Source organism: Ammodytes marinus (assembly GCF_949987685.1).
Source record: "Ammodytes marinus genome assembly, chromosome: 2".
NCBI classification, from domain to species: domain Eukaryota; kingdom Metazoa; phylum Chordata; class Actinopteri; order Uranoscopiformes; family Ammodytidae; genus Ammodytes; species Ammodytes marinus.
Genome location: NC_137231.1, coordinates 8,061,610 through 8,133,698, shown reverse-complemented (window position 1 = coordinate 8,133,698; position 72,089 = coordinate 8,061,610). Strand labels below are relative to the sequence as shown.

Sequence of the window (72,089 nt, the reverse complement as noted above, 5' to 3'; positions counted from 1 at the left end):
CAAATGGAAAGAGAATCATGTAGAGAGAGCCACTGATTTAACTCTGGGCCTTATGCAGTGGGGTGACTGTGCCATCTGGTGGTGGATTGGAGGAGCTGCAGTTGTGAGTTTTTAATCTGTAAACTCGATCAACTGTATGGATCTGACAGAAGTCATGGGGACTGATGTTATCGTCAGGAGGGGAAATCATTTAGTGGATGCAATCAGAAGACTTCTCTTGAGAGGGGGAAGGGGGTACTGTTGAACAAGAATCACTTGAGGCTTCTTTGTGTGTGTGTGTGTGTGTGTGTGTGTGTGTGTGTGTGTGTGTGTGTGTGTGTGTGTGTGTGTGTGTGTGTGTGTGTGTGTGTGTGTGTGTGTGTGTGTGTGTGTGTGTGTGTGTGTGTGTGTGTTTTGGCAACAAGGGAGTATGTTTGTATATTATAATATCTCACAATTGATATTTAAACTTCTATGACCTCGCAGGTGTCTGTGTTGAACGTTGCCTTTCTTGGGTCTTTTCCCCTGTCTAATTGTAAAATGTGTAATCTTTGAAGAAAAAGGGCTGTTTCGTTGTGTGAGTGTACAGCCAAACTGCTGCACCTTTTAGACAAGTGGGTGTGGGGTATGTGTTCAGTGTCTGAGAGAGCGGGAGAGAGAGAGTGTGTGTGTGTGTGTGTGTGTGTGTGTGTGTGTGTGTGTGTGTGTGTGTGTGTGTGTGTGTGTGTGTGTGTGTGTGAGAGAGAGGGGTGTGAAGCCTTAGCCCCCGTCCCTGGCAGACGGGCACAGTGAAGACGGCTTAACACAGGAACAATGGGGTCCTTTGACCAAAACGACGCCCCCAAGACATGTGGCCTCCTGTCACCGTGGCAACCCCCCATGGGACGGCGAGCGGGGCTGACAGCTGGAGTGGAGGACTCACAAAAATGGAGTCCATTTCTTTGCACTGAAGCTCCCCTTTTCTTCTATACCTTTTCCCCTCTTCTGTGCTCCGGGCCCTTGTGAATGTGCCTTACATCTCATTTTACAACTTCATGTGATTGACCTTTTGGGCTTATACGAGCTCGCCACGTACAGCCACATCAACTCCTCCAGGAAAAAAAAGTTGAGATACAATAAATCAGGCTTTCATCATGGTCTGTCCTTGCTGTCAGTAATAAGAGCGCATTGATCTCATTGACAAATATATGGGGGCCGAGCCACCAGCTTTCACACTCACTGTACACTTGATTTTACGCCTCATTCTGAAACGGATGAGCACTTTCTGTGCGGACACGAGGGGGGCATAATCAGTTATTTGTACACCCAGATTTAGAGACTTTGGTCTTTCAATTAGTTAATTAGTGTCTGAATGGCATTAAGTTGTCCCGCTGCCTGGGTCCTTTCTGTGCGAGGCGCTGTGAGCCCTCTATTATTGCTGCCTCTCTAAAGCCCTGCACCGCTCTCCTATGGAGCCAGAGACAGCAGGAGGACGGCCGCAAACAAAGGCAGGACAACAACAAGAGACCCTCCAGATACTCACTTTGGGCTTTTTTCTGTCCCAGTGTGTCTGCAGTGCTACAGCTGTGGTTGCCTCCACACACACACACACACACACACAGACCGACCTCAGACAACAAGGTGTAGCTAACCCCCCTTCAAGGTGTTCAATGGATTTGTGGTGTTTCATTTAAGAACTGCACAGTTCATTGGTGTGCATCATGTGGTGTGCGTAAGGAACATTCACAATCAAAATGCTATCGCTGTACTGGAAGCATTTTAGACATCTGTCATTTTATGGTGTTCCTTTTTGTCAAACTGGGTGTCCCGTATTGTGGCAGATTAAAGCTGGGGTATATGATTTCTGATTGGTCAAAGTTAACATGAGCTGTACACTTTGACCAATCAGAGCGAGGCTCCGATTCTCTGTTCTTATTGGCTGTTGGGACTGTCCATTCACTTTGGCACGTGTTTGTTGGTTTAGTAGAGCGTGTCAGGGAGGGACCATAGGGGAGGGACCAAAGAGATCAAGTGGAGCGGTTGAAGTATTTGAATTCGAATGTCTATCCCAACTGCCATTTTCTCCCCAAATCCTCCACCCCAGCTTTAAAGGACACCTACTGTGCACTTTTTTTCAAAACTAATATGGGTCAAAAGTGTGACTAGAGACTCCCAAAGTATGAGAAAAAACAACCCCTCTCTCTTTTTCACCACCTCTACCTTTCTGAAAGCCTGTGTTCCAAACATATATCTCCCTATATAATGTCATAAGCGGGTAAACCACTGTGAGCTAAGGGCGTAAGGGCAGGGTGTCATATTATATCATATTGTATGGTATGTAAAGCCCACTGAGGCAAATGTCTATTTGTGATATTGGGCTATACAAATAAAACTGATTTGATTTGATTTGAACCACGCGCCCTAATGAGCAACCTAACCAAGCGCTACATCAACCTGTGATGAGCACACCCCCATATACCCCTCAATCTAAATGCCAGTTAGATTCAGGGAGAGAGAAAGAAACAGGCTCTAGAACGGAGTTTTTAAGACAGAGGCTGAAAATAGGAGCTTCAGCAATGGCATACTGCGCTGTGTATGTAGGGGAGAACGGGGTAAGTAGGCACACTTTTTACTCTAGTGAGAATTGCTTATCACCTAAACATCTTTCAATAGTCATTCCTACATTAAATTGAAGCTTAAGGTGTTGGCTTGAAATATGTACCCCTCACTTTTTCTATCTTATTGTAATAAAAAATAAATTAATCATCAAAGACACCCTTACAAATTGTGACAACCAACCCCATCAAGGGGTCGGTTGTCAAACACTATGGGGTTGTTTGTCACAATGTTATCTTAATGGGAATAATCTTAAAAAGAAGGCAAGAAAGTAGAACTAAATTTGAAAGTTTAATTGCATTGTCAAGTTGACAAATAGGCCTACATAACTTACTGTAGCCTTGGCAGCTGGTCTAGTTTGGGATGCACTGGGTTGTTTTGATTTTGTTGCCCTTTTTTCTTTTGCATGCTAGCTGCCTTTTCCTGCTCTATTCTTTCCTTCTCTGGGGTGTCAGTGAGGATACAGCTTGACAATTTATTTCGTTATTGGGTTCCTTTTCTGGCTGCAGCCTTGAGATAACATGTGACAACCAACCCCCCAAAAAATTTGACGACCAACCCCAACTTGAATTTGTTGCTAGCATCAAGGCCAACAACCATCTGACAACTAATTGGCTTGCTAACCACAATCTAAAATATAGTTTACCCTTCACACTTTGTATGGGTAAGAAGTGTTTTGTTATAAACCCATTGTGTAAAAGCCTAGAAGAAAAATACTGAGGAGCTAAATATTTTCAATTTGACATGAAAAACACAAACAGTCGTCTCACCTCAAATTCAGCAGTCTAACTCCAAGGAAGACTATGTAGGTGACCTCTGATCCCAATTCTGGATATTTACATACCAAAATGTCATAGACAGTGCCTTCTGGTTCCGAGATATAACGATTGTGATAACCAACCCGTGTGACAAATTACCCCGTTCTCCCCTACTGTGGTCGCCTCATTTTAACTTGCCTTTTTTTGCAGTGTCTCTGTCACATTAAAGGTAGAATACCACCAACCTTACATCTGTTTCCAGGTCTGAAAAAAGTTTGAAAATACTTCTCCTTATATCTCCAAGGGGGGCTGTGTGAAGCTTGTGTCGGTCAGGGCTGAGGACCACAAGTTTGGAAATGAATAGAAGTTCTGGGGTTAGAAAGAAGTGAGCTTAGCAGAGCTCTGTAGCCTCCTGCTCCCTATGACTGCTTTAGGCCCAGAGCACTACTAGTATATCACACCTGCATCTAGGGCTTTTACAACATGTTTTCACTGTCCGGACACATACTGGAGATCCTGCTGTGTCCGAAAGCAACAGGATCTATTGTAAATGGGTCTTCTTTAGACACAGGTGCTAACAACACCGTTGGTATTCTGGGTAATGACATTTCAGATGAAAGAGGCTACCAATTACCGACAGCACCCCAGTCTTAATGTGTGTATGACAAATGTGCACATCAATGCAAGCTGACTAATTGGACAATGATGTAGCATATCTCTAGCAGTGGTACATTTTGGAAAGAGCATCGATAGGTTCCCTAAAGAAAAGAAGAAGACTGTTGAATGCCTTTAAATGGAGGAGCAGTCACACATATTTGAAGGGCTGAGGGCAAACAGTGCTGTCAGCATTGAGTGTGATGTGTTACACAGGATGCAGAGAGCATACCTGTACACATCTCCAAAACACCTGGGCAAGTCCACACTCGACTTAACTCTCGACTGATGCTACACGTCTTCAGACTAGGAAGAGTAGCGTCTGCTTGAACGTTAGCTCTACCGACATATTGAATCACACCGAAAAAAATAACCAATATTTTACTAGTGTCCAATATTAGAATTGTAGGAAATATATCAAAAAGGTTTGGATGTGGCCTAAAGAAGATGATTTTACTCTACAATGGAAGCAGTGGGGCAGATGTTTCACTCAAGAAATCCACTTGTCATGTCTCAACCAACTGTCTAACTATCAAACTGTCTCTAATGATCTAACTTTCTTATATCTTATATCCCAAGAAACTCTTGGGATATCGAGAAAAACATAAAATTATGCATACACCGTGACGAGGGGAAGCCATCTTGGATTTGTAGCCTCATAATGACAGTTTGTTTCTTATTTTTTCTTTAAAACAAGCTAGTGTTTGTGATCACTATTGCTTGTAGCCTATATTCGTATATAACTTATCTAAAGGCATGTTCAAAACGCTCCAATCATCAAGTCGATAGTGGGCGTCCTGTAGAGTGTGGACCTGCTCATGTTCATATAGGAGTTTCCTCCACATTCCACTAACATGCATCTCCCCTCTGGGCGTGGATGAGAGCCGTGGCTTTATTTTCTTTGCCTGCGTGTTGTGTAACTGTTGACCTGTCCGAGAGCTGTCTCCCCCTCCCCTATGCCTTTTTTGCATGCTGGGAGAGGTTCCAGTGTGTATTCCACTCCCTCCCTCCATGTATTTAGTAGAAGCAGAGAGGAGAGAGAGAGAGAGAGAGAGAGAGAAGAAAAACAACAACATAAAAGAGCAAACCGTTAAGCCGCAGGGCCTGAATACGAAAAAATGCTCAGTGAGATCAGAATCTTGTCCATCTAAGACATGCTGGTCCAGGGCGTAGGAGTCCACTGAGCCGACATCATGGACATAGTGTCCCCCCGGGGAGCAGAGGCAGCCTGCCATGGCAACCAACCGCTAGAAAAGAACTGTTGCTGCTTCTCCAAAGAAAGTCCCCCAAGACACGCTCCATCTTCGACTCAGCGTTCAACTGTGTAAGCACGGAGCTGAGGGGCACTGAAGGCAGCTACTGCTTGTTTCTCAACAGGGCCTCGGAGGTTTAGCTTAAGAAGGGCTCCAAGTTCAGCTATGCCAAAGAAAAAAATATATGTTGCACTCAACAAGGTGCTTTTTTATATGAATACATGGGTATTAATTGATGTCCATTAAATATATATCCTATAGTATATATATATATATATATATATATATATATATATATATATATATATATATATATATATATACTATAGGATATATATATATACACATAAAAAGTCAATTTAAACATATGGATATTATTCATGTCATTTTGTTTGCATATTCTTGGTCCTTTGAGGATAAACCCTGATGACTTTGGTGATCTTCTGACTCTTCCTTTAGCGCCACCACAAGGTCGACATGTGCACTTTTGAGTGAAATGTCTCTATTAATTGGATTGTGATGAAATCAGACACAGACATTCATGGTTTATTGGGTTATTCTTAATCTGGAGTTCCTCTGACTCAACCCCTAGTTTACTCCTATCAATTGGTCAATAAAGTTTAAACCAATACTTTGGTTTATGACCAAATATCTGCAAAAGTAAAACCACTGGCACCAGACTCGGCTGTCCATTGTGTTTAGCGCTAAGTAATTAGCCAATCTTAAATTGCCATAACGCTATAAAACAACATAGGAAATATGTTACCTGCTTAAAGGTCACATATTATGCTAAATGCACTTTTTATATGTGTTCTAACACATCCATGGGTCCACGGTGTGCCTAGAGACTGCCAAAATATTTAAAAAAATAACAATCTCTCCTTTTCTCACTCTCCCCCTTTCTGAAACCCCCACCCCTCCCCCCCAATATACTCCAGTCAGAATTCTCCTCGTTTCTGACCTCAAAAACTGGAAAGCCAGAAGCTTCCACTGTGCAGCCCACACCCCTATTTCTTATTGGTCCACGGCCCTGACAGACAGAGGGCGAGGCGTATCTGGCTTCGCTTCCGGACAGGGGGCGGGGGGAGCTCAAAGATTGTATATTTACGAGGGGAGCTGCAGCTCTTTTTAAAAAATAGGCCATTGTGAGATTAGCTGAACATCAGCATAGTACAATAAATTATCTGAAAGTTTTTTTCAGCAAACAATTAAAGAAAAACGTATTAGGGACCACTAAGACCATATCATATGGTGTATAATAGAACCGAAAAGTGTATAATATGGGAGCTTTAACACCGGCATGTTAGCATTGTCACTGTGAGCCTATTAATATGCTGACATTAGCATTTAGCTCAACACAGGCTCAAGAAATATATGTGCCCTGTATGAAAATGAGCTGATCTCATTAGGGTTTCGTCACTTATTTATTCAGGTTCTTCTTTAATGTGCGACCCGCCCGTAGATATATTGTGGAGGGAGACACTTCTCTGCCTTTCCTCCCAGGAAAAACTGAGAAACTCATGCATTATGGAGCTGCTATCAAGACAGACCTTTACGCACACTGTGACACAGAATTATGCTTTAATGAGACGGAATCATTGAAATTTTTAAAATAATCGGTGCACAAAGTGTCCGCCAAATACAACCAGGATCCCTAATATAACAAGTACAATCATGGCCTTTTGAATGTCAACATCCTTTGGCAGCATTCCAGGGCTAATCCAGCCAATAGAAAAAGCCACTCATGGTAGGCTATATACGAGCATGACTGTGTAACTATTTGCACTAAAACTCTGTATGTTTCCTGTGTACTAATCTACTCTCTAAAGCCCGGAGGGGGTGGTGACCTGATCAAGATCTCTGGTGTCTGGCCGGCTCCTCGGTGAGAAATGGGGCCAAGCAGACATATGTCAGCCGTGATAAATGAGCAGGTGTTTGGGTCGCTGTTAAGTAAATGGAGTCATTATTGATGACCTCAGAGCTCCCTGTGTGTTGCCAGTATTAGTGATGACTTCCAGGCCCCTCCATGCTGCAGCAGTGAGAAAGGAGATGTTGCGATTCCGTGGGTCAGGGAAGGACTCTGTGCCTCGGGGGCCAACCGGGGCTGAAGCGTCTGCCACACTGGGGTTAAGTTGAGTTACTTGGACTGATGACCTCAGAAGAGGGGAGGTTCACTGGCACTGGAGCTCTGTCTGACTGCCTCTGTGTGGCCTGCTGCCAGCATGGTGGAAAGAGCCTCAAGTAACATTCATGCTCTGTGACAACTTCGCTTTCATACAGTGAAATTAAACAGGAGTTGTAAAAACAAGACACGTAGATCAAATCACATTATGCACTTGAGTAGGCCCACATACATCAGTGAGTGACTGCACTGTGTGCCGATTGTGACTTCAGTTCAAGTATGTTTCTGGTCTGAACTGTCACATTGAGTTCAGTATAGACTTGGCTGTTAGAAGCACTGTTTAGAGTGGGTTGTGGACTATAGCTTACTGTTTGTGACAGACTGGTCACATCAGTATTTTCGTTATGGCCTTCAAAGTCTATTAATATTCCTTTACCATACTGTATATCACAGCACAGCTTGAGAAGAGCTCTGCTGATACTATTATCGGAATTCTGACATGGTCAGGATGTTATGTAGTTTGAGTTAGAAAGCTAACTTACTACTTAAAGGTGGAGTCCGCGATTCTGGAGAACGCTTGTTGTCAAAATCACTTTTTTGTCAAAATCTGTGAACATCACCTCACTATCCGCTACCTGTCTGGACTGTATCTGCACTGGGTTAATACACAGGCCAGGCTCTGTAAATTGAGAAAATGTTTTTGACAAAAAGTGATTTTTACAATGTAGCCTTCTCCAGAATCGCTCACGCCACCTTCATCACGAAGCAGGCTTATGGAATTGCAAAGGTTCTGCAGGTAAGATATAAACAAAAGTATTCCACAAAAAAAAATGTTAAGCCGATAATGGGGAAATTCATCATGAGGGGGTGTAGATGTGTGTACCAAATTTCATAGCATCCATACAATAGTTTTTTATTAATAGACCACACATTTCAACTTTGTGGTGGCGCTGGAGAAAAGGTCAGGGGATCCCAAAAGTCACAATGATCCTTCATCTGGGAACCATGAAAGTCTGTGCAAAATGTCATGGGAATCCATCCAGCAGACATTGAGATTTTTCAGTCTCTATAGCACTGCTTAAAATGATAAATAATAATGCAATAGGCTGTAAGTATTAAAATGCTAAGATGTGTATTGGTCTTGTGTGTAAGTGGGTTGAGCGATTTCAGTATACAAAAAATATAGAATATGTCTGTTGTTGTTAGGCAAACTGCAACCATCAATATGAATAGAAATCGATTATACTCTATATCCCTCTTTAAGATTAATGTCATCCAATAAAGTGGATGAAATGTATCCCATACATGCAATGTTTGTGAAACCGATTTGACACAATATCACCCTCTACTCCTCCACCCTGTACATGTCTGTTTCCAGGCAGGAAGGGTGCATGTGGAAAGCCTGGGATGGATGAGGCATGCTATTATAATCAGTTACTGTTGTCTTTTTTCCTCCGTATGAAAACCACAGCCAGCCCTGTGTCACTGTCACCTGGGCTTAGATACTGTTATCCCAGAGGCCCCTGGGGTATTTATCATCTTTAGCGATATGTGTATGTATGCATGTCACTTTGTTTCACGTCTTCCGGGGTAATCAGTGATTTGGATTTTACATCAATGATGATTACATAACATGCTCCATCTGTTGCCTCTCGCCAGCGCAGGGGGGAGACAGACATGCATATCTCTAACACCGACAAGAATCTTAATTATTCAATTAGGGACCATATTGAATGAATAATTGATCGGACACAGTTTACATTATAACAACACAGATCAGTTATACCTCGGTAATGGCCGTGGAGAACTCATCATTCACTGGAATGTACAGTGAATTATTATTTTTTTGCCCCCATTTATCCCACAGTGGTATCATTGATATAAATGGTGGTACACCTAGTTGCTTTTAATATATTTTGAATGTACCATATTGATTACAGACACATTTTGTTTATAGAATGCTTTCATATTCAAAAAACATTAAACACATGCAAAGAAATCAAATATTTCCTTCAAAGAACTCAACATGTTGTCAAATCAATATATTCCTTTATTTAATATTAACACAATGGACAGCAAAATATGAAATACAGCCATTTTTCAAAGGTTATGTTTTACTTAAGACCACACAGCACTCTGCACCTGCACTGAATACACTTTTTTGAAAAGGCCTTTCAAAGAGACGTTTTCCATGCAGGTTTTCAATGCAATCATTTAGTTTAGTGTGCAAGTCTTCAAATTACGCCATTCATCATAGCACAGCCTTTGTGCTGAAAATAGAAATCAAATAAATATAGAAACGCGCAAAGGAAACTTTTGTGAGGAAATCTTGAATAAATTCTTGCAAGCCTGCAGCCAAAGGCAGCATGGAAGTGGCATCTTTACAGGTGGACTGAAAACTGATTGAACAGTTGTGCAAAGGAGTTTTAAAAAAGGTGCACCACCGTCATTGATTCATGATTATGCAAACCATTTCTATCAGCTGTAAATTGACTTTTTCCTTTTGTTGAACACAGTTTATCCTAACCAGTTTGATGTCTTTCAATGGGATCTGTATTTTTTTGCTTTTTTAAGAGTTTGGAAATGAGTGAAACCCATCAATCACTGTAAACACATTCGCAAAAGAAGAACTTTGCTCTTTAGAGAAGGTGACAATAAAAATCAAGTGGATCCCAGTTTCATGAAGCGAGCCTAAGAGATCAAGAACATCTGTAAATCAAGGAATCCCATTGTTTGTGTTCACTCATCCATTGAACCAACATATCCTTTTTTTTTTTACATAAATCTCCCTCCTGACTCTTACATGGAATTGATTAAGAAGGTTTTGGTGTTCTGTTTCTGGTTTGAGGAAAGGCCTTGTTCTATGAGTAAGCGTTTGGTACAAAGTGGGGGTAGCTCTCGGGTGAGGTGGAGGGAGAAGTAGACAAAAGCCTGCAGAGTTCCAGAGGTTAAGCCCCCCCCCCCCTCCACCACCACAACCAAAACCACCAACCAGGCCCACAGGAATGTGTGTGTGTGTGTGTGTGTGTGTGTGTGTGTGTGTGTGTGTGTGTGTGTGTGTGTGTGAGAGAGAGTCCTGGAGGCTAGCATTGTTGTCTGTGATGCATCCTGCTCTGCAAACACTGCCGAGCTGCCGTATACTTCCAGACTTTAAGGGTATTTGGACTTGGGAATGAATGAGCCCTGTAACTTGGGAGGTCTGGATACCGCACAGCCAAACCAGGCGTCATGTGATATAGTGGCTGTTTAATGTGTAACATTGAATAAAAAGCTCGAAGGTGGAGTTGTTTAGTCCGTTCAGTCATACATGATCTATTTTTACTACAAAGATAAAAGGGGCTTTGATGCTGTGTTAAGCAGGTGGAGCACAACAAACCTGCAGGACTAAACAAAAGTAAAGAGGCAGGACCACGGCCATCATGGGCTTTCAATGATCCTCCATTCCCTTCTTTATTGTTTCCACTTTCACTGTATCAAGGACAGAATTGCGATTGAGTGTGCACTGTCTCCTGCACTGTCTAGACTTGTCTGGATTGTTGGTGTTGTCTTGCCCATAGCCGCTGCTAGCAATGCCTTGGAATATAACCAGAAGAATTTGGCATACACAGGCAGCATTGGTGAATAATTAGCCAACAACGGCTAATGTTACTAGATTGGAGTTTAAATTCAGATTAATCTGAATCAGAAATACATTATTGATACCCAGGTGGGTTGGGGGCAATTTTCATAGGGTGTTGCTTGGAGACCAACTTCACCGGTGGAAATATGAAGGTGTGTTGAACTCTGAGATCCTATGTAGTATAAATATGCAAACATTTTAGAAATCGGTTCATCCTAGCCTGAGAAAAGGCAGAACGAGTGTTTTATGGTCTCACTGTCTAACCCTACATTTTCCCATGTGTGACATCACACATGGTAAAATGTAGGGTTAGGATTAACAGGTCTGCTTGGCCAAGGGAAGACTGAGGGAAGACTGAGGGAAGAAAAACCTAATTCATTATATTTTAATAGCGATGTTATAATGTTATAGAACGGCCGTTCCGCATGGGTGAAGTATTCCTTTAAGTAAGTAAGTATAAACAATATAATTAAAGGAAGCTTAAAGTGGGAAAATAAGAGAAGGAGCAACTGCAACCAGCTGCATGCACTATCGCCGTATTCCTATGATAATAATCAACGGTTAAAATAAAGTAAACCAAGGTATAAAGCTATAGTGAGTAACTTCTGTTGCCCCCATGAGGAATTCTGAGGAATTACAACAACACCGTCGGCGCATCTACATGAGGTAAGCCTGTGGGGATTGCGCATGAGTTCATTCGTTCTGCTGTACATCCAGGTTTTTTTCTGAGCCGTAGAATCAACAACCAACAATCTCTTTGGCGCTTCTAGGAATTTTTCTGAGCTCCTGCCACCAGTGTCAGGGGGTGACACCAGTTTGTAAACACTGGCAAATTAGAAATATAGAGAGAGAGTTTTGTGGGGCTGATAGGCCTAATCAACTTTGCGTCAAGCGTCTCGTATGGCAATGGCTTGAATGTAACCAACATTAATTTATATGAAAGAGTTACACACTTTGGCTTTAATTAGTTAGAGGCTATACTGTAGCTGTTTCACCCTCTGGTCTTTGTGCTGAGCTAAGCCTAAAGTAATATCAACATTCTCATCTCTTCTTTTTAGCATAACACTATATTTGGTCCACTTTTATGTCTGCACTTGATTACGGACACATCCACTACATACTGTTATTGTCACCTCAACAGTGAAACCTAGTTCAACAGTGTTGCATTCATCACACATGACAATTCCTGTACTACTTAACCTTAGAGATTAGATATGGGGCGCCCTTAGCTCAGTTGGATAGGGCGTCCCCCTCCGGGCCGGGCCCAGCAGCAGACCCGGGTTCGATTCCCGCCCACGGTCGTTCTCTGCATGTCACTCCCCTCTATGTCCCATTTCACCTCTGTCTCTCTGCACTATCAATAAAGCATAAAAATGCCCAAAAAATATCTTTAGAAAAAAAAAGAGATTCCAGATAGATAGATAGATAGATAGATAGATAGATAGATAGATAGATAGATAGATAGATAGATAGATAGATAGATAGATAGATAGATAGATAGATAGATAGATAGATAGATAGATAGATAGATAGATATGCTTTATTCATCTCTGAAGGGAAATAAAATGATTGTTGTTGCACTTATGTCTGGCTACTTAGTTTTCCTCAGTTCTCTTTTGAAAGTTGGAGCTCAAGGAGACTTCCTGATTAAACAGAGCCGCCTGAATCATTCTTTTAAAACCAAGAAATAGATGTGTCAGTGGTTCTCCCGCTTCAGCACAATCGATTACACTGGCGGGTTCCTCTGCTTAATAGAGTTAAAGTCGGAGCTTTCCGTGCATGTTAATGGCCTTGTCAGAGAAAGCCCCCCCCCCCCCCCCCTGCTTGAAATGCACTTTCAACTTAAAACGAGCTGTTAACCGCAAGCGGGACAATTGATTTTGTCGAAGAGAGTAGTTCTCCAGATTTCCCTTGCCTGTCTTCTCCGACGCTTATGTACTGGCGTACAAGTGTACTCCGAGGCACTCTTGGAGGAGCACTTCTGGGTTGAAGTGAAGGAGGCTGTTTTTTATAAGGAGATTTTCAGACAGGAGGGAGCGCGCGAGACAGAGGCGTCTAGCTTGACTTTCAGCTCATCGCGCCCACAAGCTGCACTTCACCTTCCAGCTGCTCTCTCTCTGTCCCTATTGGATTGAAGGCAGGGGCCACAGGGAGGGAGGGAGGGGGGTTGGTTGGCGGTGGGGTGGGGTGGGGGTCACTGGACGGGTGGGGGCACGCTCTTGGGCGGAGAGGCCCTGGAAATTTCCGTTGTATGTTTCACAGCTCTTTTCAGGATGGGAGGGATTTTGGAGTTGGGAGTTGGAGTTTGGGTTGAGGGGGCTGGGTGGGTTGGGTGAGGTTTGGGGACTTGGCAGCCAGCCAGCCCCAGCAGGAAGCTTGCTAGTTTCACACGGACAAAAAAAGCAGTCCTGGACACTGCCTAGCTATCTGAGCGCAGCACTCCAGTCATCACCAGAAAAAACAGGAAAATGAGGTCTGCACGGGTGGTGGCACAGAGTGACTGCTACTTACTCACACAGCTGTGCTCCACGTTCATATTTCCTCATTTTGAAGTTGACAACAAAGTAAAAGGCCCTCAGCTGGAGAGGATGCATTTCCCGTTATTTCCCTTTTCAGCTGAGTCACCTCCACACGTCCATTTGATATAGTCTTATTCTTTAGCTCTCTCATCAGTTCACCCTTTATACACCTTTCCACTAAACAGAGTAGCCATGGCTGCCAAGGATTCAGTATTGGGTTGATATCACGCTAGCTATGTGTCAAGTGGCCTTGAGCTGAACTCAAAATGTAAACATCCTCATTTACTGAAGCCAAATAGCCAATCAATCACATCCTATTTTAAGTGCATTTCACAACTGGGTATCTGACATGCACCTGCAAAAGGGATTACAAAAAAAAGATCAGACAAAACCTATCCACAGGCTTTGTGGCAACCTGCCAACTCACAATTAAAAAGTATGGTTACATAAAGCAACAGCAAACTAGCATGGTAATTGTAGCATGAAATGTTTTTTTTTTCTCTCATACGGAAAGGGATGCGGTAAGTTTATTTGGTTTGGCAAAATTCCAGCATTCAAACCGGAGGCAGGAAGAAGTGGAGCAGAGCAGGAGACAGCAGGCCTAACAGCAGGCCTGGAGCTGTGCATCAGGTGGAAGGGACGTGTGTATTTATGTGTGTGTGTGCGTGCGTGTGTGTGTGTGTGTGTGTGTGTGTGTGTGTGTGTGTGTGTGTGTGTGTGTGTGTGTGTGTGTCAGAGAGAGGGGAGGGTTGCAGGGGGCAGGTGGACACTGGTGTGGCTGGCTGGGGGCTCAGGGCCCCATAGCAGGTGGATGCCCGGAGAATAGAAATTAAGAAAAGGAGGGATTAAGGGGATGAAAGGAACCCAGGGATTACTTGTCTCCTTTTCTCCACCATAGAGAGAATACAAGCCATGGGTCTCATACCATAACATCCATTTGTGTGTGTGTGTGTGTGGGGTGGGGAGGGGGTAGGGGGGGGGGGGGGGGGGGTTGGTGGGGAGGCACATGTTGTGAACCAATGCAACACTGTTTAAACCACCAGAAACTGTTCATAGTTCGGAAGCCAATGTTTTAAAATAGGAGTTCATGTAGTAAGATTTCCCTTCATGCAGTATAACAGTCTTTGTCAAAAGTGTGACATTTTAAAATAACTGTTTTACTATCGATTGATTCTTTTTTTTGATTCGTTGGTCAATTGTTTAATTTGCAATGACATTATTGCATTAAGAATAATGAAAAATATCAGTCCTATTTTTACAGAGTCAAAGGTGACGTCTTCAAAAGCTTTTTCTTCCAGATTTTGAGCAACACGCCACTTGCGCTCTTATTGAAAGTAAGATAAAAATATAAATTACAATCACATGTCTGACCATTAAATATGGAGCTGGAGTCAGTAGGTGGTGAGCTTAGCATAGCATAAAATACAAGAAACAGGGGCAAACAGCCAGCATGGCTCTGTCTGTAATAAAATCCACCCAGCACCCCTAAAGCTGACAGATTGGCACGTAATATCACTTTTCTTTTTTTCTGGACAAAACAATTTGAAGCAATGAAGGATAACACCAAAATTTGAAACTATTCCTTTAAATTATTCATCAGTAAGGTTCAGTAAGATCTGCACGTGCAATGCCGGTTTGTAGCGTTCTCTCTTCTGATTGGTTATCAGTAGTGGGATCCCCGAAACGTTTATTTGCCGACTACATGCAGAGCGAGTGACTGAGAGATCGGCTTTATGAAACGCGCACACTGAGTGATCACTGTAATGAATAAAGAGCGATTTAACACTTATATCAACATAAATAAATCGCTTACTTCACCTTTAACAGAATTTTTGCCCATTCGTTTTCTGCCCATTTGTAACAGCACAGGTGTAAAGGGGTAGTTAGTGCCAATAGAAATGTGTGTACATTAAGATAAGGCGAATCTTCCCTCTTTTACTGCCCTCCTTCCTGTCATTATTGTGGAAGTTCATAGCACTCATTCGGTATACATTAACGTGTTGAAGTTGTCCCTCTGCCCCCTGAAAACTGAAAATCAATATGGTCTCATCAACATGACAGTGTTATCACTCCCTTCTCCTCCACCTTTACAAGCCCATGCTGATTAGTTTGTTTCTGTTGTTGTGTATTGGTGAACATGGCTCCTGCATTGGATCATGGCACACACAACATTATTTATTAATGGCCTCGGGAACGATAGATGTGTCATGCAAGCTTCTCCTGAGTGTTGTCCATCTGTTAGCTGGCCTACTGTATACACACACTCATGTAATATGTGAGTACTCAAGAGGCGCACTAATAGCCGTTCATGTGTCAACTCTTCACACTATTTATCTGTGTAATAACACTATACTGTTAATTAGAATCAGGGCCTTGTCTTTGCAATGTGATTTATTTGTCCCTGAAGAAATGCAATATAAACAACGAGTAAAAGTGTGACCTTAACCAGCTTGACTTGATCACGGCTGTGCTGACAGCAGTTCACCCTCTCACAAGACACCTCTAACATGGGGAAAAAAAAACTCAGGTCTAATTGCTCCCTATATGACACTTTATAATCCGTCTCTGAGGAATGCTGTACACATCATTTTACACAAAGCTGCAGATAATTTAATTTCCACCCAGGGAGCTTTCAGCATCGAACTGTAATAGAAAAAGGGAGATTGCTGCCAGATTTCCAACACAAGTTCCTCTGTAGCGATACCATCGTGAAATTGAAGCGACAAAATCCGTTACTACTTCATTGATTGTTTTTCCTTCTGAATAGGAAGAAGGTTGTACTTAAGCTGTTCACACTTCCCCTCGGCAGTCAGATATTACGAGACGTTATGTGACACTTTATCAATCCTTGTGCATAACTCGTTATGTCCTGAGCTTGTGATTATTGTTTCAATTTTAACATTGTAGTTTTGAATTTTTTACGACTCTATTACTATACCATACTCCATAACTTGTGCAGATTCAGTGCAAATGCCCGTTTAAATTGAGCACACTGCAAATTCAAATGCACAGAGGGATATACCTTCACATTGCATCGCTTCCATCTGTCACCAGATCATTTATGTTGTACACAGAGCTGTAAAAAGAAGGGAAAAAACTCTTTACTCTAAACATAAATTATAAGGAAAAGGTGCAGCTGTCATTTCAATGAAATATGACAGTGGATCAGCAGCAGGCAGTTTATATAACAATTTTACTAATGTGGAAATATAATACACATATGAGCAATGCATCAGTAGAATGCTCTCGCATAGACAGTTAATGACATGTGTCATGTACTACTGTAATACTCCAGATACACATGGTAACATCTGAGCATCTCTAGAAGGGACTGGCTTGCTTCCCCACCTTCAGTCTTAACAAAACACACAGCTGCTACAATAGACTGCAGTGTGGAGGGGTGTCTCACTTTGATCTTTAAATACCCTCTAACGTTAAGGCACGCTCATTGGCTTTGATTTTTTCCCTTTTTTTGTAACAACTGCTTAGGGAAAAATGCAGACGCTCCCTTGAATCTAGCCCAGTGTGGCTGTAGTAGGTTACAGCAGAGAATGCGAGAACACCTAGCCTATCCTCTCTTTTTCCCTCCTCCCAACACCACCACCATCTGTCCCTTTCTTCCATTTCATGTGCTCAAGCAATATCCACACCCCTCTCATAGCAACAGCACAGCACAGCGCCGCCGCCCCCTACGCCTTGCAGTGAATTTTTCCTTCCCCTGGCTCTCCGCCTCGCACCATGCAGACGGTCCCTTGGCCTTGCCTGACGGTTCTGTGTGTTCCCCCCTCCCCCACCAGCCGTGCGCTCCCGTTTCACTCAAAGATGGCGTCGGCTCTAGAACCCCTGGTCTGTGGCTGCATTTTTAGGCTTGTTGTTGTCTCCGTTTCGCACGGTTTTTGCACCTTCTCCTCGGCGGCTCGACTCGAAATTCCGGTGAGTAGTAGCCGAAGCCGGATAGGGGTGGACATTTTATTTTTTTTACACGGTCTGCTTTCCCCCGTGAACCTCGGAAGACAGAACCGGACCAGCTCGGGCTTTCTGTGGGGAACCGCGAGTGGTAGAGGGAGAGCGGGGTACGGTCCGAGGATGAACGCGGAGGCGGGCGGGGGGTACTGAGGGGGGAGCCGAGGCCTAGCTGCTCCACAGCGGCCTTGTCTTCTTCACCGCACCGCAGGCTGTAGCGTTTACGTGGGAGGGCGGTTGTTGGAGGGAGGAAGCCAGCTAGGTAGGGGACGCGTCTGAGCGGGTAGAGGCTCCTCGCCCATACCGAAGGCTGAGAGAGGGGAGGCCGCATAACATGTAGTACTGCAGAATCCGCGCTTGGGATATCTTCATTTTTTTTGCACTTGCCCGCTAGCACGAGATGGCCGTCTGCAAGTTGCATTGTGCCTTTATTACGAGGCCGCGCTCTCACGTAAATATCAGAATGTCATTCAAATGGAGATTATTCGCTCTGTTTTGCTGCTGTGTGGTGGTTTGTATTGTCTGAAATCTCGTCCGAAGGCGGAAATGTTGTCTTCCCGAGCTGGAGCGCTGGCTATACGCTCTCTTTTCGTGCTGTTTACGTTTCGGGGGTCAGCGAGTAACGTTACTAACATAATCATAACGCAGCCCTTTTGGCTAGCATCTAACGTTAGCTTACTGTTAGCGGGAAGGCTTGTTGTCAGATAGTTCGCCGCCTGATATATCAGTTAGAGTAAACAGCACCGTAGGAAACAGTTTAGCAATGCGGCAATTGGCTTAGCTTTGATTTTGGAGCTAGCCCCCTCGGCTAATGTTTGCTAACAGTCTGTGTTTTGACTGCATCATGTTTACGTTAGCAACCCAACTAGCCCATGGTCAGCTCGCCCATGCAGTTTTTATGATGATGATGTTTACTTGCCATGTTTTACCCCAACATTTCCATCTGTGAACTTTCTAGTGGTTAGTAGAGGTTATGGTCGCACCAGTTTGTTGACAATCCTCGTGCTAGACTGGCTGTGGGCTGCTAGGCAATACTATCCATGCAACAGGAGAACTGCATGGGTGTTTACAAAAATGATTATCAAGCTGTTGAGGGTTATCAGTAGATTGCTCCTCCTTTGTAGTATTGCATGGTTAAACCTGGCGCTGTGCCTTCTAAGTGCATGCATTATTTGCTTTGTTTATAGATCTTTGAGGGCACTCTATGTTGTGCAGGTGTTGTTGAAAAAGTTGTGCCCTCTCTACGTTCAAAAGCCTCCCACTCAAACGTATTTCCTTTCAAAGACTTCACTTTATTGTTTCAAGCTTTATCAAAATGTGTTTAACTCTGCAAAGCTTTGCTAATCTTTGTCTCTTTCTGTTGTTGTTTTTTTTTAATGCAGGGTTCCTCAGCTACCCAAGTGCAATGAATGTGGTCGGCCTTGTCTGCTCCTTGGGGTGAGATATCCGTTCCGTCCCGAGCTGAGAAGCCCAGAAGAGTAAAAGACAGCGAGAACCAAGGAGGAGTAAAGACGAGGAAATGCGAATGAAGAAAAAAAATCTTGTGGAATGCTATAATCTACAAAAAACCAACATATTCACTGTTTTACCCTCACCTTTATCATTGAAGCACTCATTTCATTTCTGGAGACCATGATCATCTTCCTCAACTCACATTGAGAATTGTCTCCAGTGATAGGAAACTGACTGGACAGTTTTTGTTGTCCCGTGTATAAATATTTTGCGGTCGAACCAAGTGGAAAACACATTCTATCTGTGAAAGCTCCTACTATCTTCAAGATCTATTCTACCATATCTTGTGTGTTGTGGAACTTAAAGTAGGTAAAACACCTGCTACTTCCTCCACTCTCCCTGCCTCTCGCCAGGGTCCCTCACCTGGCTGGGAGGGGGTGGTGGGTGGACTGCATTTCACCAGGTGGAGAGCTGGCTCGGGGGCTTGTGCTATGGTCAGCTGTTTACTACCGTGCTGCTCATACTCAGCTTCTGAGGGACTCTCTGTGCGACCACAGGACAAGGGATAGAAAGCAGGCAGAGGGCAAAGCAGAAGAGGAGGCGGCGCTACGGCGCAGGCCAGGTGTTTCCTTGGCTAACAGTCTCTGTTTTTCGTGTGTGGTCATTGCGGTAAGTCCTCAGGGCCCCCGCACCCGCCCAAGCCACCATGGTGAAACTGGCCAACCCCATGTACACACAATGGATCCTAGAGGCCATCAAGAAGGTGAAGAAGCAGAAGCAGCGTCCGTCAGAGGAGCGTATCTGCAATGCGGTCTCCATGTCCCATGGTCTTGATCGCAAAACCATTCTGGAGCAGTTGGAGCTTAGCGTCAAGGATGGTACAATCCTAAAGGTCAGCAACAAAGGCCTCAACTCCTACAAGGACCCTGACAACCCTGGGCGCTTGGCTCTTCCCAAGCCCAAGGGTAGTGGCAGCTCTGGAGGAGGAGGAGGTGGCAGCAGCAGCAGCAGTGGCGGTGGTGGTGGTAGCTCTCACTCTCACTCTCACTCCCACTCCTACTCCCATTCAGGGAAGAAACCAGGACTCGACTGGAACAAGTTGATCAAGCGGTCACTAGAGGGGCTCCATGAGCCAGGCGGCTCCGGCTTAAAGAACATTGAGCGCTTTCTGAAGTGCCAGGCTGATGTAGCAGCTTACTTGTCCGGCAGCGGCTCCATGGGGCCTGGCATCTTCCACCAGCAGCTGAGGGTGGCCCTGAAGAGAGCCGTGGCCCACGGACGCGTGGCTAAGCAGGGGCCACTGTTCCAGCTCATCAGCCGCAGCAGCACCCTAGATGACGGGACCGGGACAGTGTCTCTGGGTTCTCTGCCACCTGTCCGGTTGTTGCCCCACGAGAAAGACAAGGTATTGCGTCTGCATACATCTGCCATAAACAAACATGTAAAACTGTGTGCATGCCATGCACCTCAAACCTATACATTTAGCTAACATTCTTTATATAGTAGCATGTCAAATGGACGTTACATTAACCATTTGGATGTTGCTGGTCAGTCTGGACAGTTCATATGTTGCTAAGATAAAGTGGTGTAGTATTATGTTCTGTTCTGTTAGCAGATTCTATGTCTAATATGATCAGTAACGTCCTGTTGAAGCAGGACAATAAATCTGATGTGCTCCTCTGTCTTTTCGGAGCAACAGAAAGAAAGTCACAGAAAACAGTTACACACTCATAGGTTCTTGTTGCAGCCCAAACAACACACATTCCACTTACATAATTGCTGCTGCACACCCACAATTGTCCACATCTATCAACCCGCATTACCTATAGAAAGAGTCTGTGCAATAATATAGATGTTGGCACTGGATTTTCTCTGCTTGTTCAAATGCTCCGTGGCGCTAAAAGGTTGCAATGTCCAGGTCTACAGCACAGGTCTTTGACTGTGTGAGAGTTAGTTGTTGTGAGTTTTCATCCAGCATGTTGGTGAAGTGATTTGCCCCCAGAAACACATTGCAGTTCATTTAGGACAGGCAGAGAAAGGTTGGACAGCGTTGTAAGATCAGGGAGACACCAAAGTGAGCTTCTCTCCACAAACGGCAGTGTGCGTCTTTGTGTTGAAGACGTTCTCACTTTGTTTTGGGGACACTTATAGTGGTATAAGGTCAGAATATAGTCAGCGTCAGATTGTTTTCTGGATAAACGAATGAGTGACAGAATCTCAGGTGTTTTATGAGGCTTTTCCTGGTGGGCCAGTTTTCAGCTGCGGAGGTAGGAGAAGAGGTCAGGGCACAGAGAGAGAGAGAGAGAGAGAGACACATGGCTCCCAGCCTCTTGAAGGGAGTGTGGCCCAGCTGCAGGGCTGGTCCCAGTCAGGAGATGGGAGGAAGAAAGGAAAAGAGGGAAGGGGAGGAACAGAGACAAGGGAGATAAAGAGAGAGAGAGAGAGAGGTGGTCTGTAGTGGTGCCAGAGGAAGAGAGGGCCTGGATGACGCAAGCTGCAGGCCTCCGTAACCAGAAAGGGTAGAGAGAGGCAGAGAGACAGAGAAGAGAAAAGAAAAGCGAGAGAGAGAGACAGAATGAGTTAGAAAGAGGGAGAGGCAGACAAGCAGGCGACAGAGGAGAGAGGGAACACACCCACTTTTGTAACCTGATCAGAGAGCGCAGCCGGCTGCTACCCTCTGCCTCTAAGGTCCACGGACATGTACACACACACACGCACAAACATGCACGCATAGGATGTCTTACAACTGTGTGCAGTGAAAAGAAACGCAGAATGGAATACACACAGACATAAAGACAAACTGTGTGCATTCTGACAACGAGGTCACACAGACAGACATCAGCTCACATGTCATAAATCCTCTCACTTTAGATGCCTGCAGCCTTGCAAACACGCATTCTGACAACTGGCATGTAAACAAACCCAACAGAGCCACACACTACTATCTGCCAGCCTAGTGGCCCATCATCAGCTCGCATGTCACTCAGGTTGTTAGACAGCCAGCAGATCAGGAGGATACTAGACAGGAGTTAAACACTGTTTTGGCTGGCTCCTGGCTTTATCTGGCCCCTCTGTGTGTGTGTGTGGGTTGTGTGTGTGTGTGTGTGTGTGTGTGTGTGTGTGTGTGTGTGTGTGTGTGTGTGTGTGTGTGCATGTGTATACATGTCTGGTCAGCCACAGAAGCTCCTGGTAAGGACACACACAGACACAAACACAAAGCAGGATTAGCCTAGTGAGCAGGCCGTAGTCACATGGGGTCTGCCTAACACAGTGACCTGCCTGGCTACAGATGGCCCACCTCCTAAGACCGAACGGAGATCAACCTCCTCTTTCTCTGTGACTCAGCTGCTGATCGGCTTGCTACTCTGCCTCAAAGAGCACAACCAAAACACAAACAAAGCAACACATACGACCGTGTAGCCTGGCTATCGTTCTAGAACTTTCAATAGAAATACCTTGACTAATTCCATACCGGTTCGGTTCCTGAACTGTACATTGTATTAGATTACAACAAATGACCTATACCCTAAGCCACCTCAGCTTCAGCAAGATCAATGAGCAAAAAGAAAAACACTTAAAAAAACAATACTACGAACGAATCAGTGCAAATAGTTTTCAGTGCAAAATGAAAATGTGCAAGTCGGAATATAAGGCTAACTGATGCATACTGCGTAACTCATGTTGTAACCAAATGTATTTTCATTGATGCCTTTACACAGCCAATCCTCAGCATTTTCAGATCAGGCATGCTGCATGCTTGAGATTGACCCCTTACTAAGGCTAAGGTATTGATTGAAATTTTGTATTGAACGACAGGACATTTTTTTCCGATACTTGAAGGTATAGGGGCATTTCGGCCAGTGCCAAAAATGTATCGAACTTCGTTACCCAACCCTACAACAGTGTGAAAACCATTTTTCTACGTAACTTAATTCATGTTTATGTGACTTCATATTTCATTAGTAAGCTCTGTCAAATCCTGTAAATTCAAACTAAACATTGGCAGAAGCTCCATTTTTAGCAGACATTTTGCTAAAAAGAAGGCCACCCTGTTGCATCAGGGAAATGATTCACCAGTCATACAGAGTGAATGTGTGGACAAGTAAAGGGCGGTTTTGTTGTTTGTGAGTCATTTTCTTGGGGCTGGATAGATAGATTATGGAGAAGCAGAGAGGAAGTTGACATTTGTGTTTGGCATTCACACATACAGGCCCATTTACTCTCCCTCCCTGCTTCTACTCGCCATGTTGCCTTCATGTGTCTCTCCAGAGGATGCGAACGCCTTGCTGCTCTGTCACATGTGTTTTTACGAGTGACAGTCAGTGTGTTTTTGATGTATATATGAGTCTGTGCCTGTGCAAGTGGCGTATGCATCAAAGAGATAGTTACCGCTCAGGAAGGACAGACTCGGGTGTCGCACTATCACTCTCCTCCGTTCTACCTCTCTTCCTCCGATTCATCTTCGCCATATTGCCCCGCATGATTGCTAACAGTTATGATTTCCAATGGAGCGGTAGTGGTGGTGGGGGGGAGATGGAGACGGCGGGGGGAATCAAAACAAATGGCTAAGCACTGACTCTGACCCCATTTGCGAGGAGATTTGTATACTCAACGTGCTGATGTTTGTGTGAGAGCGCTCCATTCAAACAGGAGCCCAGACCCTATTTCTGTCTCCCCCCTCTCTCTCTGTCTCACCCTAATAGGGTGCCATTGCCAGGTCACTAAGGGGGAGGTGAACAGGGGAGAGAAGTCAACCAAGGGTCATGGAGATATAGATGGCAAACCTCATTGCCTCCCTGAGCACCCGTTAGCAGTATGAGGATACGGCCATTAGGTGGGATGGGCTTGACGCTGAGTCTTTGTGTGTGTATATCAGTGCGTGTGTGTATGTGTATAGTCATGTGTGTGATGTTCAACCCGTCATAATAGGCAAAAGCAATCTCCTTGCCCCGCGGTTGCCCCCTCCCAAACAGCTGGAGCGGGGTGAACCAGAGTTCCCAATGGCGTCGTCCGGTGTCACGGTGAGGACGTGTGAAAAAAAAAAAGACTTGTGGGCAACAAACACACGGTCACATTTTCTGCTGTTACACAGTGCTACGGCTGCAGTGGTTTCCCTCCAAAATGTTCCACAGACCCCTCAACAGGACAGCATGCTGCAGCTAACGTTTCCTCTGCTAGGGATGGTTGTGGTGGCTGGTGGGCGTCTCCTTATTATGAGCCATAATGGATATATTTATCCACTATAAGTCATTCCACTTTACCAATATTGTATCGACCCCCTTCATGCACATTACCTCATCACGTGTTTGCTCAAGGTGAAGACATCATGTATCGTCACTGTGTGAATACAAAATGCCCTCGCATTGATTATGTGCTGCTTCGTCTTTCTCTCTCTCTCTTCCCTTCCCATCCTCTGTTGCTGCTCCATCATGCCGTGCAGTCACAGGAGATGATTCTGTGTGTTCGCTGGATGGATGGAAACATGTTCTCCATTAGATCCACACCACAGCAATTCTGGAAAAATCACTAAGTTGGCAGCCATCAAATGGTCTCTCTCAACACTAATGTCAAGATTTCTTGGGTGTCCGATTTTAGAGTGATACATATTTCAAAGAGGAGGGGAAAATTGTTTGAAAATGTGTTATTTCTGCCCCGTTTTCTTTGACAGGTCTTTATTGTTTTCATTTTGCCAGAGCCCTGGCCTCGGTTGACCCATTATTAGTGCCTGAAGTTGAAAAAGTTTGTTCCTCTCCCTCATGGCACCGGCTTCAACCTCATGCTGCACAGCTACTACAGACCCAGTTCTTGTTTGACATTTAGCGGTACAAGCCAACAGACAAATGGAAAAAAGTGTTGAGCATTCCTTTTTAAGAAGGACCAGTTGGAGGACTCAAATTGTAATGAACACATTTTGTTCCTTAGCTTGTGGTATCTTTCCCTTTTGTGTTATGTGTGGATTCTTTGAGATATCTATTGCCATTACATGTAACACTAACAACTCAACAAGCAATGTGTTTTTCCTGAGACCCTGTCACTAAGGTTGCATTCACGCCAGATCATATTCATTTGAATAAGGCCGGTCCGTTTTGGCTGCTGCAGTGAAACATTTAGCAAACCAGCTCAACCTTTGGCGTAACGCATCCCTAAGAACGACTGCGGCAGCCAATCGCTGCGTAAGTAAGCGACTGACCAGAGGAAGCGTAGGGGAGGCACCAGGACGTGTAATAAAGAAGAAGGGTTTAGCATCGTCAAGATAGAAGGGTGAGTCATCGCGGTCGTCATGAGCTTCCCCGAGTTCTACAATCCCACATGCAGGGATTACAAAGATACAAACAGATGTGGAGTCACCTGGTGGTGCGTCGCCATCCAAGTCGCCATTTCAGGTTGATGTCACACAATGGGTCCTGTTATGTTAATTAAGTGAAACTCCTACTGCTGCACAAAACTCCAGATTTTCGCCTGCTCGAGTGTGAATGCAGCCATACAGTAATCCACAGACCTCACTGTCTTTAGAACATAGCTACATTTAAAAACAGTCCAGAGAGAGGCTTGTGACTAAGTTATAACATGCAAAAAAAATACATGCTGGACAGTGTGTTTTATAGAGTGCCAAAGCATTGCCAGTCTGTTGCCTTAGTATTGGCCGTTGTTTGTCTTTGCAGTGCAGGTGTTCCAATTTGACCCTACTGGCTGCAGCAGAACAACCAGGCCCAGACGCTGCCTGTCTATAGAAACAGCATTAGCAGTAGTGTCAGCGCCTTAGGGAGCAGTTACCTCCAGCTCAACAGTGACTCTGATGTGAATGGCATTTGGCACGGGAAGTGTAGCTGTGTGTGAGGCCTTGCGTATGGCTAACCTCACTCTCCCCCCCCCCCCCCCCACCCCAAATAGAGCCAATGTGTTGAGCAGCTGTGGAAGTGACGGCTGGAGCATGGCCAGCCCCGCTCCGTTTGATGCAGTGATTTAGCTTTGTGCTCCCTGGCTAACCTCGATTTTAATGGAGGGTGATGCTTGGCTGAAGGAAGGGCCCGTTGGCACATCACAGGGTCTTCCTCGGGCTGCTGTAGGTGTCACATGGAAATGTAGAGCAGTTCATTTGAAGCCATTTTCAGGCTAGCGGGGCTACATGGAATTCAGATTTGAAATGTCAAGTTTACTCTTCTACTTGTCAGCTCCTGTGACTTGAAAATCTGCGGCCTATATAAATTGTGTGCCTTCTTATATGTCATTGTGGCGATGGTGTGCAAGCGCTTAGTGCATCTAATGACTTTTGGATAAGTGATTTTGTGTCTCGTCTGTGCTTGCACACACTGTATGTCCTGTAACAGTGATCAATGAGCTTGTGATGGAGGTGGGGGGCGTTTAAAAGAGAAGTATGGTTGGGGGGGGGTTGCAGAGATTGGACTCCCATGTTAATGAGATCCTTGACTTGAGACGAGACAAGGACAACACCAACGCTTTCCCTCTCTTTTCTCCCACTGCTTTTAGTCCTTCTCTCCTCCTCCTCTTCTTCAATTTCTCCTTCTCTTTTCATCCCTCCTCCATTGTTCTCTCCTTCCTCTCTCACGGTAACTAAAACCAGTTCATAAAGGGGAAACCAGGCCACCATAAGTCGTTTTCAATAACCTTTTATGTCCCTGGTCTCAGACAATTCCACACGTTGCCTCCAGGAATACTATTGAGCATCAACCTTAAACAAGATGAAGAACTAGGCTAACACTGCATCCCAAGGCTCCAGTATATGTTTGGCAATGTGTGTAAAGCAAGGGTGGGTGTGTTAGCTTGGTCGGGCTAAGGCAGCTTCACCTGTCCGTTTGTTTGTGTGTTCTCAAAGAGGAACTTGTAATTTGTAAGACATGTTTTTTGCACGGCATTTCAAGTCCACCCAGTTGCCACAAGGCGTGTCCTGTTGGCTCAGAACAAGGGTTTGTTCCTGAATCCTCCTCACGTTGGGGAAAAAGCACATGCCAAAGCATGAACACACGGGCTTAAAATAGTCATCCACGCACACACACACACACACACGGCTCAAGTCAATTGTCGGCCATGACACTTAACTCAAACAGTCAGTCGATGTGAGAAATATCTAGAGCGACACTGTGGTGTGAGAGCAGTCGTGGCAGCCAGCGCTGGCAGAGGTAGAACAGGCTGAAACGGGGAGAGAGGGAAAACGGCTCTCATGAGGAATCTGAGGATTGTGTTTCGCTCTTTCCAATATCCCTGTCATAGAGAGAGGATTAGCTTTCATTTTTTTAGTATCTGTTGGGGATTAATTTACAGTGGCAGCCAGTAACTGAAGCCGCCCTGTAACGTGTGTGTGTGTGTGTGTGTGTGTGTGTGTGAAAGGCGAAGCTCGCAGCCCGCTCTCTGCCTGTGTTTACTGGAGCACTCACAGGGCGAGTGGGAGCAGTTGACCTGCTCCAGCGGGGAAGGGGTTAAGCGTCAGGAATGATTGAGGTGTTGGTCTCACGCAGGCTGCTGCTGCAGATTTTTCTCTCTGTCTTTACACTTTCCATTTCCTTCTCTCTCTCTCTTTCTCGCCCTGTGGATTATTCTTCTGGTCCACCTCTCCATCTCGTTTCACACACTCGTTCCTTTCTTCTCATTGCTGACTTAAATTGCTCTTCAGTGACACGTTTTATTTTAGACCAACAATGTCTATTTTCATCATGCATTCAGATAAGATGGAGATTAGTGAGGATTTGTTGTGGAGCCTAACGGTACAATCCATTACACGATCACCAGTGCATATGATTTTCCTTGTGAGAACGTAGAATGGTTTAAGAAATGGAGAGCTGGTATTTGTGCATTCACCCTCCAGTAGGCTCCATGCTCCTCTCTGCACTGTGCATGTCTCTGCTTATCTGCCTCTCTCTTCACTTCTCATTCTTTACAACCCTCCTCCCTCTGTTTACTTCTTTCTTCCCTCGCTCCACCCCTTTTGTTTCAGTGTGTGTGTGTGTGTGTGTGTGTGTGTGTGTGTGTGTGTGTGCCTGCCTGCGTGTGTGTGTTGGAAGCAGCCTCACTCAGAAGGAAATGAACCCAATAAATCATGCTCTCCTCCCTGTCTCTCCTCCCTGCGAGGACCTGCTGCCTACCAAGGCTCGGTGCATTTACACTGTTGTCCTGTGTAAACCTCGTAACACCATCCTTCATTGATTGTTTCTTCTCCTATTTAGATAAACCATTCAATATTCCCCTGTGGGTTGAAGGGCATGTTTTCGCCATAGGTGTGTATTCTTTTGTACAGTTAAAACGTGCAATTAAAATATACCGATTAGTATATTTTCGTGGTGTATATATCATTGTCACCAGGGATGTGCTTGAGAACAAACTCTCTTCCTTTTAAAGGTCACCTATTATGCAAGATACGCTTCTTCATGGATTTTCAACATCCGTATGGGTCCCGAGTGTGACTAGAGACGCCCAAAGTATGAGAAAAAAACAGCCCTCTCTCTTTTTTCTCCACCTCCATTTTTCTGAAAACCTGTGTCCAAAAAAGGTTTTTCAAGAAGCCACGTCCACCCATTACCAACCTAATTTAGCACTACCTCCACCTGTGATAAGCACAACCCAGATACCCCTGAATCGAATTGACAGTTATGCCTCGTTTCCACCGAGTAGAGCGGGTCGGATCGGAGCGGTTCGGTCCGGGTAGTTTGGCTTTTCATTTGCCAAAAGTTGGGTAGGGTACGGTTTAAGCGCACCTAACCGCTCTGAGCCGCTCCAAATCTCAGTACTCCTCCGTAGGGGTACTAGCCGCCTGAAAGGGTGCCGAAAATGTGGAGCTACACACTGCCGTCATTTGATTGGCCGAAAGAATCATTTCCGCCATGTGTAGTCACCTCGGCAAGAGTCTTGTGTTTTGGCGAAAATGTGAGCACAGCTCTGTTTATTGTGTGGTGTTTTTCCTCGTCAATAAATTAATCAGTTGGTTACACTGTGTCCCACTGCGTAGCTGCCGCAGCCAGCACTGTTCGCTCACTGTCTCTATGAGTTGCACCGAGCCGTCTCTGTGTGTTTACGCCATAAGATAGTAGTAAATACACACTCACAACAACACGGGGGGAATAAATAAAGAAGCGGCTGGTTTGACCGAGCAAAAACGAGAGACCGCTGGCTTGACCACAGTTGGTCGAAAGAATCATTTCCGTCTTGTGTAGTCACCTCGGCTAGAGTGAAGAGAGTCAGTGTGTTTTGGCGAAAATGTGAGCGCGGCACTGTTTATTGTGTGGTGTTTTTCCTCGTCATTAAATGAATCAGTTGGCTACACTGTGTCCCACTGCTACGATGTCACGAAGCTGCCGCAGCCAGCGCTGTTCGCTCAGCTGTCTCTATCAGTTGCACCGAGCCGTCTCTGTGCTCACAACAACACGGGGGGAATAAATAAAGAAGCGGCTGGCTTGACCATACAAAAACGAGACCGCTGGCTTGACCACAGTTGTTCCACAGCCCGATAGTTTGACCCACATTCTGGCGGCGGCTATCGCAGTCCAGCCTAAAACCCGCCCCACCAGTAAGGGTAGGGTTGGCGGTGGAAACAACACCGAGATTCTTAAAAGCTCTGAGCCGCTCCGACCCGACCCGCTCTACTCGGTGGAAACGAGGCATTAGATTCAAACATGCAGTTAGATACAGGGCCAATCAGAGCAGGCTGGGATTTTTGGAAAGTGGGGCTTAAAGAGACACACTCTAAAATGTAGCGTTCCACAAAGAAGAGATTCACTGTGAGAAATATAAAGGGTTTTTTGAACACTACAATTCAATCGATTTGAAACGATACGTTTCGCAAAAGGCAAAGACCACGATTTAGCCTTCATAATTCAGCACGTTTGACCCAGGGTTTAAACTCTCATGTCAATGGTATTACAAATGAATGTCGTCCTCCGCGTGTGTGACAGTCATGCTCACCTATCAGAAGTGGACCAATGTGACTATATATGCCCACAAACAACAAACAAGTGAAACAACAGGAAAATGCTCCATAAGTGTTGTGGGAACCTAGCTTAAAGCAACACTGGAGAGTTAAGGGAGTGTTAAGGGTCTGAGATGACACAAGTGCAACAAAAAAGATATTGTGTAAGGCCTGTCATGGAAGAGTGGCCAAATCACGAGGCAACACCACAAACCTATATCTGCACTGTAAACAGGCAACGGTATGACGAGAGGACGGCCAGAGAGTCTAGGAAACAAACTACTATTTTACAGTGGTTTTGGCTCAAGACAGTGATTCTTGGACTTTAGATAATTACCATATAATAATATTATTATTAATAACCTATTAATAACCCAATAGCAATATCTCTCAGGAAATATTAACAAATATGCTTTGCAGCACATCAGGGATGTTGAAAAAAAGATTTATTTTTTTATATACAACAGTATATTTATTTTGCTGCCGCCGGTAATGTTGACTTGCTTTAAAATCACATGCATTAAAGCCCACATTAAAATAGACATAAAATGAAGATGGATAATACATGGACTTTAATTTGCATTCAGGCCATCATTTTTCACAACTAGTCTTAGCCCACAGTGGAATGGAGAAGACCCTGACATCCGCTGTTGAACTTAATCGAGAAATGGATTTTGAAACGGGAATCATTTTGAATCGAGTATCAATTTTGAAACAAATCGTGACCCCAAGAATCCGATCGTGGGATTCCAAAAGATTCACACCCTTACAGCACATCCCCTTCTTTCACCCTGGGGGCTCCATGTGTAAGGAAGGTATTTTATACAAAAGTGACTTTTGCGTGTGTTATTAAAAGATTTGGCTTTATTGTGTGGCTGTCTAAGCATTCATCTGCCCTAGGCCTTTCTATCTTTAACTATGTTGCAGCTTTGAGTAATTATTGCCATAATTAGGCAATTTTATTATTTTTTTTATATTCAAATCTCTGCAGAGTAAACTGAATTAATCATAAACATATAAAGAAAAGAAAAATAGCGTAGTATTAATTAGTTTAGTTTAGTTTAGTTTAGTTTATTTATTTAGCACACATTAACAATTAATGGTGCAAGGAGGGAACGAAGCCCAATGGGCTTGTACAGAGTTCCACCCCTATCAATAATCACAATGAAATCATATTCAGGCTAACAAATAAACTCTAAAAATTAAGGAGACAAGGTACATAAATACTCAAAATAATCAAAAATAGATGGGAAAAAAAAATGTGATAAATACATGTCAAAAATAATGAAAAAATTAGAAAGAAAAAGAAAAAAGCAAAGGAGAAGACAGAATTATCTTCATGACCGTTTTAATTGGAGTGATGTGAGCTGTGACACTGTCTGACTTGGAATAAACAGCAAATCAGCAAAATCCCCACAAGTTCAGAATTGGGCCTCGCTGTGTGTCTTATCCATTGTGCTAGATCTCTTGCAGTGTGTTCTGCAGTTAAGTTACCCTCCTACCTTCAGTGACGTGCTGCATGGTGCCACCATGCTGTGGTGAAAATAAGACTTTAGTATGATGTCCTAAGAGGCTGCATCACATCCTAAAAACCAGCCTCCACTTTGAGTCACAGTTTCTTATGTGCCTCCTGGCAAATAGCAGCCCGGATATCTTGTGAGTTGTTTTTTTTAGCAGTGGCTGTCTTCTCACTGCTTTATCAAGCTAACAATGTGTAAGCAGTCAGGCCACAGGTGTGTCATATGGACAGTGTTTCCCAGTTCAACCATGGATACCTACTGTATAGCTGATCCAGAGTGTCCATCACTTGTGCTCTTCCTACACAGACACTTTAAGCAGACTGTGCCACAGTTACATTAAACTTAAAATACACTGACCTCAGATTGGTTTGTCTTCATGATTTTTTGCTAAATTGACTTTACCTCGTTTGAACCTTCCAGAACCTAAACTCACTTCATCACGGACGATCTTCACTCATCCCAGCATATTGACTTCTAAAAAAACTGACCATAACTGATATGATATAAGCAGCTTAGCTGCAGTTGTTCTTTTGCAATTTAATTTGTGCTTGGATTTTTTTTAGCTTTCCAATTACACCCTCATCTTTTCAGTGTGGTTAAACAATAAGATATCGAAAGATCAACCGAGGTTTTCTTGTCGCCTTAAAGCTGGGGTATATGATTTCTGATTGGTCAAAGTTAACATGAACTGACACTTAGACCGATCAGAGCGAGGCTCTGATTCTCGGTTCTAATTGGCTGTTGGGACTGGCCATTCACTTTGGCACAACTTTGTTGGTGTGTAGAGCGTGTCAGGGAGGGACCAAAGAGAACAAGTGGAGCATTTGAGGTATTTGGATTTGAATCTATTTCCCAGCTGCCATTTTCTCCTCAAGTCCTCCACCCCAGCTTTAAGTCACCATGCAACACTATTTCAGATTTTTAAATACACAATACAAATTTTCCTGGCACTTGGTACAACGCAAACTGAAATTTGACATATTCATATCTGTTGGATACTGAAAAAATGTGTTGGTGGGTTGACTAGAAAACGGCTTGTGCTAAGCTCTGAGGTAGCAGTAAGCCTCCACTTCCCCTTAGCAGGGCTGTACGCTTACATTTAAAAGTGGTAGCACTGGTGCTAGCAAGCCAAAAAATTCAGTAGCACAAAAATAATTTTGGTAGCACACATACTATAGTCAAAAAATATATTTTATTCAGATATACAGTAAAGTGACAATGCACATATTAAATAGTAAAGTGACTGTAATAGCCTTTTCTTTTTACAAATCAGCAGCCATAAGTGGTGAACACATTCAACAAAATTCAACACAGCACTCTGTCATGCATTAAAATACATAAATAGCCAGGGATAACAGGGATCCCCAATTTCGCCTTTTAGAAGAGAAATAACTCCTCCGCGGTGCCCCATATTTAATGCAGGCCCTCAGCGCCGAAACCAATAAGCTTGTTCCGCCAGCCATTGGTATCTGCACCCAGCTGTTCAAATGCTGCTTTGGTTGCTTCCAGTACACCTTAAAACATTTAATAAACATAAAAAAAACAGGTTTTTATGGAGAAAAATAACGAGAATAAATCATGTTACTGTTAATGTGACAGACAGTTACATAGGGAGTCTGGCACTAGGACCCAGGCAACCCAAGGAAAGGACCAGACTTTCTGACATTAAACAAATTATGATATACAATAACTTTGGAATTGATTTAAGTAGACTAAGGAAACAAGAAGGCATCATACTTTTGCGAAAATTAATTCACTTACCAGTTGCATTCGCGTGCTGAACTGATTGCTGCCCAACAAGCTTGTTCACCGGCTTCCCATCCTCAAGCAGCCTGACGTAAACAATCTCACACTCTGTGGTGGATATGTCCGTGTCCCCGTCTATCATGATGGACAGGTAATTCGTATCTCTAACTTTGTCCCCGAGTTCTCTTTTCATGTCGTCCGCAATCTGTCCGATCATCTCAGCGCAACGCACATGATTATCATATGTCGGATTCATTTGTACACCATTCTTTTTATGAAGTAAAATTAGTGAAGCGAATTTGGTGAATGGGAGCTCCTCCTTTGCGATGCAGTAGGCAATATTCATTTTCATTTTCATTTCCCTAATAATTTCCTCGTTCACGCTTTTGTTTTGATTTATCACAGCAGCGGTGATGGAACCAGGACGGTTGACCTGTGTTTTTGCCAAAAACGTCTCCCGGGAAGCGATGTGTCGCTTTGACATGTTGTGCTTGTTAACATTGTCCCTCTTGAAATTTGTGTTGCCTGTAATGTAGGGTGTCTTACCAGCTGTCTTTTCCCCTGCCTCAAGGCAATATTTACAAAACATAGACTGCTTTGATTGGTCGTAGACCAGCCAATTATAGGATTTTAGCCACAAGGGGTTAAACCTGTACATCTTCTCTTTGGCCGAGACGATATCATGGGCGGAGCAGGCTTCGTCCGCTGGTGCCGGTTCTGTGGAAGTGGTCACCGAGATTGACTCTTCCATGCGTTGATTCTTTTCTGAGTTTCCATTAGAAGAACTTCCGAGAACGGAGAAATACCTCTTCATTTTTCAAAGTTTATTTACCCCTCGACCGTAACAAATCCTCTTCGGCAACGTGCGGATGTTCGGGAAATGTAGTGTTTTAGTAGTTGAGCGGAACTGGCGAGCCTAAAATTCGAAATACATTTCCCTAGATGCATCGCTCCCATCATAGTTTTAAAGATACACACACTCGTCCTTAGCAGTGCCATTGAGAGCAATACAGAAAGACGTATATTTTTTGGCACGGGTCCTTAACAACCAATCGCACCGGTGCTAGCGGATGTGAAATTATTATCGCACGTGATCAATTTCAGTAGCAAATGCGATCAAAACTGTCGCACTGTACAGCCCTGCCTTAGGGTGTCCAGGCTACAGAAACTTTAAAGAGGACTAACCCAGTACACCGCCCACCCCCCCTTGCCCCTTCTTTTGTTTGTGCCTTTGTGAAGTGCACCTGCACTGCTTCAGGGATGGGATCCTTCTGCTTTATTGGACGACCAAGGCCTATTTGTTTCTAACAACATGTTAATCGTTATCCTGCCTTTTGTGTTGCTGGGGGAAAGCCTGGTTTAGGTTTCACATATCACATGATGTGTTTGTTTTTGTGTCTTGAGTATAAACCTGCTCACGTGGTTGGTGTTTTTTCGGGGACACGGCACGCTGAAAGATTTATACAGTCGTCCCAGAACTGAATATCTGATATTGCGTGTTTGAGAATCAGTGTCAAAGTGGGACACTATGCACTGGAATTAAACTCCAGCACGCCAGCGCCATTGAAGGAGCTTGAGTCACCGCTTTAGATCAAGCATCACATGAATCGACCGAGACATTGACACACGGCGGTGGCCCTCTAACATGACGCCTCACATAAATTATGTAAGCCGGCTCATCAGAGTAGCTCTCATGCCTCTTCATTATCCTAAACTCTCTGTTCACAGCTCCGCCCGCTCTGTGGTGTGTCATTGTAGTTTTCACTCTGTTCTTGTTAATACACACGGCACACCAGTCATCCACTGTGGCGGGGACACACAGGGGCCGCTTTTGTTTTTTTTTTTAGTACAATTAAGCTGTTGAGTTGACCTGCAGTCTCATCTTTCTCTGCCCTCTCTCCCCCTCTGTCCCTCTGCCAGCCGGTGGCCGAGCCCATCCCCATCTGCAGCTTCTGCCTGGGGACCAAGGAGCAGAACCGCGATAAGAGGCCGGAGGAGCTCATCTCCTGCGCAGACTGTGGCAACAGTGGTGAGTGCAGCTTTGTGACAGTGGAAACCAGAACTTCTTCACTAACTTCTCAGCACCCAGTTCAATCCAGGATAAACATTGTTAAATATTCATTGTTTTGTTGTAGAAAACAAATAAAGGAAAACAAATCCAGTCGGCTGTCTGAAAAGGAAAGAGTTATATAATACACTTATCATGTAGTAGTAAATCCGTAGGCTTCTTATTCTTTTTTCATTTGCACTTCAGCTTCAATAAGGGCTTGCTACTGAAAGAGAAAATATTAATTTTTATTACCATTTCACCTTCTTTCACTACTTGCATTTAGACTGCCACAACCAGAAACACAACTTTTTTTTGTTGTTTCTGTGAACACACACACATACAGGCCATGCAGCCTTTAATTACAGAGTCCTGCACAGGTCCATTTTTTTTTTTAAACCCAGCACCTGCCCCAACCCGTGAAGCAAAGTACCAGACCAGACCCGTCATTATGTCAAGTTCAAATCCACACACGTTAACAGAAACTGTGACCCGACCCCGTGATCAAACACACACAGAGGCTACAAGCTGCCTGACATCTGTTACCAGAGCAGTGTTAGTGAGAGCGAGAATGGCAAGATGTGTTGTGTGTGTGTGTGTGGTCGAGCAGGGAGAGCGAGCGGGAGTACAGTGTAAAAATGAAAGATTCACTAGATTTTTGAGTTTCGAGGCCGACTAGATCTGACTGTATTTGAGCCAACTAATCATCTTTTATTGCTTTAACGTATCATTCAGATGTAATCTAACACCAAGTTTTGAGTTCTACATACTACTGTAAGGAATTCCAAAAAGTAACAGTTGTGCCGACTTATTATTTTTTTGTTCTCAATGTTTTGATGATTCGTTGGCACAACTGTTAGTTTGAAATTCTTAGTATGTAGAACTCAAAATGTGAGGTTTTTATGCATATGAAAGATACATTTTTATTTTATCTCAACTAAAGATAATTTATTTGACTTATTGCATCAATTTTCTTTAAAACTGAAGAATTTTAGTTTGCCTCAACTCAACAATTTGGTGAAGACAGTTGCATTTTTAGAAAAGTAGTAGTAAAAGAGTGCGGCGGTGTGTATTTTTATAGGAACAAAGCCACCTTCCCGTTGTTTTGTAGGAAAAGGATTATTGAGGCAGTTTTTATGTCTGTCCTTGATTACGGCGATGTGGTTTATAGGCATGCATCTCAATCATGTCTTAAACTCCTAGACTCCGTTTTTCACTCTGCCTTAAGGTTCATTACAGGAGATGCTTATGACACTCACCATTGTCTTTTATATGAAAAGGTTGGGTGGTCTTCTCTTAAAGAGAGACGTGATGCACATTGGCATATTTTTATATATAAAGCCCTGACCGGAAAGCTACCACTCTATTTGACAACAATGCTGCATATTTCAGATGGGCTTTATCATACCCGCTCAACTGAAATGCTCATGTTATATGTTCCATACGCCCGGTCTGACCTTGGTAAAACTGCTTTTAGCCACAGTGCCCCTGACTCCTGGAACAGCCTACAACATCAAATTAAAATAAATACACTCATAACTGTTAACCAATTTAAAGTTATTATTTTTAATCAGCCCCACTCCAATTGTAACTGTTTTATTTAGGCTATCGTTCTGCTTTATTCAATTGATCTGAATGTTTTAATTGTTGTTGTCTCTTTGTAAGCTTGTTGTGTATTCTCATTGTATATTGTGTATCTGTAATTGTCTCGACGTCATTGTAAAAGAGGGTCACCCTCAATTGATCTTTCGAGAATAAATAAAGGAAAATGTATATAGGACGGGAAAAGAGATAACGGACGTAGAGTCAATGTACAGTGAGTTTACAGTGAACAATAAAAACAAACAAAGCTTCTCAAGTTACGGTAGATTGGTGAAGGGTGTTTCCCCTGAGAAAACTTGGGCCCTGGAGGGAACGTATCCCTGGTGCTTCCCAGCCACGGTCTGGAAGCCACAAACAGGAAAGGTGTAACACATCCTCAGCATATTAAGTCAGCCTGTGGGAGACAGTGGTTGGATCGGGCAGAAGCTGCAGTTCGTTCACAGGGCCGGCTTGTGCGCCAATATCAATTATGCGCTGTGCAAGTTCACACAATCCATTGCTGTACACAGTCTCAAAAGATCTAATGTCGTGGCACACACAAACACACTTTTACCCGTTTCATGCCCGCATTTAGTTAATTTTAACCTTTGCCCACACCTGAGAATTTATATTAAAGACAAATGTACCCGTTCTGCAACTTTTTTCACATGTAGACCAGGTGCAAGATGAACACAGTAATTGATCACACAGATTCTGGCATAGATCAAATTTTTCAGAAAAAATAGGATACAGTTACAATGGTTTCCCTTCCAAATCTCCTTTTCCTCTACCAGGAGTTAGCGCTATCTTCACTAAGGCCTGACACGGCTAAGTGAAAGCAGACTGTGTTTCTCCTCCTCCCTCGGTGGGGTTTCTGTCCTAGACAAGGCCGTCTTGTTTTCTGCTCGTCAAACAGAGCGAAGGCACCGCTATGATGGGTTGTCATTTATGTCTGAACACTCTTCATGTAGCCAGGTTTGATTCAGTGAGGGCTTTCAGTGTTTTTTTTTTCTCTCCTACAATGATGCAAGTGGGTCACGGCTGTCAGTCAGCAGCGGCAAAAGAAAACGAGTCACTGATGTTGATGCTCTTGTGTGTGTGTGTGTGTGTGTGTGTGTGTCTACCTACCTACCTACCTGCAGGCCACCCGTCCTGTCTCAAGTTCTCCCCGGAGCTCACAACCAGAGTCAAGGCTCTGTGGTGGCAGTGCATCGAATGCAAGACTTGCAGCAGCTGTCAGGATCAAGGAAAGAATGCGGTGAGTGAAGGAGTGAATATGGCGGAGAGGACTGGCAGCCTAACTCTGTCTCTTCTCTGCATAAGTGGCGGATAGAGATGCTGACAGACATATCTGTGGTCCTGCGATTGAGCTATTTTAGTCAGCGTCGGCAAGATCTCTCACTCGTATTCTCTGACTTGTCAAGTAAGGAATCATTGTTAGTCAACTGTTGATGGTGAGACAAAACACACAACAGACTGCCAAGATGCACAATGTTAAATAATGCATGAGGACAGAGAATAAAAGGTATAAAAACAGTGCTTAAATCATTCATGGTGGATGTTTTCAAATGATGGTTCAACTTAAAATGGCAAGTTTATAGTAATAAAAATACACTCATAAATATGATATTAGCATGAGCACAGCTGCTTTTATCAGTACATGTAAATGTATCTTCACACAAAGTAGACATATCCATCTCATTGGTTGTGAATGACCCTGACAGACACGTACTAGCTAGGTTATTAAAAATAGAATTTTGGCAAAGCTCTCATGTATGTTGTTCATGTGTAAGGCCTTGTGTGTAACCCTTCTACAGCATTTGGGAATCATCAATGTGTGTTTTCTTTGACTGCACAGGACAACATGTTGTTCTGTGACTCCTGTGACCGGGGCTTCCACATGGAGTGCTGTGATCCTCCCCTCACGCGGATGCCAAAAGGTAAATAAACAGCACTTCTCCATTAACTCATCAGCTCCCTCTTCATTATTTATTTAGAGCCCCCCCCCCCCCCCCTCTCATGGACTCAACTTGTATCTGTTCTGCTTCTGAAAGAGTACACAAGGCTCAGACATGACTCCTCTATATTTCATTATAGTCAAACTAAATGATTTTTTAAATAGTTACCTCAAGCTCTTAATGCTTCACCACAAAGTGCTAATGTGTTGGATTGGTCCCAGAGCGTGTTGGTACTGAGGCCTGTCTGGTCTCATCCCCCTCAGTGCAGGGCCGTCGTATAGGGGGTAAAGGTTATGACGATTATAAGGGCCCACAGCCAGCTAGGGCCCACACAGCCCCCAGTAGAATCTACGACAAAATGATTATGCATAGGCTACAGTGAACTAATATATAATCATAGAAATGAGTCCGAATTAAAACAAAGCCACAAGTCATACAATATTCTAGTTTTAATCATTTCAATAACCCACTGGGCCCCTTCTTAAAAAATGGTTTGGTCCACCCCGCGGTTCGTTCTTCCTCATTGGAATTAAGTGAGCGCGAGCGCAGCGAACTCAAGCAGGGCGAGGATGCCCCCCAAAAAGCACAAGTTCGCACACCAGAAAAGAGTTGAGAAGGAGGCCAGGAGTAGGATATGAGCAGCAGAGCAGGGGCCCAGGACTTCAAAAACTTTTTTTCTAAGAATGGTGAGAGTAAAACTACAGAGGGAGGCTGAAACAATTAGCCTACTACTTGTTCATTGATAACATTACCTTTGACGGGGCGCAGACTGAATCCTACGTTAGCTGTCATCTGGCCGCGCTACACTCTGATCAAGTCGCCAGTTCATTAAAAAAAAAGAAAAAAAAAGTCGCCAGTTCATTGTAGACCAACGGTTCCTACAGTAACTATAACTGAACGTTACTACTACAGTGACTATGTGTTTCACACATATTACTGTCTGACAGTGCTCCAGTAGCCTATGCGCCCATTCAGAGGCTGCATTGAATTGTATTATGACGCATTCATCTTCTACTCGGTAATTATGAGCATCTGACGATGGTCAGTTACGTTCAGGGCCGTCTGACTGCGGACAGGCTTGGGGGGCCCAAGGCAGAGGGGGGCTGCACCAAAAAAAATAAAAACGTATTTTTTGTATTATTTTTTTTTTACTGGCTCAATATAGGCCCCTGATCTTTGAAGGCCCAGAAAAATGTTATTTAGGAAGAAAAAAAAACGGATATCAGGGGCCTTTCATTCGTCAGTACATTTGTTATTTTTTAAATAACATTGTTCGGGGCTATGAAGATCAGGGGACTATATTGGGCCATTAAAAAATACAAACAAAGGGAAAAAATTCCAGAGGCTGACTGATTTTTTAAACATGTACATTTCTTCTTTCTGCTTTTTGGTCATTCTGTGTCTATAAATTATTCCAGCAAATAGTACTAAATAGCTTACATAGGAAACAGTTGATTTGGCCTTAGTTTTCTTCTCAAAGTGCACCAGATTGATGAATTTTACTTTAACATTTAAAATAAATTATTCCGGGGGACCATTCCCCCGGACCCCCCTAGAAGGTCCAGGGTCCACGACACAGTCTCCCAAATTCCGGTGAGAAACACTGTGTGTGTGCATGGTTATTAAGAGTCATTAGACCAGGGGTTGTGTTCAAGTACGCTTAATGATTTGGTCATTCATCAATAGAAACGTGTTGTTATCTGGCTCAGAGGGTCCAGTCACTCATACGTTTTGGACTATAGAGAAACATAGCTTTTACATGTTTGTATTGTAAGACCGCCTGTCAGAGGGCCCATCAGGACTTCCTGTATAGGGGCCCAGAATTTGGTGCAACGCCCCTGCCTCAGTGTGTGTGTGAACCTGCGCTGTGTGTCTCTCTTCCTCTCCCAGGCATGTGGATTTGTCAAATCTGCCAACCCAGGAAAAAGGGCAAGAAGCTTTTACATGAAAAGGCAGCACAAATCAAACGGCGCTACAACGCTCCTCTGGGACGGCCCAAGAACAGGTAAGAGAGAAACGCCCGGAGCTAATGGTGTCTTCTTCAATGTCAGCCTAGTGGAGAGCCTCAGCAAGATGCCTTGTTTATGCTTTACTAGAGGGTAGACAAGCTATCAGCTACAACCTACTCCAGATAAGCTTACAGCCATTGTTTTCTTTTGTAGCCATTTGTTTCTAATTTATCTATCTACCGTCAAATCCGGTTTATATCCGCTCTTTCTTGGTACTTGCATGCAAAGTTGTCCCCTTCCAGCAAAATGTGCCACCTAGGCGATTCATGTAGATCTGAAAAACAACAGAGAGTGAACATCAGCTGAAGATATGCGTCATCAAAATGGAATCAATCAAGCCTGGCTGTGAGCGCGAGCCCAGAGCATCATGGGTCTCTCGCCCGCTTTGTGGATATAATAGCCGAAAAAAGTCGCAAAGGAGTCAAGTCAACTATAAACTCCTAAATACATGGCAGTTCTGACAGCCTAACAAAGTAGATCAAATTGGAGGGAAAAAGAAATGTTAGCAAGATAGCTAACATTGATAACTATCTTGTTAACGTAAATTACAGTAATTCATATAACCTAGCGTTATTGGCTGTATGCTTAGTCCCCATAGCGCTGCAACGTTATTTCCCGGCGATAATGATGTGCATGTCCGTGACAGAGCTTTAGCTCAATTATATATAGCGCTATCTGATGGGTAAAACTCCATAACACAATAAAATACCTCTGCATTGTATACTGGTATATGTATCTCACTGGTATAAAGGACACACCCCACTGTTTTTGATGAAATAACAAATCAATTAAAAGTGTCTTAAGGTAAATATAGTCGTGTGTAGAGCAGGGTTAGGGTTGAGTTGTGGTCCAGAAGTCAGGACTCTGGACCCTACTAAAGCTTTCTGACCTCCCTCCCCAGTCTTAACTCCTCCCTCCCTCCTCAGACCGGGTTAGGTTTAGAGGGTTAGGGTTAGAGGGTTGGGTTAGGTTTAGAAGGTTAGGGTTAGGTTTAGAGGGTTGGGTTAGGTTTAGAAGGTTAGGGTTAGGTTTAGAGGGTTAGGTTTAGGGTTCAGGTATGGTCCAGTAGGCAGCACTCTGGGACCCTACTAAAGCTTTCTGACCTCCCTCCCCAGTCTTAACTCCTCCCTCTCTCCCCAGACCGGGCCGGCCCTTTAAGAAGCTGGGCGGGCGTGGCAGGCGGAAGCGCTCGGCGTCGGCCCACTCCTCCTCCAGCTCGTCGTGTGAGGGTTACCCTGGAGACGACCGGCTGCTGTTCTCTCTGCATGACGACGGGGACATGTCCCACAGCAGCCTGCGCTTCAACAACAAGACCAAGGGCCTCATCGACGCCCTCACTAAGTTCTTCACCCCGTCACCTGAGGGCCGCAAGGCCCGGCACGAGGTGGTGGACTACTCACAGCAGTGTCGCATCCGAAAGAAGAACCGCAAAGAAGGAGACGATAGGGGCGGTAAGGATTACATCTTTCACTGCGTATTAAACACACATTTGGGATAATAAATGTTTTGTTACAGCTTTACCAGATTTACACCTTACAATATGTTGTGGAATCCAAAAACAAGTTTTTAAAGTTCACGTTTCCACTTAGATATTTGGAATTGCAATAGGTGATTAGTGGTGTGAATGAAGTGATGTGTATGTTCTTTACATCATTTTAATGGAGGGGCTGTGAGCACATGAGAAATAGGCTACTCACAGTTCCACAGCATAAATTGCCAATAGATTCACATAGATAAGCCATCTGCATCACAATATAAAAAAAAAACATTTCAATTGTCGCGTGTGCTTTCCATATACCTTGATCAGTCCATAAGGAGTTTTCAGCTAGATATTTGCTGACAAACAGACTCTATACCACCGGCTGTTTCTGTGATGCATTACTTTCTTCTTTTTCCCTTTTTAAAAATGATCCATCCCAGATGTTACATATTTAGATATTGTAGATGAGGGGTTAAAATGGCGTAGGACTGTTTTGTCATATTCTGCCTCAGAATATTCTTGCTTATGCATAAAAGGAAATTGCTTTGGGATATAAAGTGGCTACCTGCAGCTTTACTTCCACTGAACCATCCATAATTATTGCACAGCAGAGGAGAATAACTAACAGACCATCGGGAGGATTATAACAACTTTCACTGGCACCAGTCTTTAGCCATCTTGGTGTACAATGGGTAAGCACTTTCATACATGTTATCCAGATGTGTGACTGCTGACCATGTATAAATGCCTCAATGTTTGCCCAGTAGCGTACATTGTAAACATTAATCAGCAAACATCTTGGCCCTCCGTCTAGCAAGCTTCTCCCTAGTTGCACATTCATGTGGACTCTGTCTTTGACCCCCAGACAATCAGGATGGCAGCGACTGGCGTGACGAAGATGAAAAACTACCCGGCCACGAGAACCTGACGGAAAAAGACATTGAGCTCTTCAGACACATCCAGGAGCTGGCACTACAGGTACGCAGACAACTACTATGGATGGTGTTGATGTTATTTAAACCCACAGGGGGAAGCTAGTGGTCAGAGAGAGTAGAGAGACATACCCAGGTTGTAAAAGCTTAAAGTCACAGTCTCAGACGAGGTGTGCAGGATGTAGGCACGTTGGTGGGTGGAAAAGTCAGTGAGCTGTGAGAGAGCATCCCTTCCCATAGAACAGCTGCCAGATTCAGCACGTATATTAAAATCAGCCATTACCATCAAAGCAAGGCACATGGGGCAGAGCGGAACGATGAGTGTAGGATTCAGTGAGGATCAAAGGTTTGATTGAAATGACTTAAAGTTGCAAATAAAATGCTTTTCACACCAACATGACGGTGTAGACACTTGGTTTTTAAACGCCGGTAAACCTGCTAAAAATAGCAGATTTCCCACTTTGACACTGCAGACAAAAGTCGAATGTAAGCAGGTTTTTTTGGCAAGTGTGAAAGGGACTTAACAAGTGGTAATTGTTGGACAAAAGCTTCTCTACACTACTGTTTGACAGTGCAGGGCCTGGTCAGTGTAACCTTAGCCTGGAGGCATTCTGTGGTCGAGTGCCCGAGCTCTATGCTATGTCTCAGTTGGGCTCATACAATAAGTGTTGGTGTCAAAGAAGTGTGGACATTGAGCTAGGCTACGCTGTGTGTTCTGCACTGACAGGCTAGCCTAGCCAGTGTAGCTAGAGGAAACATAATGTAGCAGCCTTAACGGACCCTTTCATGCAGTGTAGCAATAGAGCAGCGCGTGGGTTGTTTGGCCTAGCGTCACGGGAGTCATATTAAAAACACTTACCCAGTTCCCGACCACATTATTCACACCAGTGTTTAAGTGTTGGATGCAGGCAGTGTAGTAAGTGTTAATGATGTGTGAAGAAAGGGTCGATGTGATAATGTGGGCTGAGTGGCAGTGCAGTAGAGTACATGATCGTCATAAACAACAGGCAGGGATATCCAAACTGTCTTATCAATGTATTTTCAATGCCCCACTCAAAGCTCATCTGTCATGCTAGCCGGTAACCTGGTCACTCTGAGAATCTAAGCAATACGAAAGTATAATGTGTGGTCACTGACTTAAAGGTGCACTATGCAGTTTTGGAAGATGGGGATTTGATTACCTTAGCAGAGCCTGCAGTTAGTTCACAAAACATATTTACTCTACCTGTATGGTCATTATTAGTATTGAATTGAATAATTATATAACTCATAATTATTTTGAAGCTCCTGGAACCAAACGTAAGACTAGAATATGTTTGTAAACCAAACCGTGGACCCTGCTGCTGTAAACCACAACAGTAAAACAGTAACTTGTCAGGTAGCTTTCTAGCCTGAAACAGTGCTCCAGGAATGTATAAACCTTAAAGAAAATGCTCACTTCTCTGAGACACCCAAAGTTACACAGTGCACCTTTAAGCGATTCACAGTTTTAGTTTTAATGTTATACTATTTTGGGTTCCTCCGGTTTGCCTTTTTTACCGATGTGTTTTGTGACTTTATGAACTCCCAGTGGGTGTCCTCCCTACCACCATACCAGAACAGTAATCCCTGGTGTGATGATGTGTAATACTTTCTACCAATCACTACACTAGCAAACCTGTACTTAACCATCCACATCTCTGTCTCTGTGTCTTCCTTCATCCTTGTTGCTCACCCGAACAGAAAGTCGGGGTGACAGGTCCCCCGGACCCTCAGATGCGATGTCCGTCAGTCATCGAGTTTGGAAAGTTTGAAATCCAGACGTGGTATTCATCTCCCTACCCCCAGGAGTACAGCAGGTAAGCTTACTCATCATAATAAAGCACAGCAGCATATTATCCTTAGCCCTCAGTGCTGCTTGTAGGCACAGAGTTTACCACCAGCGTAATGGAGCTCAATTATAAAGTTGTACCACCCACTTTGGCAGGTAACCAACCACAGGGAGGGAGGGCCACTTGATTATGATTTCCTGAGGGTGTATTTATTTTGTTCATGTATGTAACTGACTGTTGAATAAACCCTCGCCTACTGTAACATATTAACCCTTAAAATGTTACCCAATTCCTATTGGTTCCCCATGTGTCTCAAGCATTGCACAGTTATTCGCTCCTTTCAAAACCAGAGTTGTGAAAAAGGCTGCAACTGGCAATTATTGTTATTATTGACTAATCTGCCAATAATTTCCACCAGCAAAAATCCACAACAGCTGAACCAGAAAATAGTTTTGCATTTTTACGGTTAATGACTTAAACATTAAATACTTTTTGCCATTCAAATAACCGATTAATAGACTATGTATTTGGTCTCTAGCTGAGATTTTTTTTTTACAAACAATTCTTAAATTTTCTTCTATATTTCCCAGACTACCCAAGCTGTACTTGTGTGAGTTCTGCCTGCGCTACATGAAGAGTCGCAGCATCCTCTACCAGCACATGAAGAAGTGCAGCTGGTTCCATCCGCCTGCCAACGAGATCTACAGGAAGGAAGAAGTGTCTGTATTTGAGGTGAGGGCGAATTTAGAAATATGGTTGACTGAACGATGGTGACAGGTATTGAGCTGGAAGACCTTAAGGAAGATGACATATTGTGAGTGATGGTGGACGACACTGTAATGGAGAGAAACGGGCACCTGTTCAAAGCGCAGAACACAGCGAGCTACAGTATTCTCCCCTCCGACCTAGTATTCTAAGGGCGCACTCACTCTAGGACCAGTTGCCCCATACCGGGCCAAAACAAGATTTTATTTTGCGTTGTATCCATATAGTCTATGGTTGGAGCGTTATCTATCGTTAATATTTTCATCCGGCAAACACTTTTTTTTTTTTTTTTTTTGTATATGTCTGTTGACAGCAATGGTCGCATATAAACTGACATCAGGACCGCTGTCGACAATGGTCATGCCCGTGCGCATGCTCGTACATTAGCATCCGAACCATGCCGAAGCTCACCTACTCAAACTGGTCCAGGGAAGTGTACTGTGCTTGTGTATTGTACGGAGCACACACACTGGTCAAACAAACTAGACTTAAGGCGTCAAGCATGCTCCCTTACTCTAGCCCAGGAATTCACTTTGGACTGCATAGTCAGTCACAGCACAGGCCAATGAACAAACACATGCCTTGCTTTGCATAGACATTCACCCAATGATTTTTGATTAAGAGTATCTGCATGGTCAGAGATAAATCATATGCCTGGCCCACCGGTTCTTTCCCACCCACGTAATTAAAATACAGTATGTTGATCCAGTCCTTATGGTAGATAATTGAAATCCCTTCCTACTGTAGTGGAACATTGTTTAAATCATCAGGGAGAATCAGCGTTCTAATAAGAATAATTCATTGTTAGTAGTTAACAGTTATGCTGTTCCTCTGGGTCTCGTAGCGCAGCATCAGATCAATCCACTGTATGGTTGTCTCCAGGCCAGGGCCACTGCAGTGTCTGTTTCCCCGCTCTGCAGCCATACCTGGCCACATGCCAACCTTTCTCTTTCTCTTTACAGCTCTTTGTTTCTCTCCTCCACCCTCTCTATCTGTCAGCCTCTCTGGAGACATGGCTGAGATCTTTGCCCCAAGCTTCTAATTTATTCACCTTCACTTTGTTCCACAGCTTCCTAACAACAGCGGTTTAAACATGCACCACTGGACAGTGCTGATTCTGGGACTGAACAGTGAACCGTGTGGTCAACTTAATGTCATCGTGTGGCACTGAGCTGGTGTGTTTTCTCACTTCCAGGTTGATGGGAACGTGAGCACAATCTACTGTCAGAACCTGTGTCTCCTTGCCAAGCTGTTCCTGGACCACAAGACCCTGTACTACGACGTGGAGCCCTTCCTTTTCTACGTCCTCACCCAGAATGACAGCAAAGGGTGCCACCTCGTCGGCTACTTCTCCAAGGTATAGCCTCATCCCACTGCTGGATTCCAGTCCCTCTCGCACACAGCCTCTCATCAGTGAAGTCACATTCAGTGGAAACTTTATATTACCACCACGCCTCCTTTATCTTCATGCAATACTAACCCATTTTAGATTGTAATCACACTGCACAAACATATTTAAAAACAACTACATGAACCAAAATAGAGAGAAAAATATTTTCAAATGAAATGAACTGGCATCAGCCCACGCTCGTGTATTCCTGCAAACCTATAAATGCTCATGTTGTCCCAGATAAACACTACGACGCTGTGAGCTCTGTTTGCCCCTCTGTGGATTTAGCAGTCGCAGGTGCTCCCATTAAACATGCCACCTCGCTGCCAAAACACAGCAGTTAGTGAGGCAAACGCTGCGCCATCAACACACCCTGCTGTACATCCACAAGGGCCCGCTTTGTGGATGTAGCGTCTGTGATTTGTTTTCTAATGGCGGAATGTGTCTGTGTCTTTTTTTTTCTCTCTTCTCCAGGAAAAGCACTGTCAACAGAAATACAACGTGTCATGCATCATGATTCTTCCACAGTACCAGCGCCAGGGCTACGGGCGCTTTCTCATCGACTTCAGTAAGGGCTCCAACCTCAGACATAACACACTCACACACAACAACAACAATACCCGGAAAATCTATCTGTTGAATCTATTTCTTTAAGGCGAGAAGTGAATAGGGTAAACAATGTTACTTATAGATATGACCATGAAACTTTTCCAGGTGATTACTTACATTACAATAAAGATTTTTCTGTATCACAATTTTTTTCAGAGATGTTGGAATACTAATGCAAATTTTGCAATATCTATCTCACGCAAGCATTTTGAAAAACTAAACATCCAGATGTTGGATAAAGAGTTCAAATCTTTTATTTAATTTTTTCAACATGTTACAGTCCAAAGTATTTACGGAACAGATTTTGCATACAGCCTTTTTCCACTTTATAAATAATAAATGTTTGGAGTGTTTTTAAGAATCAAATGGATGATTAAATCAGACAGTTAACAACACATGAACAGATACTTCTGTTATAACCTTCAGAATAGTGCTAAGAATGATTATGGAAAGTTAAGTTGATTTACATTTGATTTGATTTTGATTTGATTTAAATGGTCTGAACCCAACTTCTAATATTGAGATACTGGCCGTTTATACACGATATGCGCCTGCAGTGTCTAGCATAAATAGACTAAATGAACACATTCCAGAATAGAACAACTACTGCAGAGTACATCTTCAGTGGCTCATGGTGTCTGTGTCCTTGGTTTATTCTCTCCCTCCCTTCAGGCTACTTATTGTCCAAGCGCGAGGGCCAGCCAGGATCTCCAGAGAAGCCTCTGTCAGACCTGGGCCGGCTGTCCTACATGGCGTACTGGCGCAGTGTGGTGCTGGAGTGTCTCCATGAGGTCCGCGACAGACAGATCACTATACGGCAACTCAGCAAACTGACGGGGATCTGCCCGCAAGACATCACCACCACTCTACACAGCCTCACCATGCTGGAGCAGCGAGCAGACAGGTCCGACACGCATACACTACGGAATGCACCAAACGCAACTTCAATTATTTAGTGCCGCGGTAAATGGGTCATGGGCGCACCCCCGTCGTTTATACTGTTCCACATAATTGGAAGCTCCTCCTGATTGCAGTGTTACAATTTACATTATGATGTAAACAACAATTATCAGTGAGCTGGACCTGTTTTTGGGGATTGCAAAGTTCTTGGCCGATCCCAATTAACCCGTCAAATTTATTATTTATTTTTTCCCGTTTAGAACTTTTATTTACAGCATACACCAAACATTATTTATTTTATTTGGAAAACCAAACTTTCAAACATATAACAAAACACATTTACTAATGGTACTAAATTTGTACAAAAAAATGTAACTGGTTGTTACAAACGTTTTTGGAGTAGTGCTCCACTGCTCATTTCAGGCCTACTGTGTGTTAACCAGTTACTGCTTTTAATGTGAAGGTGCAGCTGTAGGCAATGTTTAGTTTGCATTAGCAGTAATTTAATAGTGCACACTACGAGGGCTGTCACTATTTCCAAAAATTAAGTTCCCAAAACTTCATTTTCCCAAAACAAAATACTTCCCCACGCTACCGCTTCTATTTTTTGGTAATCAATGATAGGGCAAGAGGGTAAGCATACAATGGTTTAAACTGATAGTTAAAAGCTTAAAATTAGAAAGCGCCCTCTGCTGGATCACAAGGGAAACTACTTTGACTGGTCTGATATGCTTGTGAGACAGCAGCACACATATCGAATGGGAAATGAACGTTCAAATATGAACTTTTCAACCCACCTTCGAACAAATATTCAAATTTCGAATAAAAAGTGACAGCCCTACTCACTACATATAGTGTTTATATCATGTAGAAAGCTGCGTTGTCCGTCCGAGCATCGATCAAGGCAAAACAAGCCTCTTGGTGCCCATCGATCGGCTGGTGAATAGACACGTACACATATGATTGTACAAAGCAATATTCATCTATTTTCTCCACACTTAAACATGCATTCAGAGTAGACATTTTATTGTTTGTTTTTGCTTGGGATTTGTCAGGCTGGTCCTGGTGCGAAGGGAGAAGCTGGTGGTGAACCACATGTCTCGTCTCAATGCTCGGCCACGGCAGCTGGAGGTGGACCCAGATAGTCTCCGCTGGACTCCTGTCGTTGTAACCAACACTGTGGTCTCTGGAGATGAGGATGATGACGAGGAGGATGAAGAAGTAGAGGAAGACAATCACAAAGAGGTAAATACATTGAATTAGTATTTTGCTCAACATTAAGATAATCAATTGATCTCAAAGTTGCTGAATATAATGTTGGCCTAAATATTCATGGCGTATTTACTTTATTTTTATATAGATCAAACCAAGTCACAAAGTCCCGCCCATGTCCTGGCGCATGCGCCAAGAGAAAAAGAAGGAGGAGGAGGAGGATGAAGAAGAGGAGGCTGAAGAAGAGGAAAGAAAGTGCTTCGTGGGGTTTCCCATCAGCCAAAGCTCTCCAACTTCCACTCCCGTCCGGTGTCCTCCCCCTGTCCCTGATCCACCACGACCCCCTCCTCCAGCCAATGGAGAGCGCAGACCACGGGGGCGCCCGCCCAAAAACTGGCCCTGGGGCAAAGTGAAAGAGGGCAATCGGGTGGGACGGCCCCCCAAAGTCCGCCCAGTGGAGGACGAAGATGATGATGAAGAGGAGGAGAGGACAGAAGGAGGAAAACCCACAAGCTCTGCCAGCAGCCCCCCCTCCTTTTTCTCCCTGGACAGACAAGCAGAGTCCACAGCCTTTCACTCATTGGACATGGCCAGGCACCCTTCCATAACCCCGACACGGAGAGGCCGGCCCCCCAGGAAAAAGAGGGGCCCTAAGCCCAGACTGACAGACGGGCCTGGAGAGGGGCTGCCACAGCTCCCTATGGTCTCCAGGTTGAATGACTCTCCACCTATCAGGAAGAGCTGCTTCAGTGAGAGCAGTGACGAGGAGGAGGAGGAGGAGGATGATGATGATGAAGATGATGATGATGATGATGAGAGGAGGGCATGTTCCCCACCCATCCTCACTAAGCCTGCAATGGGGCTCAAATGCAAGGTAGGAAACTAACAGTGTTCAGATTTACTGATACGGAAATTAGGTTTAAATTATTAACTGATTAATACTTGGAGTCAGATATTCTGGAGAATGCTTGTTGTCAAAATCACTTTTTGTCAAAATAAGTGAATATCTCCTTACGATACACTACCTGTACGTACTGTGTGAGCGCAGAAAAAGAACCTAGTGTTGTTTAAACAAAGGGACCCATCGTGGTTAGCAACATGCCTGTTAACAGAGCCTAGGCTGTGTATTAAAACAGTTTTTGTTTTTTCGACATTTACCTGATTTTGACAAAAATGTATTTTGACAACATATTTTCTCCGGAATTGCTGCCTCCATCTTTAACATTACTTTGTTGTCCTTCTGACAACATGTCGTGGCGCTTAAACGATCTAAATAAATAAGCATTACATTTTATTTGAGCTGGATATATGTCCATGTCATGAGATCGAAGCTAATTATCTTGGTCTCAGTCAGTCGGGGACCTTTTTAAGTCTGTCATTTTAGGCAACGTTTCAAAAGGCACACCTAATTCCTCATCCTGTTTGCACCCAGAAGCCACTGAGGAAGCGTCGTTTTCGCCAGCGCAGCCACCCTCACAGCAGCGTGGTGACGGAGACCATCTCTGAGACCACAGAGGTGCTGGACGAGCCCTTTGTGGACTCTGACTCGGAGAGGCCTATGCCGCGGCTGGTGGAGGAGACGCCCCTGGGACACCACCCACTGCACCGCTACGGCCCGGCCCGCTCTGCCCTCAGGCTGTCTGACCCAGCACCCAAGAGGGGACGACACTCCAACCTCACAGACTCAGAGGAAGACGGTGAGAGCAGGGTTTTGGTGACATACTTAGCAGGATTCAGTTTTAATTGGTTTGAATTTAAACGTGTACATGTGGCAGGGTAGGCAGGTACTACCATATCCCCGGGTTTTAAAAAATAAGAAAAGTATTCCTTTTATTACCGTCATGAAAAAATCAGTTTGAAGATTCTATAAAATTGATGACAGAACTCCTACAAATAATTTGTCAAATAAATAACCAATAATCAAAAAAGGACAAAGCTATTTAAAGGCACTTATACTCACAGGTCACTTGACAGCCTCTTCTCAGAAGGGATCATTGGAAAGAAAATATGGCCAACATAAGTTGGTCCCCCCAAAATAACAACTGCTTCTTCATTGTGTATATCATCTTAAAAATAAGAATGCAGCCTAAAGTACTTTAAGCGTATCAAGGTGGGACAGGTATCAAAATTGTAATACCTTCCAACCCTAGCGTGTGCAGCTTTGTCTAACGCTAGCTCATCTTCTTTCCTCCTTCTCAGATTTAACGCCTGTGCTGAAGCCTGTGGCTGCTCTGCCCACAATGCCATCAGAGACCCTAACAACTAACCCCGATGTCCCAGTTAAGAAGAAGAAAGGCTGGCCCAAGGGAAAGAGTCGCAAACCACTGCACTGGAAGCAACGGGAACCTGGACAACCACCTGCAGACGGCCAGGCCCAAGGCGGGGTCCCTCCACCTCCCAAAATCAAGATGAAGCCAGGCCGCAAGCCTCGGAGCTGGTACCTGCAGCGCGCCCAGGAGGAGGCCGAGAGGCAAGAGAAGGAACAACAGAGGCTGTCGGAACAGCAACTGGGCAAAGACAAAGACCCACATCTGCTTAAGATGGAAGACCACAACAGCAAGCGAGTGTGCAGAACCAGCGCTGACACCAAACCGAAAGACTCTGACGAAGAAGACGACTATCTCCCTAAGCCTGTGGAGCAGAAGGTGCCCAAGAGGCGAGGGAGACCGCCCAAGAACCGCCTGCCACCGCCACAGCAGCCCGTCCCCAAACCACCGCCCACCTCTGAGCCAGAGGAGGAGGAAGAGGAGGAGACGGAAAGAACCTGGGAGGAAGACAAACCAAGCCGTCCCCCGTCCCGTCCCCTCCTGTCCCCTTCTTCCACCTCGGGCCCCCGGGCACCACAGCCCCGGCCTCAGGACACAGACATGGCCGACAGGGAAGAGGACGAGGATGAAGAGGAGAGGGAGGAAGAGGAGTGTGGCAGCACAGGCAGCGGCGGTGGGACTGTCAACAGACGGGCATCCGTCACTCAGGGTTCAGGGAGCCGACGCAGTGAGGACCACGACGCAGACGACGAAGGAGATGGACACCTGGAGGACAAAAGCAACAACAACAATGGCAGCAAGAAGAGAAAAGGTCAGGAGTCTGAAGAGGAAGATGAGGATGAGGAAGATGAGGAGGAGGAGCCTGCATCTCACGCCAGCTCCCCTCCGGTCAAAGAAGAACCCCAAGGCGCAGAGGCTTTTTTAGACATGGAGAACAGCGTGGCGCGGGACTACGTCAGCAAGCAGGAAGAGGAGGTGGAGGAGGAAGAGGAGGAGGAGGAGGCTGAGGAGGAAGAGGAGGAGGCCAAGTGTCGGCCCACTCCCTCCTCCTCTGCCCCTGACCCCCAGCAGGAAGAGAGGCGACGCAGAGAGCAAGAAGAGTCCGCCGCTGCAGCCGCCGCCGTCGAGACAGTCACCGCCATGTCTGTTCCCTCTGAGCCCATGGAGCTCCAGCCACTGCACGACACGGACGACAAGGACGTCACGCTGTTGATGGAACCCCAGCACTCCCATCCGCACTCCACCTCCCACACACACTCCCAGGACTTTAAAGAGGAGCTGGGCCACCACCATCAACCGCACCACCATCACCAACCACACCACCACTCCAACGAGCTGGACCTGGAGACCATGCAGGCCGTCCAGTCCCTGACTCAAGGGGAGGCCCAGGACGAAGAGACGGAGCCCCAGCCACCGCCGCACCACGGGGCCTACCAGGACTGTGAGGAGACGCTAGCCGCCTGCCGGACGCTACAGAGCTACAGCCACACAGGGGAGACTGAAGAGGAGGCGGCAGCGCTGGCCTTAGTGGAGGAGTGCGGGGCCTCCCAACACAGCAGCCCGCTCCCCAATCCCCCTGTGCAGCCCCTGCCAAGTCAATCTGTGCGCTCGGTTAATAGTCCAGGGCTCCCCATCATGGACACGACGCCGGCAAGCCAGAGAGGAGGGACGCCCGGACCCACCGGAGGAGCCGGCAATGGTGGAAGTGCTGGAGGGGGAGGGTACACCCAGATTACTCCAGAGCACCCCAGCTCTCTGTCAGCCCCCTCCCAGCAGAACATTGAGACGTCACCCATGATGGACGTCCCCTCCGTGCCGGACCACTCGCAGCAGGTGGTGGACAGTGGCTTCAGTGACCTGGGCAGCATAGAGAGCACCACGGAGAACTACGACAACCCCAGCAGCTACGACTCCACCATGGGCGGAGGAGGAGGCAACGGGACGGGGAACGGAGGTGGAATGTCAGTTACTGTAGCGGCAGGATCTTCCTCTGCCTCCTCGTCATCAGCCTCTTCTTCAAGCTCAGCCACTCCATCCTCCTCCTCCCAGTCTAACACCTGTTCCTATGGGCCAACGCCCAGTCACATCTCTTCCACGGGAACTGGAGGATCCCAGCTAGCCATGGGCGGCTGTAGCCTCATCCAGCAAACAGGACCAGGGCCTAACAGCGGACCAGGCGCCGGTAACGTAGGCAGTGCTGTTCCCCAGCCCCCACCACCCCCGCCGCCCTCCAACACCCCCGGCTGTGGCATTAAGTCTCCTCAGAGTTGTGGTGTGATTGAGAGGCCGCCCAGCACCAACCAGCAGCAGTCTCAAAAAAAGGTTTCTCAGCAGCAGCATCAACAACAAGCCCCTCAGCCTCAACCTTCAGGCCCATCACCGCAACAACAACAACAACAACAACAACAGCAGCAGCAGCAGCAGCAACAACAGCAGCAGCAGCAGCAGCAACAACAACAACAACAACAGGCCCTGTCCCAGTGTAGCATGGGCAACGGCTTCTCCTCCACGCCCATGATCATGGAGATCCCCGAGAGTGGAGGCGGAGGAGGGGGCCGCACCCTGTACGAGCGCATGGGTCAGGACTTTGGCACAGGGGGTTACCCTCAGCCCTCTGCCACCTTTAGCCTAGCCAAACTCCAGCAGCTCACCAACACCATCATGGACCCCCACTCCATGCCTTACTCTCATGCAGCCTCCGTCACCTCCTACGCCACCAGCGTTTCTCTGTCCAACCCCGGGCTGGCCCCTTCACCCCACGGTCAGGGCCAGCCCACCATGACCCCGCCTCCTAACCTCGGCTCCGGATCTATGAACCTGGGTTCCCTGCAGCTGCAATGCAACATGCCTGGCACCAACATCGGCCTGGGCCCCCCACCACACACACAACGGCTACAAGGCCAGATGGCTACGGTCAAAGGACATATCTCCATCCGCTCCAAAGCCACCCAGCAGCTGGCCCCGGCCCCGCACCAGCAGCAGCTCTACGGCCGCAGCTCTGGGGCTGTGAGCATGCAGGGCACGCCACGCACTCTGGCCGTGCAGCGCGGCATGATGCCAAACCTCATGCCCACGCCGGCGCAGTACAACTCCATGAACATGCCCCTCAACGCCATGTCGGCCGGATACCGAATGCCCCAACCCATGATGAACAGCGGTTACCACGGCAACCCCCCATACATGAATCAGCCAGCTCAGTACCCCATGCAGATGCAGATGGGCATGATGGGAGGGCAGGGTTACCCCCAGCAGCCTATGCAGCCCAATCACCACAGCAACATGATGTACACGGGCCCCTCCCACCACAGCTACGCCCCCGTCCCAAAACAGTCACCGTACATGAGCAGATGAGCAGCTAAGAACTCAGAAAGGGGAGACATGGGGCCAGAGCTGACACTCGCTGTTCTCTAAATGTCCATAACTCCTGTTCACCCTCTCCAGTGCCGCGGCACAGCGCCAGTGAGTGGAGGTGACTGGAGACAGAGAGGATCTTTGGGGTTTCCTGTTTTTCTATGTTGTCATTTTGTCCCTTTTCATTTGGGCGAGTTTCCCCCTCCCCTCCCTGCTGGCTCTGTATGGGAGCCAGTCAGTAGGATCCCGGGTTAGGGGTGTGTACATGGACCTAGGATGTGCCATGCTGCTTCCACACAAGGCCTTCACAGTCCTCTGAAATGTGGTTTCACACAGGCCCGGGAGTCTCCTCCTCCCCGTGATGCGCAGGGGGAGAGTAGGGGAGGACAAGGAAGACAATACGGGAATACCTTGCTTTGTCAGACTGCGAATGGAAAAACAGTGGTTAACTGAATATATTCAACCATGCACACAATCTTTTAATTGATATAGGAAGCCTTACCTTGAAAAAAGAGACAATGAAACATTGTAGGCGGACTCTTGTTTTTGTTTTGTTAAACATAATGTATCTTATTTTTGTTGTTGTTGTTTCTGTTGACTGTTTTTTGAAATACTCGTGTGCAGTCCGACCTCTTATATGCTTTGGTCTTTATACGTGTGGCATACTGAAATGGTGATCCACCGTCTCGCTCATTCAGAAATAACCCAAACATCTCTGTGGCCAGACGGCTTCTCACCCGGTTCCAGAAAAGCAGAGGAGCGTGGCCTCCGATGTTTGAGGTGTTGAGCTGTTCTCCAGAGTGTCTGTCTTCCCGGATGGACAGTGTTGTACCAAAAAACAGCAAGGACACAAGAGACGAGCGCATTACTGTCTTATTCAATGTCCATCAATGAAACGAGTAGCATTATTTTCCAGTTTGCCACCACTCTGAATCGTTTAGATGTAAATATTCTGGTACTTCCCAATATCCAGCACACATACACACAAACACAAACTGGCTAGCTTCACCAATTGGTGGCTAGCTCAGGAAAGTACAACATTCAGCTGTTCTTGTCCACACTCCACTGACAGACAGTGTATTATGTCAGCCTTCCTTTCTTTTTTTTCTTTTCTTTTTTTTTTTTTTTTAGCAGTTCAGGGAATGCAAATCAAAGGGTGGGATTTCCATACAACTGCTTTAAGGAAAGTCAGTTAACTTAAGCTGACCTCCGCTCTGTAAGTGTTAGTGACCCAAAGAGGTCAAGGAGTCTGCTTTTGAATGATGTATTATGTTAAAAATTTATTTTTTGTATTGTATTTTTTTCTTTTCTGCAAAATTCTGCACTCCCATTGGCTAGACATATGGCAGTAGACAGTCAGCCTTTATAAAAGGTTTGCCTGAATGCCTGATCTAGTGCATGGTTTGGCGCTCACATAGAGACACACTCATATGAAAGCAGGGTCAGAGGTGAGTAAGTGTTGGAGGTCCTGTTGGTTATGACGTACAGCTGGCAGGGGGGGCAAACGGTTGACCTTGTTGCTCCATGTACCAGTATTCAAAGTCAAAAGAGGAGTTCATTACCTTACAGACCTGACATTGCATACCTTATTTGTGTGTATTCCGTTCTGTACTTATTTTTTGTTGTGTTTCTTTCTGAATTTTATCAGACTGGGCAGCTTTCTTTTATGACACAAGCTGACTCTTTTTGACTTTAGAAAACCTATTGTAGAGAAAATGTTTTTTCTATAATATAAAAGGAAACTCTGACATTGATATTGGTACTGTCATTTTTTTCACTTCTGTTTCAGGAAAAAAAAACTACATATTTTTTAGCTCGCCTCTTGGGTAATAATTACTATGAAATTCAAAATTTACAAAAATTACCACTCACTTTTAGTGACTTTAAGATGCCTTTAACCTTTCCATTCCATCTCATCTCTAGAGTTTTTCTATCTTTGTGTAGTATATTAAAGCTATTTTAAACAAAAGGACTACAAATATCTAAAGGTCACTTGGCATTCTTCTTTTTCTTTTCTTTTTTTTTACTTGTGTGTGTATAGGATGACTTCCTTACATTTAAGAGGCATGTAAAAAGGAGCTCAGTATATTTCTGTCTGTTTATATCGCTTCCCTTTTTGTATCCTTTGTAATTGTACATGTTGCGTTGTATGCTAAGAGAGAGCGCAAAATAAAGAGAGGAGTGACAGCTGGGCACACAGTGAAGGTTGATTTGCACTCAGCGGCCTCAACTCTCTACTCTGTCCCTGTATGTATTTCCATTTATTCTGTTTTTTTTCTTTCTTTCTTAGCAAGTACTTTAAAAGAACTCTGTACATTTTAACATAAAATGAAAATAAATTATGTTGAGCCATTCATGTTCTCCTTGAGCTTTTTAAAATGATTTCCGAGTTCTAGTTCTACAGTAAAAGTTGATGCAAAACAAGATGCTTTAATCATTCTCAATAACATGCATATTTTTCTAAATACTTCACATTATTATATCATTTAATATTTTTGTATTTGGCATTGTTATTTATTTGTTAAGATTAAGTTAGGAGTGTAGCACATTTGGTTAGGACAAGTTAGCGGTGTCAGGCATTAATACTGCCTAACAGTGACAAGGACGTTGTTCCAAATTGTGGACATTTGTATTAAAATGGCTTTGCTAACTTGTTGAATATATCCTTCATAAATGTAACACTCGTAAAAATTTGAAGAAATTAGTTATTAATTAGTGGCTAATGTGTTTCATCTTCATTTTGTGGGTGTGGTTTGACAGTGCCACAACTGTCAACTGCCATCACATGTAAGCAACGTCATGATTCGCCTACTGAGACCTGCCCATGTTTAAACTCTGGCATGAAATAGTGTTTCCATGTAGGACCTCATTTCTCAAAGTGATGAAGAAGGTTTCCTACATTCTTGCCCCGTGTTGAAATTTAAGTTGATCACCAAAAATCATATGACGAATGTTGTTAAATCATGTTTAGAATCATTCATCTGCACAACTTCTTTAGGATCACCCACGCCCATGGGGGATTAGGATATAGGCCTATCTTCTACCTGCAGCTATGCTTAGAAAGTGTGTAATTGATTCTGTTAATTAGCAAATAGATCAGTGACCACAAAGACCTCATAAATAAATCCATCAATTGATCAATTTGACCCCATAGTTAGCGGAAATTGATTATGGACTTGCATACTGTGGCTACATGTAGTTCTGTCACTGGTGGAGTTGCCTTGACCCTTTGTGGCCACTAGATGTCCATGTGGAACCTGAACAAACTACTGTATCAAAAATCATTGATTTTCATCTACATCAATTAAATCCAAATAGCTACAGACTTTGCCTCCTTGTATTTTGACGGGCTGTGAATCAATTAGTCTGAGTTTCAATGCTTCAATATCACTGATCACACTGGAGTTACCTTTGTCAGATGTATGTAGTAGCCTAGAGACTAACTTAAATAATCCACATAATGTAAGAGTGTATTGTCTGGTCAGGTGGTCAGGTCATGACAGAACAGTTGTTGAATGCCTCGCCTCCTAAATAAACCACTACGTCAAGTGTTCTGATGATTTACTGTTAAAATTAAACTGATTGACACTGGGGGCGTGATTTTAATGACCTCGTTGTTTGCAAGTGTGGTGTTGACACTAAAGGCGTGAGTAGCACATGAATAGAAGGTGGAGCTGCAGACTGAGGACAATATTTGCAATTTAAAAAAAACTTAACAGTAGTGTATATTTAACATAGGCTACTATAAAAGGCCTACTATTTTAGCAGGGAAAAGTTTGACACATTTAACAAAACATAATCCCTATATGCCCCATAAGACCTAGGTAATGTCTTTACTTGCTTTCCAATTAACTTGCTGTCAGCTTAAGCCTACACACCAGTTATAACAGGGGTTTAGCAATAAAAAGGCATCTATTGTGCATTTAGGAATGACTCCTGTATCAGCATCCCATGGTATCCTGTGCCATCTAGGCCTACCTATTTGCTTTTGGTATTCATATAATCTTGTCTGGGGGAAATAAATATAACAAAAATATTTCCTATTTAGGCTACATAAAATAAGCAGCCCAATGCATGCTGGGAATGCACTGACTCTAAACATTGCAGTATCATGTTTAATGGCGTATCAAACAAACTATTTGGATGTATTGGGATAGTATTATTGCCTGTATGTTTGAATGGAGAGGGACTGGACTCCACAAGATGAAATCTGATACTGGAAACAAAATGTCAGACAGGCTGCATTTTACGGCCAATCAGCGGGTAGTCATACTGGTGTTTACTGTAGCCTTCCCTCCATGGTCCAATCACAGACAAGTCACGAGCCAACAGCTTCCGTATTTTTGACCAATGAATCGACAGAGTGGGCGGAATTTTATAGTCTCTTCGGATTCTGATTGGTTCACTACACTCTTCAATCCCTTTTCACATCAGGATCTGCTCCACCTAACGGGAAGCAACGACGGCTGCTTAATCTTTCATTGGGAAAAAAGGCAAAAGGCGAGACGAAAACGTACACATTTGTCTTCGGTAGGTCACTTACTCTTTCATTAGCTACTCGCGTGGCGAATTGTCATTTTTTTTGTCAGGAAGGCATCATTCACTCAGTGTTTTTCTTTTCTACCGTGAACCGGGTGACGGGGCTTTTCGTCTGTCATGAGACTGAGAGGAGGGACTGGTGTAGCATCTTGTGTGGAGACGTAGGCCTTCAACTGCTGTGCAATTCAGAGATAGTTCATTTAGTTAGACGTTTAAATGTATGACATTGTAATAAGTACGCGTAGTTGCAGTTCATTCAGGTTCGTGTAGCGCTGAGTTGTACCAGGTCTGAACTCGATATCCGTGTCGCATATTTAATTAATGTTCCGGTGTCACATTCGGGCTGGACAAGACTTAATTGAATGATACTGTTAAAAATGAATACGCGCTGGCCACCGTATGTGATATGAAGAGAGCGACGTATCAAACTCATTTTAAAACAATTGGAATTAATTTTGTATCGCCTTAGCAAAATTACCCGTACATATCATGGACATATATGGTACATATCCCATTCATTAAACGAGTTGACGTGAAAGTTTGTACACCCTGAGTTTTATTCAAATGATTATTTGACGACATAAAAGTTAAAAAGCAGCACAAATGACATTAAAAGATTACAGACATGAGATAGATAGATAGATAGATAGATAGATAGATAGATAGATAGATAGATAGATAGATAGATAGATAGATAGATAGATATGTATTGCTATTTTAACATCAGAGCATTAAACGGATATGATATTATGTTAGTAAACTTCATGGATTGGAATAACAAAACAAATAAAACTCGCCAACATTAGAAACATGTGTAGTTACATAGTATAAATATGATAAACCTACACGTATTGAGCACACAGACCCATTATCTGCTACTGAAGGAAGCACACTGTGTGTGTGTGTGTGTGTGTGTGTGTGTGTGTGTGTGTGTGTGTGTGTGTGTGTGTGTGTGTGTGTGTGTGTGTGTGTGTGTGTGTGTGTGTGTGTGTGTGTGTGTGTGTGTGTGTGTGTGTGTGTGTGTGTGTGTGTGTGTGTGTGTGTGTGAGAGAGAGAAAAAACATCCTTTTATCCAGCAAGAAATGGTCATGTGAGAGAAAGAAGGACAATGGAATTACTATAGTACTGTAACCCTTGCATCATATTGTGTAAAATACAGACTCTGCCTTTTTTTCTCATGTGAAATGTTTTGGTTGTCTCTTTCTCATCTTCAGCCTCCAGCCACCATGATCCACAGCCTGTTCCTCATCAACTCCTCGGGAGACATTTTCCTGGAGAAGCACTGGAAAAGCGTGGTGAGCCGCTCCGTGTGCGACTACTTCTTTGAGGCACAGGAGCGCGCCACTGAGCCAGAGAACGTCCCGCCGGTGATCCCTACGCCGCACCACTACCTGATCAGCGTGCTCAGGCACCGGATCTACTTTGTGGCAGTCATTCAGAGTGAAGTGCCCCCGCTGTTCGTCATCGAGTTTCTGCACAGAGTCGTCGACACATTCCAGGTTATACATCTCTAGCGATTTTCAGTCCACTTTGAGTTGAATTAAACAAATCTACGTCTGACTCTAAATACCCATGTTCTTTGTTTTCTCAGGACTATTTTGGAGTGTGCACAGAGGCTGCTATTAAGGACAATGTGGTGGTTGTCTATGAACTACTGGAGGAGATGCTGGACAACGGCTTCCCGCTGGCCACTGAGTCCAACATCCTCAAAGAGCTGATTAAGCCTCCCACCATCCTCCGCACAATGGTCAACACCATCACAGGTACAACCGTTTACATGCTAACCCTCAGGCCACAGTCCCTGTAAGATTCAAGCAGTATTGGACACTTTCATAATTTAGAATACAACTGAATATTATATTGAAATATTTTGTCAAATCATGATAGTGTTGTAAGATATAATGTGTGCCAATGCCTTTAGTCCTGGTAAGTGGTCAGTCACTATAGGTTAAACCGTTATTAAAGGTGGAGTCACCGCTTCTGGAGAACGCTGATGAAGAATCCAGTGTTTATAGACAGCCTGTAAACAAACAGGCCCATGTTGCTAGCAACAGGCCTATTTACAGAGCCTGGGCTGTGTATTAACAGGACACACGCACACTACGAAAAAGGTTACATATCGTGGGGTTGATATTCATTGATTTTGACAAAGTGATTCAGACAACAAGCATTCTCCAGAATCGCTTATTCCACCTTTATATCCTATTGTTCGGGTATTTCTATTATGGCACAGTCTGCTGTTTTAGTGTTAAAAAACTAAGCTTTCTAATCTAACACTTTAGTCGTTTTTATGCAAATGAGTTCATGTTATCATTTGGAGGGGAAAGGGAGGACTGCTGTTAATGTAATGTGCTATGTACAGTATATAGTTTAGAGGTAACTTTATATTCACAAGACAACACTTCTATCTAAAGCAAGTAGTTAAACATTCATGTTTTATTCATAGATAAAGAGCCGAGATCACATTAAGATTCTATAATAGTGTAAGGTCTAATTCACAAATGTGTTGAATAACACTGTCAGATTCAGTATCGGTGTGAATGACATCATCAACAGATTTCTGTGTTCACTGTAAATGTGCTTGGCATTAATATCTGGTTCATGTCTGTATTCCAGGCAGCACCAATGTTGGTGAACAGCTTCCTACAGGCCAGCTTTCAGTGGTGCCATGGCGACGCACCGGAGTCAAATACACCAACAATGAAGCCTATTTTGATGTGGTGGAAGAGATTGATGCTATCATCGATAAATCAGGTATTGCTGAACAGCCCTGACAGTTCTATTGCGCCATTATTTAGTCACTCTGGTCAGCTGTGACTACATTTCTCTTTCAGCTCAGTAGATTACATGACGTGTTTCTTTCCAAAAACAAAACAAAAAAAACTCCTGACAAAGATAGCTTAGCATTATTGTTTAATATAAGAATTAATATCACATTGATGTAATTTGATTCTATTATTTTAGATCATTTTGCATGTTGCACTATTTCTGTTTGGAAGAAGCACTTTATTTGGATTACTGTGTTGTCAATAGAATAGTCAGATAAGAATATTAAAGCTTCACTACATAATTTTAGTTTCTTCCTTCAAAATCTATTTAGTTGTTATTTGATTTTTTTTATTCACATCATCCCCCAACCCTCCTCCGCAGGCTCCACTATTACAGCAGAAATTCAAGGAGTTATTGATGCCTGTGTTAAACTGACAGGAATGCCCGACCTCACTCTATCATTTATGGTGAGTTCCTTCTTTCTAAGAGTTTTTTAAGCCTCTTGTGTTCGGCCAAATGAGCTAGCTTGTTTTCTTTTAGTATAGTCCCTATTTATGTACTCCACTTAAGTGAATTTACACTGTCAGTCTTGCAAAGAAGTGAATGGATAATGTCTGTATGTTTTCAAAGACATGTTGTCCTAATCCAAATGACTTCAAGAAACGTCAATTGTTTAAACCGATGGAAATATAAAAGCCACCAGCAAGAGCAATGGAATGATCTTTACAGTATATGTTTTAACATTTTATTTGACTTACTTTACTCACTCTCCCAGAATCCCCGGCTGCTGGATGATGTCAGCTTCCACCCGTGTGTGCGGTTCAAGCGCTGGGAAGCCGAGCGGATCCTCTCCTTCATCCCGCCTGATGGAAACTTCCGGTTGCTCTCCTACCACGTCAGCTCTCAGAAGTCAGTGGTTTTTCATTCAGAATCATGAAACATAATGGAAAAGACACATTAAAGCTATAATGCGTAACTTTTTCATATGAATGAATGTTGGTTACATTCAAGCCATCGCCAAATGAGTTGAATAAAATCCATACGTGATCACTGAAGGCTTACCTCATGTAGATGTGATGACAGTTTTGTTGTAATAACTAATAATTTCCATGGGGGCGACAGAAGATATGCACTATAGCTTCAAGACAAAACACCCTTCAGCATATCATCCATATGTGTCCTTTGTGGAGGAATTTTCTCTCAAGCAGTGTATTAATATTAGCAAGGAAACAACAGAATCTTACTCCAGTGACATCACTCTGACTCCTGTTTGTTGGTCTGCTTCTTCTCCAGCCTGGTGGCGATCCCAGTGTACGTCAAGCATAACATCACCTTCAGAGAGGGAAGCTCCCAGGGACGTTTTGACTTGACCCTGGGGCCCAAACAGACCATGGGCAAGTCTGTGGAGTCTGTCCTAGTCACCAGCCAGCTGCCCCGCGGTGTCCTCAACGCTAACCTCAACCCCTCCCAGGGAACATACACTTTCGACCCAGTCACAAAGGTACTTAGAATTGTCTCTGAATGTGTTATACACCTAGAAGAAGGAAGAAAGGAAGTGTGCCTGAATACAAATGATGGCCTTAGGTCAGTTTTGTTACATGGAAGTTGCTTTTCTAATCCCCTTGGTCGTGAGATATTCAATGATTTTGACAAAAAGCGTTTTTGACAACAAGCATTCTTTAGATTCACTGATTCCACATTTTCAATTTACATCCATCTTCTTAGACACAACCATTTACTTTGGTGTGACCTTTTTCAAGTGGGAGTAATGTGCTAATGCCATCTTGATGTTTTGTGTTTTGTCTAGCTCTTGTCGTGGGATGTTGGTAAGATCAACCCACAGAAGCTTCCCAGTCTGAAAGGCAGCATGAGTCTGCAGGCTGGGGCCTCTAAACCTGACGAGAACCCCACCATCAACATCCAGTTAAAGATCCAACAGATGGCCATCTCAGGTACACACACACTCATGCACGCCCACAAACGCACACGCTTATCTCTCACAAAAAATACTACCAGTTAGATTTGTCTTTTAATCATTAACTAATGAATATCAATTCCACTTTATATTTTGAATTGAAAATAATTTGACCTCAAACCCCACCCATAAGAGAGGCTTTCATCAGATGGCCTACTCAGCTGATAACCACCTGACTGCCCTTTTCTGTGAGCAAAGTGACACAGTGGCCACTAGATGGTGCCAAATACTATACATACACCTCCTCACATGACATCAGGAATGATTTATTAGCAGATGTTTAAATGTCTCTAGGATAATTCTTTATTCTAGCAGCCTTCTGATTGAAGTTCTTATTAAGGGTGGTTTTACACTGTCTGTGAGTGAACATAAAATCCCACCATACGATGTCTAAATCAGCTTTAATAATTAATTTAAATGTTGGTCAATGTCAATTGTCCACACACTCCGTTGATTTATTGTTTACATGTTTTAGACCTGATACATTTCAGGCACACTGGTGCAACCAATGAAAATATTTAGCCTCTTTCCACGGATGTGTAGGCGCAGGTGCCGTGAAATTAGTTGCACTGCCAAGCCCTGCGTTATGGACAGTCCATGACAAGCACAGAAGTCCAATGACAAACAGACTGCTCAGGTTTAGAACAAGGAGCCCGTACCTCCCCGTCACACTTCCCAAGGTGTCTCCATCGCTGCCCATATGCACGTTGAAGTCTCCCAGCAGAACTCTGGAGTCCCCTAGTGTCTGGAGCCCTATGCAGGACTCTGTTCAGGGTCAAGACAGCAGAATATACGGAACCTGCTGTTCGCTGCATGGGCACAGACAACAGTCAGAGAGTTCTAAAGGTATTCCCACAAAACTCAATGACTCTTTATCGTTCTATATCCAGCAATGTTAACAATTGGGTTCATGTTGTGCAAATGTTATATTCAGCTTCCGTCTTTATTTAAATTGGTAGCAAAAGGGGGAACTCTTCAAACAAGCTATAAATATTTTTTTAATGGGGCATTGAGCAGACATTTTTTAATCCAGAAAGTTAAAAAATCATTTAAAGACTCTTGAACGATTGAAATGAAAAATAGTTTACCAGGAGTATCTTATTGGGAAGATCAGATGCTTTGTGTCTGCGACTTGAGTATACATGTGGGCTGAGAGTGGACATTGAGTAAGATGGTGTAGAAACCTAATGCTAATGTTGTACCTCTTCTAATCTCCCTGGAAAGTCTATCATTTCATCATCCCTACTCTGAGCCACAGGACATCCACCATTGTTCTGGTTTGGTTCTGGTCTCTGTTCTCTTCAAGTAAAGTGCACATCAGACTGTATGTGAAGAAATAAGTGATATTGTGTCCATTTTGCAGGGCTAAAGGTGAATCGACTTGACATGTACGGTGAAAAGTACAAACCTTTCAAAGGCATCAAGTACATGACGAAGGCTGGCAAGTTCCAGGTGCGGACATAAAGACTGCTGCTCTGTGACAACCGGACCAAACCACCATGAGACTGAGGGGGGGGGAATTATAAAATGGGAGTTGGTACATTCCGTGTGTACTGTATATGCATTTCAGGATTTACATACAATGTTGGTGGCGCCTTGTAGCAGTTAAGAATGGACCATTGCTCGTAGAAACTTTGACTGAGTCTCAAGAGAAGTTTAAAACATGTACATCTTTTTCCATGCTGAACCCGGGCCAAACCCAACTGATCCCAGGATATATTTATCCACATTTCAACTGTTAACAACATTTATCATTGACCATTTAAATCCTGTGCCCACACCATGCTGTTACATGAGAGGTTTATGCCAGTTTGTGTCAATTCAGCCCCAAAGTTTAGACTAAGCTCTTATAAACAAACAAAAAGGCCAGAATCTGATGCGGTCCTTTTTCAGCTGGTCTTTCACGTTTCAAAACAGGGTGCCATTATCTACTCTATGGCATGTTTGTCTGGACTGTTCCAACAAGAGATATTGGGCCAATAGCATTTGAAAATAGAGCTTCTTCAATAATAAATAATAATTGCACAAGTTTTAAAGAATGACAAGTTTTAAAGAATGACAGGAACAAAGTGTTTTGCCTGGTCAAAGAACCTTTGCTAGATGGAACAATGGCATTGCCTTACAGCACAGTGGCGCTAAGAATGAGTAAATAAACTATTCGCAGTTAATCAGGATATACTGTAAGATCCTCTCCTGTAAGTTTTTTTTGTTTGTTGCTATAAATCAGTAGGACAGGTTAGCCTATATTGTTTTAGATAAACCTAAATTAAATAAAAAAGAATATCAGTATCTTTTTTTTACACAAAATACCTTAACGTTATACAACATTGTTCTACGTTACTTTCTCTGATCTTTAGGAAACCAATGAAATTTGCTATGACCTTCTCCTCCTCCCTTTCCTGTCCAGCTTTTTGTCATTCCTTTTTCCAGCATTCGCCTTTCTTATTTTTACTTTTCTCGTCTGTTATGTTCTTGTACTCATCTTGAACTCTTTGCAATGCTTTGAGCATTTTGTCTGCAGCACTGGAGTCAGCACACTGACCTAATTATGACAATGTGACACTGGAGCCGTCCCCGATCTTGCACTTTCACACCTGCTGGTACTAACATTTCCTTTTTGATGCAAATTAGCTGGATGTAGAGTTACTGAAGCTATTTATTAAGATGAAGGTTTCTGGGGAAATTTCAGGTACACATTTACCTGTTTTATTCACCTTTTGATTATTATTTATTAAACAAAACAAATGTTTTACATTTGCTGTACAAGTACTGTTGCGTGTGCTATGTTTCCCCATATCTGCATACTGTCATTAAATCCTGCAAAACTTTAACCCTACAACAGCTTGTTATTTAACCACATTATTACAAACTAATTGGCTTTTGTTCTCACCATAATGAAACATGGCCAAGATAGAGGTTTTTGATCTAGTCAATTTTGTGCTCAACACTCATCACTACCCTGTGGAAACAACTGTACATTCTTCATATCGATTTAACAAATCAAATTAAAAATAACAAATTTAAACTATGTATTTTGGAATGATGGCCAGGTACCTCAGAAGAAATGGTGACGGTTTGCATTTTGTTTTTAAACAGCCTCCAATGGAGTGTTATAATGGTGTAAAAGAAATAAAGATTTGATGTGTTAGAACTGAATGATGACACTAATCATTGAATGGGGTTTGATGTTCTGTGCAGTGAGGTATTGTCTCTTGGACATTTATATGAATTGTAGTTCTCAATGTTTAAACAGATTTCAAAGCTACACTTTAGATGAACATTTTCATGTCAGAAAACCACAAATGCATGCACAGTGGGTTACAATCTTCAGTTTATGGTCTAGATACCCTTATCTGATTAATTTAATTTAACACTGTCACAGCATTATAAAACGGTGCAGTCACAATCATGAGAAGAGCGCCACCACCAAACCTTCTGTTTTGTTCTGACCCTTTTAACTTCATATGAGGTCAATTACAATAGGTGCCGTTTCCAGCTGAACCAGCATCACATTTTTGTAAAGGTCCTCCATCTGATATTATATTCGCCAGAAAAAACTTTCTTTATCTGCCAAGTTTGCACCACTATAGTCCTGATCCTCGTTGTCCCCCTCATGACGTCACAACATCTGGTTTAAAAGCCACTCATCACATCACAGGAATGTAGCTATCACCCACCTCTTTGGCATTTGATCCACCAATTTAAGTTTAATGAAAGCATCATGAGGGCAGCCTTAAATCACTGTATTAGCAATAGACTACCACCACTTCTCTAACAGCAATTTTTAACCCCTACATCCCCTTTGTAGGACGTCACAAGAAACCCTTGCTCCAGCTGGCTGGACTCCACTCCATAATTTACTGATGACTTAAACCCTTCCAAAACATACAACCTCTGTCTCTCTCTCTCTCTCTCTCTCTCTCTCTCTCTCTCTCTCTCTCTCTCTCTCTCTCTCTCTCTCTCTCTCTAGTTTCCCAACACCATCGACCAGACGGCCGCTTGAAGTTTATGTCAAGAGGATATAACTTTTCCCCTTATCCCCTTTTGTGCGTGACTATTATTTTATCAAGACCATTTTGCAGGCGTAGGCCTGTTAGATGTATGCCACTCGAGTTTTACTTCATCCTGTCATAACTTTTTTTTTAATTATTATTATTTTCAATTTGCCATCGCATTTGCAAGCTGGACTGAAGAAGAATATTGAGGCTTAGAGATACCCATTCAAAGCGGGCGGTAGGTTAACTATATCTATTACTATTACGAATGCTTTTCTAAAAACTTGGATGCACTGGCTGCTAATTCAAGTTAAATTTTTTAAACCAATCTCGTGCTTGTCTGCAAATAACAGTAAAGTGTATTTGCGGCAGTAGCTATGTCTACTTATAGGCTACAATGTTTTATTTGTGCACAGACATCAATTTTCCTTTTTACAAAATTCAAATATTAAGATTGTATTTGATGACCGTGTGACGTGTAGAACCACTAGTAGCAGGCAATAACATCTGCATGCAGGTCTGTCACGCGCATGTAAATCAAACGGTGTTCACACCCGGTGAAAGTGCTACTTTTGTCGCCTAAAGCAGTTATCCCATTGCGCTCACTCACAGCTCTGGTGTGGTTTGTGTATCCTGCTGTAGGTAATGATCATTATCTTAATGTAAATCTAAGGATGCCTGTTTGTTTTTATCTGATGGCAGAGGGCTGGGGCCGTGCTCCACGCATGGACCTATTACGTAGGGGTGTGTAGTGGTGCCCTGCCTGTAAGCACGTGCACATACAGTAACATAGTGCAGCTCCCTCACAGTAGGGTACTAACCGCCATGGTACTAACGGGCGCGTAGCCTACAGACACAGCACTACACTGAATAACCACGCGCGACAGATGTGCTGATGAAACCACGTGCGTAGGTGGCAGGGCGCGTGTTGCTGCAGCGACGCAATTGCATTTCGCGCGGTTAAATAGGTGTGTAGCCTATTAGTAGGCCAATACCACTCTGCTAAAATAACCCCCCAAAACTATAAGCTACACCATGGAGCCATTTGTGGTAAGGTTTTTTGCCCAGAACTCAGAGAGAGTTTGTTTAGCTAAATTAAACCTACAACTTCTTAGCCTAGGCTAGCCTATATTCTTTGTACAAATATAGCAGTGAGCGGCAATAGGCTAGTGTTATTCTGCTAACGCTAGGCAAATGTCAAAACGTAAACTGTGCGTTAGCTAGCTAGAAAACAAGCTCAAGAATGCCTATAGGGGAGAGTGGCCTAAATTGTGCCACTTTTTACTCAAAGTGACTTTAAAGTGAGGCCTTGACAGTAAAGTTTCCAACTCAAATATATACATATATTTCAGGGTGTTGTGCATCCCTGGCAATAAAAACTTTGGATCTGGAATAAACTGTTGAAGAAATATAGCTTTTGGAAAAAAAGTTGTCTTGTGGCACAACTTGCCCCAGGTGTGGTGTAAATTGTGCCATTGGAGAAAATACCATGGGGTAAATTATATATAAATTGTGCCATTGATATATATATATATGTAATGCAAGACAAATACATTAGACAATCACTTATTTAAGGTTTATTTAAAGTAAATAAAGTAGGGCTGTCAAACGATTAACATTTTTAATCAGATTAATCACAGGATTCTGTGAATTAATCACGATTAATTTTACCATTCGAAATATGCCCGAAAAAATTCGGATTTTCTCTGTATATTGATGTATGAACGGAAAGATAAAGGACAGAAGGTGGATATGTACATTTAAAATTAGTATGTTTATTAATTGAAAATCCAAATGATGGTTTTAATACTGAAAATAAATTTAAATCAAACTAAAATATATAGGCCTACCAACCAAACCATAATTCAATTGGTCTGTCTCTTTACTATGTCTTTAGGCAAATATAGGATAGGCTATAGAATGGCATTTATTTGGTGAATCTATAGGTTGTGCATTCTTGAATACAACTTGATTACAGTCCGCGGGGTGCGTGCGTGCGCGTGCGTGGGTGGGTGTGTTTGTACGCGCGACCACGTCCTAGGGGACTGTTCATGTGAGCCAGGAAGCCGACGTTATGTTGATGTCTGATCTCACACACCTCTGAAAACTGCAGACGTTTGTGTCCTCGCGGGCTCTGAACAGTGCGGACAATGTTTCTCCTCCTGTTGCTCCCGACATCAACTGTCACCCGCGGCAGTTGATTTTATATACTATCAATGCCCCCGACACAGACGTGGCCGTTAGCAGTTTAAAACTTTAAAACACGGCACGGGCTAACGTGCTGCTATGTTTGGCTGCGCGCAGCTACTGATCCTGGGTCAGCCACAACATTAGAGTGACAGTAGAACAGAGCCGGTGGGATGTACGGGGCGGATCATTCTGCACATGCGTTAAATGCGTTAAAAAAATTAACGCCGATAATTCCAGAAATTAATCACCCTGCGTTAACGCGTTAATTTTGACAGCCCTAAAATAAAGTAAATATTTTACAAAGATTGAAGGTCAATGTTCTTAAACAAGGCCTAGCAGACCTAGGTGGTTTTGCCTGCAAAGCTAACAATGACAAAGTCACCATCATCATCTTTCTGGACATCTGAACTCTTGTCAGTGGTGTTGTTAAGTGGAATTGAGATGTCAGTCTCTTCTGAGCTACTGTAGACAATCCCTTGCTTTTGGTGACCAGTGTATACAGCCATGCCAATGGCACAACTCTCAGAAATGTACTTTGCACTAGCTGCTCCACCCTTGTAGAACCAACTGCCACCTGGCATATGCGATTCCCTCTCCATTTCTGCCTTTAAATCCTGGCTCAAAACCCATCTGTACACCCTGGTTTTTCCTCCCCATTAACTATCTTACCTCTGCACTACTATCTTTGTTCATATGTGGATGTCTGGGCTTTATGTCTTTTATTTTGGTTATTGTTATTTTACCTTAATTTTTTACCTACTGAATGCACTATGTAAAGCACTTTGGACAGTGCAAACTGTTGTAAATGTGCTTTTATAAATACATTTTACTTACTTACTTACTTACTTATAACTCACCTAGGCCCTCTGGCACAAATCACCCCATCCCCAGAATTTTGGATAGTAAGCATGATGCAGCAGTTTAGGACTGACATCGTGCTAACTATATAGACACAAAGTGTAGCATACTGAAGCACTAAAACACGTGTCAAATGTTTTCAAACGTGTCTATAATTGTTCAGACACAGTATACCTAGGGGGCAAAACCCCATTTTTTTTAAAAACAGACATGGAGCGTTGTAGAAGGTTGTTCACCAGAAATGATATCTAGGACCTTCAAGGATCCAAACCTGGGTGGACAACCTGGTCAACTAGCTGCTGGAAAGCTACAGCGGGCCGATAGTCAATCAATCAGAACCACTGTTTAAGCGAATG

General features: G+C 43.9%; 2 protein-coding genes across 3 annotated transcripts; both read left to right on the top strand.

The window, feature by feature from the left end:
* The first annotated feature begins 17,316 nt into the window (after nucleotides 1–17,316).
* kat6a (K(lysine) acetyltransferase 6A) lies at nucleotides 17,317–57,161 on the top strand. Of its 2 annotated transcripts, none has more exons than XM_080047897.1 (17): nucleotides 17,317–17,432; nucleotides 18,845–20,319; nucleotides 35,016–35,124; nucleotides 37,866–37,981; nucleotides 38,582–38,663; nucleotides 40,572–40,686; nucleotides 41,831–42,141; nucleotides 43,036–43,148; nucleotides 44,825–44,940; nucleotides 45,504–45,645; nucleotides 46,874–47,035; nucleotides 47,543–47,636; nucleotides 48,350–48,581; nucleotides 49,633–49,822; nucleotides 49,938–50,663; nucleotides 51,225–51,486; nucleotides 51,989–57,161. In XM_080047897.1, exons 2-17 carry the CDS (start codon nucleotides 19,621–19,623, stop codon nucleotides 55,405–55,407), a joined length of 6,888 nt encoding a protein of 2,295 aa, XP_079904023.1. In that variant the 5' UTR covers nucleotides 17,317–17,432; nucleotides 18,845–19,620; the 3' UTR covers nucleotides 55,408–57,161. The 2 variants fall into 2 exon arrangements, with proteins under 2 accessions (XP_079904023.1, XP_079904022.1); XM_080047896.1 differs by having other exon boundaries at nucleotides 51,222–51,486.
* Nucleotides 57,162–59,858: 2,697 nt separating this feature from the next.
* ap3m2 (adaptor related protein complex 3 subunit mu 2) lies at nucleotides 59,859–67,777 on the top strand. Its single transcript, XM_080048937.1, has 9 exons — nucleotides 59,859–59,937; nucleotides 61,161–61,445; nucleotides 61,538–61,709; nucleotides 62,563–62,700; nucleotides 63,097–63,182; nucleotides 63,491–63,624; nucleotides 64,009–64,216; nucleotides 64,523–64,667; nucleotides 66,054–67,777. The coding sequence occupies exons 2-9, from the start codon at nucleotides 61,173–61,175 to the stop codon at nucleotides 66,152–66,154; spliced, it is 1,257 nt and encodes a 418-aa protein (XP_079905063.1). The 5' UTR covers nucleotides 59,859–59,937; nucleotides 61,161–61,172; the 3' UTR covers nucleotides 66,155–67,777.
* Nucleotides 67,778–72,089: the final 4,312 nt, after the last annotated feature.

Bases quoted from the DNA above. Each gene is read 5' to 3' on its own strand.
- ap3m2 (XM_080048937.1), top strand. From the start codon at position 61,173: ATGATCCACAGCCTGTTCCTCATCAACTCCTCGGGAGACATTTTCCTG. The intron at 61,446-61,537 runs GTTATACATCTC...TTGTTTTCTCAG, and splicing joins GAGTCGTCGACACATTCCAG to GACTATTTTGGAGTGTGCAC. The intron at 62,701-63,096 runs GTATTGCTGAAC...CCTCCTCCGCAG, and splicing joins TGCTATCATCGATAAATCAG to GCTCCACTATTACAGCAGAA.
- kat6a (XM_080047896.1), top strand. From the start codon at position 19,621: ATGGTGAAACTGGCCAACCCCATGTACACACAATGGATCCTAGAGGCC. The intron at 20,320-35,015 runs GTATTGCGTCTG...TCCCTCTGCCAG, and splicing joins TGCCCCACGAGAAAGACAAG to CCGGTGGCCGAGCCCATCCC. The intron at 45,646-46,873 runs GTGAGGGCGAAT...TCTCACTTCCAG, and splicing joins AAGAAGTGTCTGTATTTGAG to GTTGATGGGAACGTGAGCAC.